Source organism: Triticum urartu, chromosome 7A, assembly GCF_056163025.1.
Source record: "Triticum urartu cultivar PI428250 chromosome 7A, HENAU_Tu73, whole genome shotgun sequence".
Lineage (NCBI taxonomy): Eukaryota > Viridiplantae > Streptophyta > Magnoliopsida > Poales > Poaceae > Triticum > Triticum urartu.
In genome coordinates this window covers 67,307,162-67,379,250 of record NC_141879.1, presented here as the reverse complement: position 1 = coordinate 67,379,250, position 72,089 = coordinate 67,307,162, and the positions used below count along the sequence as shown (strand labels likewise).

General features: G+C 43.0%; 1 protein-coding gene and 1 long non-coding RNA gene across 2 annotated transcripts; one reads left to right on the top strand and one right to left on the bottom strand.

Annotated features, from left to right (window-relative positions):
- Window positions 1-27,936: 27,936 nt before the first annotated feature.
- LOC125521442 (uncharacterized) lies at window positions 27,937-29,227 on the top strand. Its single transcript, XR_007289275.2, has 2 exons — window positions 27,937-28,657; window positions 28,798-29,227. It is a non-coding gene; the product is annotated as an uncharacterized LOC125521442 (long non-coding RNA).
- Window positions 29,228-39,983: 10,756 nt separating this feature from the next.
- Window positions 39,984-43,930, bottom strand: LOC147957876 (RNA polymerase II C-terminal domain phosphatase-like 2). Its single transcript, XM_087531874.1, has 7 exons — window positions 43,607-43,930; window positions 42,377-42,862; window positions 41,386-41,599; window positions 40,845-41,002; window positions 40,684-40,754; window positions 40,479-40,584; window positions 39,984-40,007 (listed from the first exon to the last, which is right to left on the bottom strand). The coding sequence occupies exons 1-7, from the start codon at window positions 43,928-43,930 to the stop codon at window positions 39,984-39,986; spliced, it is 1,383 nt and encodes a 460-aa protein (XP_087388000.1).
- Window positions 43,931-72,089: the final 28,159 nt, after the last annotated feature.

Genomic DNA, 72,089 nt, shown 5'->3' with positions numbered 1-72,089 from the left:
GAGCACAAACGGTATTGCAATGCGTTGAAACAAGGCCTAGGGTTCATACTTTCACTAGTGCAAGTTCCCTCAACAATAATAACATAATTGGATCATGTAACTATCCCTCAACATGCAACAGAGAGTCACTCCAAAGTCACTAATAGCAGAGAACAAACGAAGAGATTATGGTAGGGTACGAAACCACCTCAAAGTTCTTCTTTCCAATCAATCCGTTGGGCTAATCCTATAAGTGTCACAAACAACCCTAGAGTTCATACTAGAATAACACCTTAAGACACAAATCAACCAAAACCCTAATGTCACCTAGATACTCCAATGTCACCTCAAGTATCCATGGGTATGATTATACGGTATGCATCACACAATCTCAGATTCATCTATTCAACCAAAGCATAGGACCTCAAAGAGTGCCCCAAAGTTTCTACCGGAGAGTCAAGACGAAAACGTGTGCCAACCCCTATGCATAGATTCCCAAGGTCACGGAACCCGCAAGTTGATCACCAAAACATACATCAAGTGGATCAATAGAATACCCCATTCTCACCATGGGTATCCCACGCAAGACGTACATCAAGTGTTCTCAAATCTTTAAAGACTCAATCCGATAAGATAACTTCAAAGGGAAAACTCAATTCATTACAAGAGAGTAGAGGGGGAGAAACATCATAAGATCCAACTATAATAGCAAAGCTTGCGATACATCAAGATCGTATCACCTCAAGAACAAGAGAGAGAGAGATCAAACACATAGCTACTGGTACATACCCTCAGTCCCGAGGGAGAACTACTCCCTCCTCATCATGGAGAGCACCGGGATGATGAAGATGGCCACCGGAGAGGGATTCCCCCCTTCGGCAGGGTGCCAGAACGGGTCTAGATTGGTTTTCGGTGGCTACGGAGGCTTCTGGCGGCGGAACTCCCGATCTATTGTGCTCCCCGAAGTTTTTAGGGTATATGGGTATATATGGGAGGAAGAAGTACGTCGGTGGACCTCCGGGATGTCCACGAGGCAGGGGGCGCGCCCAGGGGGGTGGGTGCGCACGCACCCTTGTGGGCAGCCCGGGACTCTCCTGGTCCATCTCCGATACTTCGTGGGCTTCTTCTGGTCCAAAAATAAGTTCCGTGAAGTTTCAGGTCAATTGGACTCCGTTTGATTTTCCTTTTCTGCAATACTCTAAAACAAGGAAAAAACAGAAACTGGCACTGGGCTTTGGGTTAATAGGTTAGTCCCAAAAATAATATAAAAGTGCATAATAAAGCCCATAAACATCCAAAACAGATAATATAATAGCATGGAACAATCAAAAATTATAGATACGTTGGAGACGTATCAGCATCCCCAAGCTTAATTCCTGCTCGTCCTCGAGTAGGTAATTGATAAAAACAGAATTTTGGATGTGCAATGCTACCTAACATATTCATCATGCATTTATCTTTATTGTAGCAAGAATATTCAGATCCATAAGATTCAAGACAAAAGTTTAATATTGACATAAAAACAATAATACTTCAAGCATACTAACTAAGCAATCATGTCTTCTCAAAATAACATGGCCAAAGAAAGTTCATCCCTACAAAATCATATAGTTTGGTCATGCTCCATTTTTTTCACACAAGAATGCTCTAATCATGCACAACCCCGATGACAAGCCAAGCAATTGTTTCATACTTTAGTAATCTCAAACTTTTTTCAACTTTCACGCAATACATGAGCGTGAGCCATGGATATAGCACTATGGGTGGAATAGAATATAATGGGGGGGGGTTATGTGGAGAAGACAAAAAGGAGAAAGTCTCACATCGACGCGGGTAGTCAATGTGCTAGGGAGATGCCCATCAATTGATGTCAATGCAAGGAGTAGGGATTGCCATGCAACAGATGCACTAGAGCTATAAATGTATGAAAGCTCAACAAAAGAAACTAAGTTGGTGTGCATCCAGCTTGCTTGCTCACGAAGACCTAGGGCACTTGAGGAGGCCCATTGTTGGAATATACAAGCCAAGTTCTATAATGAAAAATTCCCAGTAGTATATGAAAGTGACAAAACAAGAGACTCTCTATCATGAAGATCATGGTGCTACTTTGAAGCACAAGTGTGGAAAAAAGGATAGTAGCATTGTCCCTTTTATTTTATTTTTTTATTTTTTTATTTGGCCTTTCTTATTTTTATTTGGCCTTTCTTTTCTTTTTCTTTTTTTGGTACTTCCCTTTTTTATTTGGCATTTCTCTTTTTTTGGGGGCGGGGGGGGGGGACAATGCTCTATTAGTGATGATCATCACACTTCTATTTATTTAAAACTCAAAGATTACAACTCGATACTAGAAGAAGATATGACTCTATATGAATGCCTCCGGCGGTGTACCGGGATTGCGATGAATCAAGAGTGACATGTATGAAAAATTATGAACGGTGGATTTGCCACAAATACGATGTCAACTACATGATCATGCAAAGCAATATGACAATGATGATGCGTGTCATAATAAACGGAACGGTGGAAAGTTGCACGACAATATATCTCGGAATGGCTATCGAAATGCCATAATAGGTAGGTATGGTGGCTGTTTTGAGGAAGATATAAGGAGGTTTATGTGTGACAGAGCGTATCATATCACGGGGATTGGATGCACCGGCGAAGTTTGCACCAACTCTCAATGTGATAAAGGGCAATGCACGGTAGCAAAGAGGCTAGCAATGATGGAAGGGTAAGAGTGCGTATAATCCATGGACTCAACATTAGTCATAAAGAACTCACATACTTATTGCAAAAATCTACAAGTCATCAAAAACCAAGCATTACGCGTATGCTCCTAGGGGGATAGATTGGTAGGAAAAGACCATCGCTCGTCCCCGACCGCCACTCATAAGGAAGACAATCAAATAACACCTCATGATTCAAATTTGTTACACAACGTTTACCATACATGCATGCTATGGGACTTGCAAACTTCAACACAAGTATTCCTCAAATTCACAACTACACAACTAGGACAACTTTGATATCACTATCTCCATATCTCAAAACAATCATCAAGTATCAAACTTCTCTTAGTATTCAATGCATTTATATGAAAGTTTTTATTATATCCCTCTTGGATGCCCATCATATTAGGACTAATTTCATAACCAAAGCAAATTACCATGCTGTTCTAAAGACTCTCAAAATGATATAAGTGAAGCATGAGAGTTCATCTATTTCTATAAAATAAAACCACCACCGTGCTCTAAACGGATATAAGTGAAGCACTAGAGCAACGACAAACTACTCCGAAAGATATAAGTGAAGATCAATGAGTAGTCGAATAATTAGGCAACTATGTGAAGACTCTCTAGGTTTATGTGTGACAGAGCGTATCATATCACGGGGATTGGGTGCACCGGCGAAGTTTGCACCAACTCTCAATGTGAGAAAGGGCAATGCACAGTACCGAAGAGGCTAGCAATGATGGAAGGGTAAGAGTGCGTATAATCCATGGACTCAACATTAGTCATAAAGAACTTACATACTTATTGCAAAAATCTACAAGTCATCAAAAACCAAGGCATTACGTGCATGCACCTAGGGGAAAATTTCTAAAATAAATTTCTGGACGTGAGGAATTTATCTATTAATCATGTGCAAAAGGAATTAACTAAATAGAACACTCCAATAAAAAATGGCAGCAATTCTCGTGAGCGCTAAAGTTTCTGTTTTTTACAGCAAGATCAAAAAGACTTTCCCCAAGTCTTCCCAACGGTTCTACTTGGCACAAACACTAATTAAGCACACAAAAAACACAACCAAAACAGATCCTGGATAAATTATTTATTACTAAACAGGAGCAAAAAGCAAGGGACAAAAATAAAATTGGGTTGCCTCCCAACAAGCGCTATCGTTTAACGCCCCTAGCTAGGCATGATGATTTCAACGATGCTCACATAAAAGATAAGAATTGTATCATAAAGGGAGCATCTTGAAGAATATGACTGGCACATTTAAGTCTAACTCACTTCCTATGCATAGGGATTTTCTGAGCAAACAACTTGTGGGAACAAGAATCAACTTGCATAGGAAGGTAAAACAAGCATAACTTCAAAATTTTAAGCACATAGAGAGGAAACTTGATACTATTGCAATTCCTACAAGCATATATTCCTCCTTCATAATAATTTTCAGTAGCATCATGAATGAATTCAACAATATAACTATCACATAAAGCATTATTTTCATGATCTACAAGCATAGAAAATTTACTACTCTCCACATAAGCAAAATTCTTCTCATTCATAATAGTGGGAGCAAAATCAACAAAATAATTATCATGTAAAGCATAAACCAATTGAAAAGTAAAATCATGATGACAAGTTTCATGGATATCATTATTCTTTATAGCATACAAGTCATCACAATAATCATCATAGATAGCAACTTTGTTCTCATAATCAATTGGAACCTCTTTCGGAATAGTGGATTCATCACAAAATAAAGTCATGACCTCTCCAAATCCACTTTCATCAATATAATCATCATAAATAGGAGGCATGCTTTCATCATAATAAATTTTCTCATCAAAACTTGGGGGACAAAAAATATCATCTTCATCAAACATAGCTTCCCCAAGCTTGTGGCTTTGCATATCATTAGCATCATGGATATTCAAAGAATTCATACTAACAACATTGCAATCATGCTCATCATTCAAATATTTAGTGCCAAACATTCTAATGCATTCTTCTTCTAACACTTTGGCACAATTTTCCTTTCCATCATACTCACAAAATATATTAAAAAGATGAAGCGTATGAGGCAAATTTAATTCCATTTTTTGTAATTTTCTTTTATAAACTAAACTAGTGATAAAACAAGAAACTAAAAGACTCGATTGCAATATCTAAAGATATACCTTCAAGCACTCACCTCCCCGGCAACGGCGCCAGAAAAGAGCTTGATGTCTACTACACAACCTTCTTCTTGTAGACGTTGTTGGGCCTCGAAGTGCAGAGGTTTGTAAGACAGTAGCAAATTTCCCTCAAGTGGATGACCCAAGGTTTGTCAATCCGTAGGAGGCGTAGGATGAATATGGTCTCGCTCAAGCAACACTGCAACCAAATAACAAAGAGTCTCTTGTGTCCCCAACACACACAATACAATGGTAAATTGTATAGGTGCACTAGTACGGCGAAGAGATGGTGATACAAGTGGTATATGGATGGTAGATAAAGGTTTTTGTAATCTGAAAATATAAAAACAGCAAGGTAACTAATGATAGAAGTGAGCACAAACAGTATTGCAATGCGTTGAAACAAGGCCTAGGGTTCATACTTTCACTAGTGCAAGTTCCCTCAACAATAATAACATAATTGGATCATATAACTGTTGGGGAACGTAGTAATTTCAAAAAAATTCCTACGCACACGCAAGATCATGGTGATGCATAGCAACGAGGGGGAGAGTGTGATCTACGTACCCTTGTAGATCGACAGCGGAAGCGTTAAGTTGATGTAGTCATACGTCTTCATGGCCCGACCGATCAAGCACCGAAACTATGGCACCTCCGAGTTCTAGCACACGTTCAGCTCGACGACGATCTCCGAACTTCGATCCAGCAAAGCGTCAGGGAAGAGTTCCGTCAGCACGACGGCGTGGTGACGATCTTGATGTACTAATGTCGCAGGGCTTCGCCTAAGCACTGCTACAATATTATCGAGGACTATGGTGGAAGGGGGCACCGCACACGGCTAAGAATATGATCACGTGGATCAACTTGTGTGTCTTGGGGTGCCCCCTGCCTCCGTATATAAAGGTTCAAGGGGGAGGTGCGGCCGGCCAGGAGGAGGACGCGCCAGGAGGAGTCCTACTCCCACCAGGAGTAGGATTCCCCCCCTTTCCTAGTTGGAATAGGATTCGGGAAGGGGGAAAAAGGAGAGAGAGAAGGAAGGGGGGGCGCCGCCCCCCTCTCCTTGTCCTATTCGGACTAGGGGGGAAAGGGGCGCGTGGCCCAGCCCTGGCCACCTCTCCTCTCTTCCACTAAAGCCCACTAAGGCCCATCTACCTCCCGGGTGTTTCCGGTAACCTCCCGGTACTCCGGTAAAATCCCGATTTCACTCGGAACACTTCCGATATCCAAATATAGGCTTCCAATATATCAATCCTTATGTCTCGACCATTTCGAGACTCCTCGTCATGTCCGTGATCACATCCGGGACTCCGAACAACCTTCGGTACATCAAAACGCATAAACTCATAATATAATTGTCATCGAAACCTTAAGCATGCGGACCCTACGGGTTCGAGAACAATGTAGACATGACCGAGACATGTCTCCGGTCAATAACCAATAGCGGGACCTGGATGCCCATATTGGTTCCTACAGATTCTATGAAGATCTTTTATCGGTCAGACCGCATAACAACATACGTTGTTCCCTTTGTCATCGGTATGTTACTTGCCCGAGATTCGATCATCGGTATCCAATACCTAGTTCAATCTCGTTACCGGCAAGTCTCTTTACTCGTTCCGTAATACATCATCCCGCAACTAACTCATTAGTTGCAATGCTTGCAAGGCTTAAGTGATGTGCATTACCGAGAGGGCCCAGAGATACCTCTCCGACGATCGGAGTGACAAATCCTAATCTCGAAATACGTCAACCCAACATGTACCTTTGGAGACACATGTAGAGCACCTTTATAATCACCCAGTTACGTTCTGGCGTTTGGTAGCACACAAAGTGTTCCTCCGGCACACGGGAGTTACATAATCTCATAGTCATAGGAACATGTATAAGTCATGAAGAAAGCAATAGTAACATACTAAACGATCGGGTGCTAAGCTAATGGAATGGGTCATGTCAATCAGATCATTCAACTAATGATGTGATCCCGTTAATCAAATGACATCTCTTTGTCCATGGTTAGGAAACATAACCATCTTTGATTAACGAGCTAGTCAAGTAGAGGCATACTAGTGACACTCTGTTTGTCTATGTATTCACACATGTATTATGTCTCGCACTTGGACTAGATCCCGGACAAAATTGAAGCGTCTTTTGATGTGCTTGGTTCTCTTGTGAAATCTGGATTCCTTCGCCAAGGCAATTACACCAGTATTGTCACAAAAGATTTTCATTGGACCCGATGCACTAGGTATGACACCTAGATCGGATATGAACTCCTTCATCCAGACTCCTTCGTTTGCTGCTTCCAACTGACAGCTATGTACTCTGCTTCACATGTAGATCCCGCCACGACGCTTTGTTTAGAACTGCACCAACTGACAGCTCCACCATTTAATGTAAACACGTATCCGGTTTGCGATTTAGAATTGTCCGGATCAGTGTCAAAGCTTGCATCAACGTAACCGTTTACGATGAGCTCTTTGTCACCTCCATATACGAGAAACATATCCTTAGTCATTTTCAGGTACTTCAGGATGTTCTTGACCGCTGTCGAGTGATCCACTCCTGGATTACTTTGGTACCTCCCTGCTAGACTTATAGCAAGGCACACATCAGGTCTGGTACACAACATTGCATACATGATAGAGCCTATGGCTGAAGCATAGGGAACATCTTTCATTTTCTCTCTATCTTCTGCAGTGGTCGGGCATTGAGTCTGACTCAACTTCACACCTTGTAATACAGGCAAGAACCCTTTCTTTGCTTGATCCATTTTGAACTTCTTCAAAATCTTGTCAAGGTATGTGCTTTGTGAAAGTCCAATTAAACGTCTTGATCTATCTCTATAGATCTTTATGCCTAATATGTAAGCAGCTTCACCGAGGTCTTTCATTGAAAAACTCTTATTCAAGTATCCCTTTATGCTATCCAGAAATTCTATATCATTTCCAATCAGTAATATGTCATCCACATATAATATCAGAAATGCTACAGAGCTTCCACTCACTTTCTTGTAAATACAGGCTTCTCCGAAAGTCTGTACAAAACCAAATGCTTTGATCACACTATCAAAGCGTTTATTCCAGCTCCGAGAGGCTTGCACCAGTCCATAAATGGATCGCTGGAGCTTGCACACTTTATTAGCTCCCTTTGGATCGACAAAACCTTCCGGTTGCATCATATACAACTCTTCTTCCAGAAATCCATTCAGGAATGCAGTTTTGACATCCATCTGCCAAATTTCATAATCATAAAATGCGGCAATTGCTAACATGATTCGGACAGACTTAAGCATTGCTACGGGTGAGAAGGTCTCATCGTAGTCAACCCCTTGAACTTGTCGAAAACCTTTTGCGACAAGTCGAGATTTGTAGACATTAATATTACCGTCAGCGTCAGTCTTCTTCTTGAAGATCCATTTATTCTCAATTGCTTGCCGATCATCGGGCAAGTCAACCAAAGTCCATACTTTGTTCTCATACATGGATCCCATCTCAGATTTCATGGCTTCAAGCCATTTTGCGGAATCTGGGCTCACCATCGCTTCTTCATAGTTCATAGGTTCATCATGATCTAGCAGCATGACTTCCAGAACAGGATTACCGTACCACTCTGGCGCGGATCTCAATCTGGTTGATCTACGAGGTTCAGTAGTATCTTGTCTCGAAGTTTCATGATCATTATCATTCGCTTCCTCACTAATTGGTGTAGGTGTCGCAGAAACAGGTTTCTGTGATGTACTACTTTCCAATAAGGGAGCAGGTACAGTTACCTCGTCAAGTTCTACTTTCCTCCCACTCACATCTTTTGACAGAAACTCCTTCTCCAGAAAGTTTCCGAACTTAGCAACAAAAGTCTTGCCTTCGGATCTGTGATAGAAGGTGTATCCAATAGTCTCCTTTGGATATCCTATGAAGACACATTTCTCCGATTTTGGGTTCGAGCTTATCAGGTTGAAGCTTTTTCACATAAGCATCGCAGCCCCAAACTTTCAGAAACGACAAATTTGGTTTCTTGCCAAACCATAGTTCATAAGGCGTCGTCTCAACGGATTTTGATGGTGCCCTATTTAACGTGAATGCGGCCGTCTCTAAAGCATAACCCCAAAACGATAGCTATAAATCAGTAAGAGACATCATAGATCGCACCATATCTAGTAAAGTACGATTACGACGTTCGGACACACCATTACGCTGTGGTGTTCCGGGTGGCGTGAGTTGCGAAACTATTCCGCATTGTTTCAAATATACACCAAACTCGTAACTCAAATATTCTCCTCCACGATCAGATCGTAGAAACTTTATTTTCTTGTTACGATGATTTTCAACTTCACTCTGAAATTCTTTGAACTTTTCAAATGTTTCAGACTTATGTTTCATTAAGTAGATATACCCATATCTGCTTAAGTCATCTGTGAAGGTGAGAAAATAACGATATCCGCCACGAGCCTCAATATTCATCGGACCACATACATCTGTATGTATGATTTCCAACAAATCTGTTGCTCTCTCCATAGTACCGGAGAACGGTGTTTTAGTCATCTTGCCCATGAGGCACGGTTCGCAAGTACCAAGTGATTCATAATCAAGTGGTTCCAAAAGTCCATCAGTATGGATTTTCTTCATGCGCTTTACACCGATATGACCTAAACGGCAGTGCCACAAATAAGTTGCACCATCATTATCAACTCTGTGTCTTTTGGCTTCAATATTATGAATATGTGTGTCACTACTATCGAGATTCAATAAGAATAGACCACTCTTCAAGGGTGCATGACCATAAAAGATATTACTCATATAAATAGAACAACCATTATTCTCTGATTTAAATGAATAACCGTCTCGCATCAAAGAAGATCCAGATATAATGTTCATGCTTAACGCTGGCACCAAATAACAATTATTTAGGTCTAATATTAATCCCGAAGGTAGATGTAGATGTAGCGTGCCGACTGCGATCACATCGACTTTGGAACCGTTTTCCACACGCATCGTCACCTCATCCTTAGCCAATCTTCGCTTAATCCGTAGTCCCTGTTTCGAGTTGCAAATATTAGCAACAGAACCAGTATCAAATACCCAGGTGCTACTGCGAGCATTAGTAAGGTACACATCAATAACATGTATATCACATATACCTTTGTTCACCTTGCCATCCTTCTTATCCGCCAAATACTTGGGGCAGTTCCGCTTCCAGTGACCAGTCTGCTTGCAGTAGAAGCACTCAGTTTCAGGCTTAGGTCCAGACTTCGGTTTCTTCTCTTGAGCAACAACTTGCTTGCTGTTTTTCTTGAAGTTCCCCTTCTTCTTCCCTTTGACCTTTTTCTTGAAACTAGTGGTCTTGTTGACCATCAACACTTGATGCTCCTTCTTGATTTCTACTTCCGCAGCTTTCAGCATTGCGAAGAGCTCGGGAATAGTCTTATTCATCCCTTGCATATTATAGTTCATCACGAAGCTCTTGTAGCTTGGTGATAGTGATTGGAGAATTCTGTCAATGACGCAATCATCTGGAAGATTAACTCCCATTTGAATCAAGTGATTATTATACCCAGACATTTTGAGTATATGCTCACTGACAGAACTGTTCTCCTCCATCTTGCAGCTATAGAACTTATTGGAGACTTCATATCTCTCAATCCGGGCATTTGCTTGAAATATTAACTTCAACTCCTGGAACATCTCATATGCCCCATGACGTTCAAAACGTCGTTGAAGTCCCGGTTCTAAGCCGTAAAGCATGGCACATTGAACTATCGAGTAGTCATCAGCTTTGCTCTGCCAGACGTTCATAACATCTGGTGTTGCTCTAGCAGCAGGCCTGGCACCCAGCGGTGCTTCCAGGACGTAATTCTTCTGTGCAGCAATGAGATAATCCTCAAGTTACGGACCCAGTCCGTGTAATTGCTACCATCATCTTTCAACTTTGCTTTCTCAAGGAACGCATTAAAATTCAACGGAACAACAGCATGGGCCATCTATCTACAATCAAACATACATAAGCAAGATACTACAGGTACTAAGTTCATGATAAATTTAGGTTCAATTAATCATATTACTTAAGAACTCCCACTTAGATAGACATCCCTCTAATCCTCTAAGTGATTACGTGATCCAAATGAACTAAACCATGTCCGATCATCACGTGAGATGGAGTAGTTTCATTGGTGAACATCACTATGTTGATCATATCTACTATATGATTCACGCTCGACCTTTCGGTCTCCGTGTTCCGAGGCCATATCTGTATATGCTTGGCTCGTCAAGTATAACCTGAGTATTCCGCGTGTGCAACTGTTTTGCACCCGTTGTATTTGAACGTAGAGCCTATCACACCCGATCATCACGTGGTGTCTCAGCACGAAGAACTTTCGCAACGGTGCATACTCAGGGAGAACACTTCTTGATAATTTAGTGAGAGATCATCTTATAATGCTACCGTCAATCAAAGCAAGATAAGATGCATAAAAGATAAACATCACATGCAATCAATATAAGTGATATGATATGGCCATCATCATCTTGTGCTTGTGATCTCCATCTCCGAAGCACCGTCGTGATCACCATCGTCACCGGCGCGACACCTTGATCTCCATCGTAGCATCGTTGTCGTCTCGCCAATCTTATGCTTCCGTGACTATCGCTACCGCTTAGTGATAAAGTAAAGCATTACAGCGCAATTGCATTGCATACAATAAAGCGACAACCATATGGCTCCTGCCAGTTGCCGATAACTCGGTTACAAACATGATCATCTCATACAATAAAATTTAGCATCATGTCTTGACCATATCACATCACAACATGCCCTGCAAAAACAAGTTAGACGTCCTCTACTTTGTTGTTGCAATTTTACGTGGCTGCTACGGGCTTAAGCAAGAACCAATCTTACCTACGCATCAAAACCACAACGATAGTTTGTCAAGTTGGTTTTGTTTTAACCTTCGCAAGGACCGGGCGTAGCCACACTCGGTTCAACTAAAGTTGGAGAAACTGTCGCCCGCAAGCCACCTATGTGCAAAGCACGTCGGGAGAACCGGTCTCGCGTAAGCGTACGCGTAATGTCGGTTCGGGCCGCTTCGTCCAACAATACCGCCGAACCAAATTATGACATGCAGGTAAGCAGTATGACTTATATCGCCCACAACTCACTTGTGTTCTACTCGTGCATATAACATCAACACATCAAACCTAGGCTCAGATGCCACTGTTGGGGAACGTAGTAATTTCAAAAAATTTCCTACGCACACGCAAGATCATGGTGATGCATAGCAACGAGGGGGAGAGTGTGATCTACGTACCCTTGTAGATCGACAACGGAAGCGTTAAGTTGATGTAGTCGTACATCTTCACGGCCCGACCGATCAAGCACCGAAACTACGGCACCTCCGAGTTCTAGCACACGTTCAGCTCGATGACGATCCCCGGACTTCGATCCAGCAAAGCGTCGGGGAAGTGTTCCGTCAGCACAATGGCGTGGTGACGATCTTGATGTACTAATGTCGCAGGGCTTCGCCTAAGCACTGCTACAATATTATCGAGGACTATGGTGGAAGGGGGCACCGCACACGGCTAAGAATATGATCACGTGGATCAACTTGTGTGTCTTGGGGTGCCCCCTACCTCCGTATATAAAGGTTCAAGGGGGAGGTGCGGCCGGCTAGGAGGAGGGCGCGCCAGGAGGAGTCCTACTCCCACCGGGAGTAGGATTCCCCCCGCTTTCCTAGTTGGAATAGGATTCGGGAAGGGGGAAAAAGGAGAGAGAGAAGGAAGGGGGGCGCCGCCCCCCTCTCCTTGTCCTATTCGGACTAGGGGGAAAGGGGCGCGTGGCCCAGCCTTGGCCACCTCCCCTCTCTTCCACTAAAGCCCACTAAGGCCCATCTACCTCCCGGGGGTTTCCGGTAACCTCCCGGTACTCTGGTAAAATCCCGATTTCTCTCAGAACACTTCCGATATCCAAATATAGGCTTCCAATATATCAATCTTTATGTCTCGACCATTTCGAGACTCCTCGTCATGTCCCTGATCACATCCGGGACTCCGAACAACCTTCGGTACATCAAAACGCATAAACTCATAATATAACTGTCATCGAAACCTTAAGCGTGTGGACCCTACGGGTTCGAGAACAATGTAGACATGACCGAGACATGTCTCCGATCAATAACCAATAGCGGAACCTGGATGCCCATATTGGTTCCTACATATTCTACGAAGATCTTTTATCGGTCAGACCGCATAACAACATGCGTTGTTCCCTTTGTCATCGGTATGTTACTTGCCCGAGATTCGATCGTCGGTATCCAATACCTAGTTCAATCTCGTTACCGGCAAGTCTCTTTACTCGTTCTGTAATACATCATCCCGCAACTAACTCATTAGTTGCAATGCTTGCAAGGCTTAAGTGATGTGCATTACCGAGAGGGCCCAGAGATACCTCTCCGACGATCGGAGTGACAAATCCTAATCTCGAAATACGTCAACCCAACATGTACCTTTGGAGACACATGTAGAGCACCTTTATAATCACCCAGTTACGTTCTGGCGTTTGGTAGCACACAAAGTGTTCCTCCGGCACACGGGAGTTAAATAATCTCATAGTCATAGGAACATGTATAAGTCATGAAGAAAGCAATAGCAACATACTAAACGATCGGGTGCTAAGCTAATGGAATGGGTCATGTCAATCAGATCATTCAACTAATGATGTGATCCCGTTAATCAAATGACATCTCTTTGTCCATGGTTAGGAAACATAACCATCTTTGATTAACGAGCTAGTCAAGTAGAGGCATACTAGTGACACTCTGTTTGTCTATGTATTCACACATGTATTATGTTTCCGGTTAATACAATTGTAGCATAAATAATAAACTTTTATCATGATATAAGGAAATAAATAATAACTTTATTATTGCCTCTAGGTCATATTTCCTTCAGTCTCCCACTTGCACTAGAGTCAATAATCTAGATTACACAGTAATGATTCTAACACCCATGGAGCCTTGGTGTTGATCATGTTTTGCTCATGGAAGAGGCTTAGTCAACGGGTCTGCTACATTCAGATCCGTATGTGTCTTGCAAATCTCTATGTCTCCCACCTGGACTAGATCCTGGATGGAATTGAAGCGTCTTTTGATGTGCTTGGTTCTCTTGTGAAATCTGGATTCCTTCGCCAAGGCAATTGCACCAGTATTGTCACAAAAGATTTTCATTGGACCCGATGCACTAGGTATGACACCTAGATCGGATATGAACTCCTTCATCCAGACTCCTTCGTTTGCTGCTTCCGAAGCAGCTATGTACTCTGCTTCACATGTAGATCCCGTCACGACGCTTTGTTTAGAACTGCACCAACTGACAGCTCCATCGTTTAATGTAAACACGTATTCGATTTGCGATTTAGAATTGTCCGGATCAGTGTCAAAGCTTGCATCAACGTAACCGTTTACGATGAGCTCTTTGTCACCTCCATATACGAGAAACATATCCTTAGTCCTTTTCAGGTACTTCAGGATGTTCTTGACCGCTGTCGAGTGATCCACTCCTGGATTACTTTGGTACCTCCCTGCTAGACTTATAGCAAGGCACACATCAGGTCTGGTACACAGCATTGCATACATGATAGAGCCTATGGCTGAAGCATAGGGAACATCTTTCATTTTCTCTCTATCTTCTGCAGCAGTCAGGCATTGAGTCTGACTCAACTTCACACCTTGTAATACAGGCAAGAACCCTTTCTTTGCTTGATCCATTTTGAACTTCTTCAAAATCTTGTCAAGGTATGTGCTTTGTGAAAGTCCAATTAAACGTCTTGATCTATCTCTATAGATCTTTATGCCTAATATGTAAGCAGCTTCACCGAGGTCTTTCATTGAAAAACTCTTATTCAAGTATCCCTTTATGCTATCCAGAAATTCTATATCATTTCCAATCAGTAATATGTCATCCACATATAATATCAGAAATGCTACAGAGCTTCCACTCACTTTCTTGTAAATACAGGCTTCTCCGAAAGTCTGTACAAAACTAAATGCTTTGATCACACTATCAAAGCGTTTATTCCAACTCCGAGAGGCTTGCACCAGTCCATAAATGGATCGCTGGAGCTTGCACACTTTATTAGCTCCCTTTGGATCGACAAAACCTTCCGGTTGCATCATATACAACTCTTCTTCCAGAAATCCATTCAGGAATGTAGTTTTGACATCCATCTGCCAAATTTCATAATCATAAAATGCGGCAATTGCTAACATGATTCGGACAGACTTAAGCATTGCTATGGGTGAGAAGGTCTCATCGTAGTCAACCCCTTGAACTTGTCGAAAACCTTTTGCGACAAGTCGAGCTTTGTAGACATTAATATTAACGTCAGCGTTAGTCTTGTTCTTGAAGATCCATTTATTCTCAATTGCTTGCTGATCATCAGGCAAGTCAACCAAAGTCCATACTTTGTTCTCATACATGGATCCCATCTCAGATTTCATGGCTTCAAGCCATTTTGCGGAATCTGGGCTCACCATCGCTTCTTCATAGTTCATAGGTTCATCATGATCTAGCAGCATGACTTCCAGAACAGGATTACCGTACCACTCTGGCGCGGATCTCAATCTGGTTGATCTACGAGGTTCAGTAGTATCTTGTCTCGAAGTTTCATGATCATTATCATTCGCTTCCTCACTAATTGGTGTAGGTGTCGCAGAAACAGGTTTCTGTGATGTACTACTTTCCAATAAGGGAGCAGGTACAGTTACCTCGTCAAGTTCTACTTTCCTCCCACTCACATCTTTTGACAGAAACTCCTTCTCCAGAAAGTTTCCGAACTTAGCAACAAAAGTCTTGCCTTCGGATCTGTGATAGAAGGTGTATCCAATAGTCTCCTTTGGATATCCTATGAAGACACATTTCTCCGATTTTGGGTTCGAGCTTATCAGGTTGAAGCTTTTTCACATAAGCATCGCAGCCCCAAACTTTCAGAAACGACAAATTTGGTTTCTTGCCAAACCATAGTTCATAAGGCGTCGTCTCAACGGATTTTGATGGTGCCCTATTTAACGTGAATGCGGCCGTCTCTAAAGCATAACCCCAAAACGATAGCTATAAATCAGTAAGAGACATCATAGATCGCACCATATCTAGTAAAGTACGATTACGACGTTCGGACACACCATTACGCTGTGGTGTTCCGGGTGGCGTGAGTTGCGAAACTATTCCGCATTGTTTCAAATATACACCAAACTCGTAACTCAAATATTCTCCTCCACGATCAGATCGTAGAAACTTTATTTTCTTGTTACGATGATTTTCAACTTCACTCTGAAATTCTTTGAACTTTTCAAATGTTTCAGACTTATGTTTCATTAAGTAGATATACCCATATCTGCTTAAGTCATCTGTGAAGGTGAGAAAATAACGATATCCGCCACGAGCCTCAATATTCATCGGACCACATACATCTGTATGTATGATTTCCAACAAATCTGTTGCTCTCTCCATAGTACCGGAGAACGGTGTTTTAGTCATCTTGCCCATGAGGCACGGTTCGCAAGTACCAAGTGATTCATAATCAAGTGGTTCCAAAAGTCCATCAGTATGGATTTTCTTCATGCGCTTTACACCGATATGACCTAAACGGCAGTGCCACAAATAAGTTGCACCATCATTATCAACTCTGTGTCTTTTGGCTTCAATATTATGAATATGTGTGTCACTACTATCGAGATTCAATAAGAATAGACCACTCTTCAAGGGTGCATGACCATAAAAGATATTACTCATATAAATAGAACAACCATTATTCTCTGATTTAAATGAATAACCGTCTCGCATCAAAGAAGATCCAGATATAATGTTCATGCTTAACGCTGGCACCAAATAACAATTATTTAGGTCTAATATTAATCCCGAAGGTAGATGTAGATGTAGCGTGCCGACTGCGATCACATCGACTTTGGAACCGTTTTCCACACGCATCGTCACCTCATCCTTAGCCAATCTTCGCTTAATCCGTAGTCCCTGTTTCGAGTTGCAAATATTAGCAACAGAACCAGTATCAAATACCCAGGTGCTACTGCGAGCATTAGTAAGGTACACATCAATAACATGTATATCACATATACCTTTGTTCACCTTGCCATCCTTCTTATCCGCCAAATACTTGGGGCAGTTCCGCTTCCAGTGACCAGTCTGCTTGCAGTAGAAGCACTCAGTTTCAGGCTTAGGTCCAGACTTCGGTTTCTTCTCTTGAGCAACAACTTGCTTGCTGTTTTTCTTGAAGTTCCCCTTCTTCTTCCCTTTGACCTTTTTCTTGAAACTAGTGGTCTTGTTGACCATCAACACTTGATGCTCCTTCTTGATTTCTACTTCCGCAGCTTTCAGCATTGCGAAGAGCTCGGGAATAGTCTTATTCATCCCTTGCATATTATAGTTCATCACGAAGCTCTTGTAGCTTGGTGATAGTGATTGGAGAATTCTGTCAATGACGCAATCATCTGGAAGATTAACTCCCATTTGAATCAAGTGATTATTATACCCAGACATTTTGAGTATATGCTCACTGACAGAACTGTTCTCCTCCATCTTGCAGCTATAGAACTTATTGGAGACTTCATATCTCTCAATCCGGGCATTTGCTTGAAATATTAACTTCAACTCCTGGAACATCTCATATGCCCTATGACGTTCAAAACGTCGTTGAAGTCCCGGTTCTAAGCCGTAAAGCATGGCACATTGAACTATCGAGTAGTCATCAGCTTTGCTCTGCCAGACGTTCATAACATCTGGTGTTGCTCTAGCAGCAGGCCTGGCACCCAGCGGTGCTTCCAGGACGTAATTCTTCTGTGCAGCAATGAGATAATCCTCAAGTTACGGACCCAGTCCGTGTAATTGCTACCATCATCTTTCAACTTTGCTTTCTCAAGGAACGCATTAAAATTCAACGGAACAACAGCATGGGCCATCTATCTACAATCAAACATACATAAGCAAGATACTACATGTACTAAGTTCATGATAAATTTAGGTTCAATTAATCATATTACTTAAGAACTCCCACTTAGATAGACATCCCTCTAATCCTCTAAGTGATTACGTGATCCAAATGAACTAAACCATGTCCGATCATCACGTGAGATGGAGTAGTTTCATTGGTGAACATCACTATGTTGATCATATCTACTATATGATTCACGCTCGACCTTTCGGTCCCCGTGTTTCGAGGCCATATCTGTATATGCTTGGCTCGTCAAGTATAACCTGAGTATTCCGCGTGTGCAACTGTTTTGCACCCGTTGTATTTGAACGTAGAGCCTATCACACCCGATCATCACGTGGTGTCTCAGCACGAAGAACTTTCGCAACGGTGCATACTCAGGGAGAACACTTCTTGATAATTTAGTGAGAGATCAACTTATAATGCTACCGTCAATCAAAGCAAGATAAGATGCATAAAAGATAAACATCACATGCAATCAATATAAGTGATATGATATGGCCATCATCATCTTGTGCTTGTGATCTCCATCTCCGAAGCACCGTCGTGATCACCATCGTCACCGGCGCGACACCTTGATCTCCATCGTAGCATCGTTGTCGTCTCGCCAATCTTATGCTTCCACGACTATCGCTACCGCTTAGTGATAAAGTAAAGCATTACAGCGCAATTGCATTGCATACAATAAAGCGACAACCATATGGCTCCTGCCAGTTGCCGATAACTCGGTTAAAAAACATGATCATCTCATACAATAAAATTTAGCATCATGTCTTGACCATATCACATCACAACATGCCCTGCAAAAACAAGTTAGACGTCCTCTACTTTGTTGTTGCAATTTTACGTGGCTGCTACGGGCTTAAGCAAGAACCAATCTTACCTACGCATCAAAACCACAACGATAGTTTGTCAAGTTGGTGTTGTTTTAACCTTCGCAAGGACCGGGCGTAGCCACACTCGGTTCAACTAAAGTTGGAGAAACTGTCGCCCGCAAGCCACCTATGTGCAAAGCACGTCGGGAGACCAGTCTCGCGTAAGCGTACGCGTAATGTCGGTCCGGGCCGCTTCGTCCAACAATACCGCCGAACCAAAGTATGACATGCTGGTAAGCAGTATGACTTATATCGCCCACAACTCACTTGTGTTCTACTCGTGCATATAACATCAACTCATCAAACCTAGGCTCGGATGCCACTGTTGGGGAACGTAGTAATTTGAAAAAATTTCCTACGCACACGCAAGATCATGGTGATGCATAGCAACGAGGGGGAGAGTGTGATCTACGTACCCTTGTAGATCGACAACGGAAGCGTTAAGTTGATGTAGTCGTACATCTTCACGGCCCGACCGATCAAGCACCGAAACTACGGCACCTCCGAGTTCTAGCACACGTTCAGCTCGATGACGATCCCCGGACTTCGATCCAGCAAAGCGTCGGGGAAGAGTTCCGTCAGCACAACGGCGTGGTGACGATCTTGATGTACTAATGTCGCAGGGCTTCGCCTAAGCACTGCTACAATATTATCGAGGACTATGGTGGAAGGGGGCACCGCACACGGCTAAGAATATGATCACGTGGATCAACTTGTGTGTCTTGGGGTGCCCCCTACCTCCGTATATAAAGGTTCAAGGGGGAGGTGCGGCCGGCCAGGAGGAGGGCGCGCCAGGAGGAGTCCTACTCCCACCGGGAGTAGGATTCCCCCCGCTTTCCTAGTTGGAATAGGATTCAGGAAGGGGGGAAAAAGGAGAGAGAGAAGGAAGGGGGGCGCTGCCCCCCTCTCCTTGTCCTATTCGGACTAGGGGGGAAAGGGGCGCGCGGCCCAGCCCTGGCCACCTCTCCTCTCTTCCACTAAAGCCCACTAAGGCCCATCTACCTCCCGGGGGTTTCCAGTAACCTCCCGATACTCCGGTAAAATCCCGATTTCACTCAGAACACTTCCGATATCCAAATATAGGCTTCCAATATATCAATCTTTATGTCTCGACCATTTCGAGACTCCTCGTCATGTCCGTGATCACATCCGGGACTCTGAACAACCTTCGGTACATCAAAACGCATAAACTCATAATATAATTGTCATTGAAACCTTAAGCGTGCGGACCCTACGGGTTCGAGAACAATGTAGACATGACCGAGACATGTCTCCGGTCAATAACCAATAGCGGGACCTGGATGCCCATATTGGTTCCTACATATTCTACGAAGATCTTTTATCGGTCAGACCGCATAACAACATGCGTTGTTCCCTTTGTCATCGGTATGTTACTTGCCCGAGATTCGATCGTCGGTATCCAATACCTAGTTCAATCTCGTTACCGGCAAGTCTCTTTACTCGTTCCGTAATACATCATCCCGCAACTAACTCATTAGTTGCAATGCTTGCATGGCTTAAGTGATGTGCATTACCGAGAGGGCCCAGAGATACCTCTCCGACGATCGGAGTGACAAATCCTAATCTCGAAATACGTCAACCTAACATGTACCTTTGGAGACACCTGTAGAGCACCTTTATAATCACCCAGTTACGTTGTGACATTTGGTAGCACACAAAGTGTTCCTCCGGCACACGGAGTTACATAATCTCATAGTCATAGGAACATGTATAAGTCATGAAGAAAGCAATAGCAACATACTAAACGATCGGGTGCTAAGCTAATGGAATGGGTCATGTCAATCAGATCATTCAACTAATGATGTGATCCCGTTAATCAAATGACATCTCTTTGTCCATGGTTAGGAAACATAACCATCTTTGATTAACGAGCTAGTCAAGTAGAGGCATACTAGTGACACTCTGTTTGTCTATGTATTCACACATGTATTATGTTTCTGGTTAATACAATTGTAGCATGAATAATAAACTTTTATCATGATATAAGGAAATAAATAATAACTTTATTATTGCCTCTAGGGCATGTTTCCTTCAATAACTATCCCTCAACATGCAACAAAGAGTCACTCCAAAGTCACTAATAGCGGAGAACAAACGAAGAGATTATGGTAGGGTACGAAACCACCTCAAAGTTATTCTTTCCAATCAATCTGTTGGGCTATTCCTATAAGTGTCACAAACAGCCCTAGAGTTTGTACTAGAATAACACCTTAAGACACAAATCCACCAAAACCCTAATGTCACCTAAATACTCCAATGTCACCTCAAGTATCCGTGGGTATGATTATACAATATGCATCACACAATCTCAGATTCATCTATTCAACCAACACATAGGACCTCAAAGAGTGCCCCAAAGTTTCTACCGGAGAGTCAAGACGAAAACATGTGCCAACCCCTATGCATAGATTCCCAAGGTCACGGAACCCGCAAGTTGATCACCAAAACATACATCAAGTGGATCAATAGAATACTCCATTGTCACCACGAGTATTCCACGCAAGACATACATCAAGTGTTCTCAAATCCTTAAAGAATCACTCCGATAAGATAACTTCAAAGGGAAAACTCAATCCATTACAAGAGAGTAGAGGGGGAGAAACATCATAAGATCAAACTATAATAGCAAAGCTCGCGATACATCAAGATCGTATCACCTCAAGAACACGAGAGAGAGAGAGATCAAACACATATCTATTGGTACATACCCTCAGCCCCGAGGGAGAACTACTCCCTCCTCGTCATGGAGAGCACCGGGATGATTAAGATGGCCACCGGAGAGGGATTCCCCCCTCCGGCAGGGTGCCGGAACGAGTCTAGGTTGGTTTTCGGTGGCTACGGAGGCTTCTGGCGGCGGAACTCCTGATCTATTGTGCTCCCCGAAGTTTTTAGGGTATATGGGTATATATGGGAGGAAGAAGTATTTTGGTGGATCTCCAGGCTATCCACGAGGCAGGGGGCACGCCCCCACCCTCGTGGGCTGCACGGGACTCTCCTGGTCCATCTTCGATAATCCGTGGGCTTCTTCTGGTCCAAAAATAAGTTCCGTGAAGTTTCAGGTCAATTGGATTCCGTTTGATTTTCCTTTTCCGCGATACTCTGAAACAAGGAAAAAACAGAAACTGGCACTGGGCTCTGGGTTAATAGGTTAGTGCCAAAAATAATATAAAAGTGCATCATAAAGCCCATAAACATCCAAAACAGATAATATAATAGAATGGAACAATAAACAATTATAGATACCTTGGAGACGTATCAGCATCCCCAAGCTTAATTCATGCTCGTCCTCGAGTAGGTAAATGATAAAAACAGAATTTTTGATGTGCAATGCTACCTAAGATATTCATCATGCATTTATCTTTATTGTAGCAAGAATATTCAGATCCATAAGATTCAAGACAAAAGTTTAATATTGACATAAAAACAATAATACTTCAAGCATACTAACTAAGCAATCATGTCTTCTCAAAATAACATGGCCAAAGAAAGTTCATCCCTACAAAATCATATAGTTTGGTCATGCTCCATTTTCGTCACACAAGAATGCTCTCATCATGCACAACCCCGATGACAAGCCAAGCAATTGTTTCATACATTAGTAATCTCAAACTTTTTTCAACTTTCACGCAATACATGAGCGTGAGCCATGGATATAGCACTATGGGTGGAATAGAATATAATGGGGGCGGGGTTATGTGGAGAAGACAAAAAGGAGAAAGTCTCACATCGACGTGGCTAGTCAATGTGCTAGGGAGATTCCCATCAATTGATGTCAATGCAAGGAGTAGGGATTGCCATGGAACGGATGCACTAGAGCTATAAATGTATGAAAGCTCAACAAAAAAACTAAGTGGGTGTGCATCCAGCTTGCTTGCTCACAAAGACCTAGGGCACTTGAGGAGGCCCATTGTTGGAATATACAAGCCAAGTTATATAATGAAAAATTCCCACTAGTATATGAAAGTGACAAAACAAGAGACTCTCTATCATGAAGATCATGGTGCTACTTTGAAGCACATGTGTGGAAAAAAAGATAGTACCATTGTCCCTTTAATTTTATTTTTTATTTTTTATTTTTATTTGGCCTTACTTTTCTTTTTATTTTTTTGGGCCTTCCCTTTTTTTATTTGGCCTTTCTCTTTTTTTGGGGGGGGGGGGACAATGCTCTATAAATGATGATCATCACACTTCTATTTATTTACAACTCAAAGATTACAACTCGATACTAGAACAAGATATGACTCTATATGAATGCCTCCGGCGGTGTACCGGGATTGCGATGAATCAAGAGTGACATGTATGAAAAATTATGAACGGTGGCTTTGCCACAAATACGATGTCAACTACATGATAATGCAAAGCAATATGACAATGATGATGCACGTCATAATAAACGGAACAATGGAAAGTTGCATGACAATATATCTCGGAATGGCTATCGAAATGCCATAATAGGTAGGTATGGTGGCTGTTTTGAGGAATATATAAGGAGGTTTATGTGTGACAGAGCGTATCATATCACGGGGATTGGGTGCACCGGCGAAGTTTGCACCAACTCTCAATGTGAGAAAGGCAATGCACGGTACCGAAGAGGCTAGCAATGATGGAAGGGTAAGAGTGCGTATAATCCATGGACTCAACATTAGTCATAAAGAACTCACATACTTATTGCAAAAATCTACAAGTCATCAAAAACCAAGCATTACGCGCATGCTCCTAGGGGGATAGATTGGTAGGAAAAGACCATCGCTCATCCCCGACCGCCACTCATATGGAAGACAATCAAATAACACCTCATGATTCAAATTTGTTACACAACGTTTACCATACGTGCATGCTATGGGACTTGCAAACTTCAACACAAGTATTCCTAAAATTCACAACTACTCAACTAGGACAACTTTGATATCACTATCTCCATATCTCAAAACAATCATCAAGTATCAAACTTCTCTTAGTATTCAATGCATTTATATGAAAGTTTTTATTATATCCCTCTTGGATGCCCATCATATTAGGACTAATTTCATAACCAAAGAAAATTACCATGCTGTTCTAAAGACTCTCAAAATGATATAAGTGAAGCATGAGAGTTCATCTATTTCTATAAAATAAAACCACCACCGTGCTCTAAATGGATATAAGTGAAGCACTAGAGCAACAACGAACTACTCCGAAAGATATAAGTGAAGATCAATGAGTAGTCGAATAATTATACAACTATGTGAAGACTCTCTAACATTTAAGAATTTCAGATCTTTGTATTTTATTTAAACAGCAATAAAAACAAAATAAAATAAAATGACGCTCCAAGCAAAACACATATCATGTGGCGAATAAAAATATAGCTCCAAGTAAAGTTACCGATGAACGGAAGACGAAAGAGGCGATGCCATCCGGGGCATCCCCAAGATTAGGCTCTTGGTTGTCCTTGAGTATACCTTGGGGTGCCTTGGGATCCCCAATCTTAGGCTCTTGCCACTCCTTATTCCATAGTCCATCGAATCTTTACCCAAAACTTGAATATTTCACAACACAAAACTTAACAAAAAACTCGTAAGCTTCGTTAGCGAAAGAAAACAAAACACCACTTCAAGGTACTGTAATGGACTCATTCTTTATTTATATTGGTGTTAAACCTACTGTATTACAACTTCTCTATGGTTTATAAACTCATTTACTAGCCATAGATTCATCAAAATAAGTAAACAACACATAGAAAACAGAATCTGTCAAAAACAGAACAGTCTGTAGTAATCTGGATCACATGTATATTTATAGAACCCCAAAAATTCTAAAATAAATTGCTAGACGTGAGGAATTTATCTATTAATCATCTTCAAAAGGAATTAACTAAATAGAACTCTCCAATAAAAAATGGCAGCAATTCTCGTGAGCGCTAAAGTTTCTGTTTTTTACAGCAAGATCAAAAAGACTTTCCCCAAGTCTTCCCAACGGTTCTACTTGGCACAAACACTAATTAAGCACAAAAAAACACAACCAAAACAGATCCTAGATAAATTATTTATTACTAAACAGGAGCAAAAAGCAAGGGACAAAAATAAAATTGGGTTGCCTCCCAACAAGCGCTATCGTTTAACGCCCCTAGCTAGGCATGATGATTTCAACGATGCTCACATAAAAGATAAGAATTGTATCATAAAGAGAGCATCTTGAAGAATATGACTGGCACATTTAAGTCTAACCCACTTCCTATGCATAGGGATTTTGTGAGCAAACAACTTGTGGGAACAAGAATCAACTTGCATAAGAAGGTAAACAAGCATAACTTCAAAATTTTAAGCACATAGAGAGGAAACTTGATACTATTGCAATTCCTACAAGCATATATTCCTCATTCATAATAATTTTCAGTAGCATCATGAATGAATTCAACAATATAACTATCACATAAAGCATTCTTTTCATGATCTACAAGCATAGAAAATTTACTACTCTCCACATAAGCAAAATTCTTCTCATTCATAATAGTGGGAGCAAAATCAACAAAATAATTATCATGTAAAGCATAAACCAATTGAAAAGTAAAATAATGATGACAAGTTTCATGGATATCATTATTCTTTATAGCATACAAGTCATCACAATAATCATCACAGATAGCAACTTTGTTCTCATAATCAATTGGAACCTCTTTCGGAATAGTGGATTCATCACAAAATAAAGTCATGACCTCTCCAAATCCACTTTCATCAATATAATCATCATAAATAGGAGGCATGCTTTCATCATAATAAATTTGCTCATCAAAACTTAGGGGACAAAAAATATCATCTTCATCAAACATAGCTTCCCCAAGCTTGTGGCTTTGCATATCATTAGCATCATGGATATTTAAAGAATTCATACTAACAACATTGCAATCATGCTCATCATTCAAATATTTAGTGCCAAACATTCTAATGCATTCTTCTTCTAACACTTCGGCACAATTTTCCTTTCCATCATACTCACAAAATATATTAAAAATATGAAGCGTATGAGGCAAATTTAATTCCATTTTTCGTAATTTTCTTTTATAAACTAAACTAGTGATAAAACAAGAAACTAAAAGACTCGATTGCAAGATCTAAAGATATACCTTCAAGCACTTACCTCCACGGCAACGGCGCCAGAAAAGAGCTTGATGTATACTACACAACCTTCTTCTTGTAGACGTTGTTGGGTCTCCAAGTGCAGAGGTTTGTAGGACAGTAGCAAATTTCCCTCAAGTGGATGACCTAAGGTTTATCAATCCGTAGGAGGTGTCGGATGAAGATGGTCTCTCTCAAGCAACCCTGCAACCAAATAACAAAGAGTCTCTTGTGTCCCCAACACACCCAATACAATGGTAAATTTTATAGGTGCACTAGTTCGGCGAAGAGATGGTGATACAAGTGCTATATGGATGGTATATAAGGGTTTTTGTAATCTGAAAATATAAAAACAGTAAGGTAACTAATGATAGAAGTGAGCACAAACGGTATTGCAATGCGTTGAAACAAGGCCTAGGGTTCATACTTTCACTAGTGCAAGTTCCCTCAACAATAATAACATAATTGGATCATATAATGATCCCTCAACATGCAACAAAGAGTCACTCCAAAGTCACTAATAGCGGAGAACAAACGAAGAGATTATGGTAGGGTATGAAACCACCTCAAAGTTATTCTTTCCAATCAATCCATTGGGCTATTCCTATAAGTGTCACAAACAGCCCTAGAGTTCGTACTAGAATAACACCTTAAGACACAAATCAACCAAAACCCTAATGTCACCTCAAGTATCCGTTGGTATGATTATACGATATGCATCACACAATCACAGATTCATCTTTTCAACCAGCACATAGGACCTCAAAGAGTGCCCCAAAGTTTCTACCGGAGAGTCAAGACGAAAACGTGTGCCAACCCCTATGCATAGATTCCCAAGGTCACGGAACCCACAAGTTGATCACCAAAACAAACATCAAGTGGATCAATAGAATACCCCATTGTCACCACGGGTATCCCATGCAAGACATACATCAAGTGTTCTCGAATCCTTAAAGACTCAATCCGATAAGATAACTTCAAAAGAAAAAACTCAGTCCATTACAAGAGAGTAGAGGGGGAGAAACATCATAAGATCCAACTATAATAGCAAAGCTTGCGATACATCAAGATCGTATCACCTCAAGAACACGAGAGAGAGAGAGAGAGAGAAATCAAACACATAGCTACTGGTACATACCCTCAGCCCCGAGGGAGAACTACTCCCTCCTCGTTATTGAGAGCACCGGGATGATGAAGATGGCCACCGGAGAGGGATTCCCCCCTCCGGCAGGGTGCCAGAACGGGTCTATGTTGGTTTTCGGTGGCTACGGAGGCTTCTGGCGCCGGAACTCCCGATCTATTGTGCTCCCCGAAGTTTTTAGGGTATATGGGTATATATGGGAGGAAGAAGTACGTCGGTGGACCTCCGGGCTGTCCACGAGGCAGGGGGGGGCGCCCGGGGGTGGGCGCGCCCCCCACCCTCGTGGGCAGCCCGGGACTCTCCTGGTCCATCTCTGATACTCCGTGGGCTGCTTTTGGTCCAAAAATAAGTTCCGTGAAGTTTCAGATCAATTGGACTCCGTTTGATTTTCCTTTTCTGCGATACTCTAAAACGAGGAAAAAACAGAAACTGGCACTGGGCTCTGGGTTAATAGGTTAGTGTCAAAAATAATATAAAAGTGCATAATAAAGCCCATAAACATCCAAAACAGATAATATAATAGAATGGAACAATCAAAAATTATAGATACCTTGGAGACGTATCACATATTATGTACTATGATTCAATTTTTCCTTATTGATTGCATGCATGCATTCTAATTTGAATACTAAATTGTTTTATCTTTCTTCTGGATTAGTTAGATAAAAGTTATGGACAATATCGGCAGAGAAGGAGAAAAGACTATGTTCGACATCATACGCTCCCCGAGCCCAAATGGGAATGAAGAAGATGACGGCTCGCAATATATATGTTGCTTCCATTTCATAACTGTTTCGTTGAATTTGCTTCATGATATATATAGAGAGAAAGTAGCACTATTCTAATCCTGAGATTAGAATAACTATTTGGATCACGTCATAGCCCTATGTATAGGAGCCGCGGAGGTCCTCCGAGATCATGAGAAACGCACCGGACTGTACAATACAAAAACCCACCCCATCCACTGCCCCGATCCCCTCCCCTGACCTCCCCAAATCCCCTCCCCTGACCTTCCCCGATCGCCGCCGCTGCCTCCCTCCCTGAATCGCGCCGCCGCCGCCATCCTCCCGGGATAGCGTTGCTGTCGCCGCCACCCTCCCTGGTTCGCGCCTCCGCCGCCTCCCTCCCTGGATCACAACGCCGTCGCCCACCACTCCCGCGACACACCTCCGCCGCCACCCACCCTGTCCCCGACGCGCCTGCAGCCTTCCGCGCGGATCCGGTCGGGGCCGGCGAGATCCACGCGGCCGACCACAAGTTCTGCACTATCCCACGACATCCATCCAACGAGATCGACTGATTTCAACAAAATCAGTCCATCGCCACCCGCGCACGGCTTGGATTCTGCACGTCGCCGCCATGAGATGCAGTCTACTAGCTCACCTCTGCCACCATGCCTCCTCACCTCTGCCATCGATGGTCGCCACTGTGCTCAAGGTCTCTTGTACATGCCATGGCCTGGGGCCCCAACCCCTTATGCTACAGGATCCTGGGGTCGCCGCTGGACCCGTCGCCGTCAGCCTCCCCGACCTTCTCTGGTTACTTGGACAGGACTGCCCTTGCCATTGAGCGCGACCAGTGCATGTATTTCGTCCACGACCAAGCCACTGTGTTCATCTTCAGTTCTGCGCCGACCAGTTGCATAATAGTAGCGGTATGTTCATGTTCAGAGCACATGTTCTGTTGAAAAGATTCCCATTTTGCCTAATTATATTGCAATCCTGCAAGTCTATGAGCCATGCTCTGAATTGTGAACATATACTGATAGCACAAGTTACTTGGTGCACTGTCAAGGTTCAGGAAAGGATGCAGGCTTCCACAGGGTGCTTGAAAAATGCCACTTTCCCAATCTCGTCTCTGTCTGAGCACGAAGCCACCGCTGCCCGTCAGTGCTTGGTCAACGACCGACCGAACAACTCTTCCCTCTCCACCACGAGAAGTTCGTCACCTCACGCGCGAGCAGTCCATCTATCGCCTCCCGTGCAAGCACTCCATCACCTCACACAGTGTCCGTTCGACAGAGTTTGTCCTTTTGAAGAAGCAGAAAATGGAGTTTGAAGCGGCCGCGGGCAGGTGGTGGCGTGGTTGTAGAAGAAGCGCTGGTGCGAACTCGTCCATCCGGCGCTAGTATACCAGTATGATTTGGAGGCGAAGAATTTGTTGTGTCTCTTACCATGAATCTCTGTAGCTATGGAAACTTGGCTTCCTGTAAATTTTTAAGATATATCGCTAGCACTTTGTTCCCCAAGTGTGTTTGCATTAATGTGTGAGAGGAAACTATTCTGGGTAAGTATTCGCCTGTGATTTTCCTATGCTTTGCACTGCTACGTACATAGTTTTTTTGGTAAGAGGTGCTTTTCCGGTCACATGGAACATATCCCATTACTTGAAGATGTTTTTTGAGAGTAATTCTTTGTTTTCTCATTAAGAAAGGCACATATGTTCGTTAAATCGATAGGAGGTGCTTTGTACAGATGGTGTTCATGTAGAAAAATCAAACTGACGTTTGAAAAATGTGCAGTAGAAGTTCATGTCAAACTAACGGGGCGATTCAGGGTTTATTCTTGAAAAAGTGGAGAAAATTGTACATGCTCTGTAGGTCAAAAGTTTGGCATTAATTTATGTTTTGCGAAGGTCAAAATGTTGTGTTCGAGAAGGTCAAGTGTGTTATCTTAGCAAATTCAAAATAAAATTTGAACATGCAAGGTAAAACAGGCAAGAGAGCAAAAAGAAAGGGAGAAGTTCAATTTCTAAAGATGACTCAGTACACAATGTGCAGACCAATGTTGAAAGAAAAAAAAAGAAATGAGAAGTTCAATTTCTAAAGATGACGTGGTTCGACGTGCTAAACAATGTTGAAAGAAACAAAAAGAAAAGGAGAAGTTCAATTTCTAAAGATGACGCGGTTTGATGTGCAAACCAATGCAAAAACACACACAAAAATGTTTTTTTGGTGTCTTAAAATATTTTTATTCGTAAAAAAGGATTAAATAGATAAAACCAGGAAGTCCATATTAAAAAGATGGAGAAGTTCGATGATTATAGAAAACTCAGATTTTCCTCGTTATTAAAGAATGGAAACAAGAAGTTCAAAAATTAAATAACAAGAAGTTCAACTTTTAATGAATAGAGCGCTTCAAAATTTTATAAAAAAGATTAAAAAATAAAATCAGGAATTCCATATTAAAAATATGGAGAAGTTCGATGATTATAGAAAACTCAGATTTTCCTCGTTATTAAATAATGGAAACAAGAAGTTCAAAAAGAAAAAACAAGAAATTAATCTTTTAAAAATATAATGCTTCAAAATTTCATAAAAAAGATTAAGAAATAAAATCAGGAAGTCCATATTAAAAAGATGGAGAAGTTCGATGATTATAGAAAACTCAGATTTTCCTCGTTATTAAATAATGAAAGCAAGAAGTTCAAAAATAAAATAATAAGAAGTTCAACAATTAAAAATAGAGCACTTCAAAATTCATAAAAAAAGATTAAGAAAAATCAAAATAAAAATTCATAAAAAAACTTAAATATTTTCACGTAACCGAGAGTGGTCCAGGTTGATAACTGCCAGAAGTTCATGTACTACACGGTGTGCATTTTTTATTGGAAAAAAGAATAAAAAAATCAAAGGCTAAAAGTTTTGTTGTTATAAGTTCAAGCACTTCGTGGGAGAAAGTTAAAAAATATATTGTGAGAGAGATTTGTATAAAAAGAATATCATGTGTAACACTGATGATGGATGAGAAAATTACAAACGAAAATACGTCACAGAAGTTCAATTGAAAATAGCAAGAAGTTCAATTACTATAGTGGATGAATTTCAGATGAAAAACTTTTGAAATTGTCGCGAATATGTAAAAATGATCAACACGGGAAAGGTAAGTGCTTACAGTAGCTTTCCACCGGTATATCACTTTCTCAATTCCGGTGAGTGGATGGAGAGTTACGGGCAGTGAATTGAGACCTACGAGCAAAAAATTCACGTGAAAAACAGAGTGAAGTTCAGGTACACGCGCCGAGAAGTTCAGGTTCTTCACGCGGTGCATTTTCGAAGAATTTGTTTCACGATATAGACAGAACGCACGATCCCGCCGTTTTCAAAATTACTTGAAAACGGCTAGGAATCAGAGAAAACCATCAACAATAAAAAGTTTCGCATTTTTCGTAGCTTTTCAGCGGTATACTATTTGCCCCATTCTGATAAAGTTTGTAGAAATTACGACAAAAATACGTTTTTCGCCATTTTCGAAACTGACTTAAAACCGTAAAGAATTGGGTGAAACAATACATACCAAAAAGTTTCGCACTTGTTCAAGCTTTCCAACGCCATATCATTTGCTGCATTCGGACGAACGGTTAAAAAATTAGCTCGAAAATACGAACTTGGTAGGACTTGGACCATTTTCTAAATTACTCTTAAACCATTCAAAATTAGAAAAAAACTTTCAAGATGAAAAAGTAGCACATTTTCATAAGCTTTCCAACGCCGTATCATATTCCTCCATTGGATTAGCGGTTTAGAAATGACATCGAAAAAACGAACTCAACTGTTCGGTTTATGAAATTTTACGTTTTTTTCAAATTACTTTTTAACCATAGGGAATTAGAGAAAACTTTCGACATGTGGAAGGAGCGTTTTTGCAGCAGCTTTCCAATGCCATATTATATGCCTCATTCCGATAAACGGTTTAGAAATGCGATCGAAAATACGATTCACGTTTTTTGTATGAAGAAAAATGGTTTTCAAAACTGCTCTTAAACCGCTTATATTTTGCCAAAATTTTAAGTTGGGTCATGATACTTATGTCCATAGCTTTCCAACGGTATATGGCAAGCCCCATTTGGGCAATGTTTGCGGAAGTTCAACCTAGTTCACAAGGAAGTTCAACGTACTACTAGCGGGGCAGGTCAGGTTGTGATCGGAATATTATTCTGATCTCGTGATCAGAATAATGTTTATGTATATATATATATATATGTGTGTGTGTGTGTGTGTGTGTGTGTGTGTGTGTGTGTGTGTGTGTGCATCTCTGACAGGTATATAGATCAACGATGGCGAGGAAGTGGTACGCCGTATATGTAGGGCATGTTCCGGGTGTGTACGATGAGAGGCCAGAGTGATCAGGCCCAAGTCTCTGGCTTCTCCGGCGGAAGCCAGAAAGGGTTTGATAGCAGAGCGGAAGCCGAAGCTAGTTACTTGAGATTCATAGCACAACAGGGGATTCAGAACCAGTGCCGCTGCAAAAACTACTACATAATACCGCTTTTGATCATCATGATCGCTCTTATCTTCTATGCGGTCATATCATAGTCTACATAGATGATGAAACATGAGTATGTGACCATGTAGTTGCATGTATTGAGAACTTGTAATGACTTGTAACGTTATTTCGAGACATGTGTTTGACCATGATTGATGATGATGAGATACTTGAGACATGTCGAGACTTCTAATAACTTTGGCTCATCGATGACTCACTTGCTTTTCAATGAATATGCATGTTATTATATAAACGGTGGATCTGTTTAATTGTGTACAGAGCCAAAACGCGATTTTTTTTACAAAAGTTAGCAGTGGCGTGGGGGTAAAGATTACCAGTAGCACTCAAGTAATAGTAGCGCTGGCTAGTGCCACGCGCTGTAGATAATTACCCGTAGCGCTGGTTGGAAGCGCGCTACATCTAGATTTATATACCAGTAGCGCTGGGCCAAACAAGCGCTACTGCTAAAAAATAGCAGTAGCGCGCCTGCCTGCGCTACTAATAGCAAAAAACAAGCGCTACTGGTAAGGGTTTTCCTAGTAGTGAGAGGTGGAGATGTAGTTCCTCTCTCATAATAATTGCAAGTAGGAGCAGCAAGCACATGCATATTATATCTATCAAAATCATCATATGTAGAAGTAGAACGCAACCCATCAATATAATTCTTAATAAGCGCGAACTTCTCCGATATAGTGTAGTAGGGAGAAATCAAAAAGATAATAGGACTATCATGTGTGGCTGTAATAGTAAAAATTTCTTTCATAACATAAGGAACGATAGCAAGCTCATCTCCTTAAGCATCATTCATATTGGCATCATGGCCACAAGCATAGAAAGCATCAAGTTCATCAAAAAGGGATATTTCAAATGAATCAAAGGGATCATAGCAATTATCATAGCAATCATCCTTTGGTAAGCATGAAGGGAAATTAAACAATGTATGAGTCGAAGAGTTACTCTCATTAGAAGGTGGGCACGGGTAGCTAATCCGTTCTTCCTCCTTTTGTTCTTCGCTCTCCTCGTCATTTTTTTCAGCTAATGAGCTCACAGTGTCATCAATTTCTTCTTCCATAGTTTTCTGCAAAATATTAGTCTCTTCTTGGACAACGGAGACTTTCTCAATAAACGCATCAATATCGACATTATATTCATAATTCTCATAGCAATATTTAAGTATAGCAAACTTTTCGGGCCTATAAACATCATCATCAAAAGCTTCATACTTCTCAAACAAATATTCAATTTCGTAAGCACCCTTAAAAGTAACGAATTCTTCTATTCGTTCCACATCATAGTAATCATATATACCATTAGCATAAGAAGGTAAGGTTTCATTATCGTTAAATTTGCATGAAAACGGAAGGTGTGTGATAACCCATAAGTATAGGGGATCGCAACAGTTTTCGAGGGTAGAGTATTCAACCCAAATTTATTGATTCGACACAAGGGGAGCCAAAGAATATTCTCAAGTATTAGCAGCTGAGTTGTCAATTCAACCACACATGGAAACTTAATATCTGCAGCAAAGTATTTAGTAGCAAAGTAATATGATAGTAGTGGTAACGGTAGCAAAAGGTAACGATAGCAAAATTAATGTTTTTGGTATTTTGTAGTGATTGTAACAATAGCAACGGAAAAGTAAATAAGCGGAGACCAATATATGGAAAGCTTGTAGGCAATGGATCGGTGATAGAGAATTATGCCGGATGCGGTTCATCATGTAACAGTCATAACCTAGGGTGACACAGAACTAGCTCCAATTCATCAATGTAATGTAGGAATGTATTCTGAATATAGTCATACATGCTTATGGAAAAGAACTTGCATGAAATCTTTTGTCCTACCCTCCCGTGGCAGCGGGGTCCTAGCGGAAACTAAGGGATATTAAGGCCTCCTTTTAATAGAGTACCGGACCAAAGCATTAACTCATAGTGAATACATGAACTCCTCAAACTACGGTCATCACCGGGAGTGGTCCTGATTATTGTCACTTCGGGGTTGCCGGATCATAACACATAGTAGGCGACTATAGACTTGCAAGATAGGATCAAGAACTCACATATATTCATGAAAACATAATAGGTTCAAATTTGAAATCATGGCACTCGGGCCCTAGTGACAAGCATTAAGCATAGCAAAGTCATAGCAACATCAATCTCAGAACATAGTGGATACTAGGGGTCAAACCCTAACAAAACTAACTCGATTACATGATAAATCTCAGCCAACCCATCATCGTCCAGCAAGCCCGCGATGGAATTACTCACGCACGGCGGTGAGCATCATGAAATTGGTGATGGAGGATGGTTGATGATGACGATGGCGACGGATTCCCCTCTCCGGAGCCCCGAACGGACTCCAGATCGGCCCTCCCGAGAGGTTTTAGGGCTTGGCGGCGGCTTCATATCGTAAAACGCGATGAATCCTTCTCCAGGGGGCCCACGAAAGTGAATATATAGAGTTGGAGTTGAGGTCGGAGGAGCTCCAGGGGGCCCACGAGGTAGGGGGCGCGCCCCCACCCTCGTGGCTAGGGTGTGGGCCCCCTAGTCTTGATCTTTTGCCAGTATTCTTTATTATTTCCAAAAAGACGCTCAGTGGAGTTTCAGGTCATTCCGAGAACTTTTGTTTCTGCACATAAATAACACCATGGCAATTCTGCTGAAAACAGCGTCAGTCCGGGTTAGTTCCATTCAAATCATGCAAGTTAGAGTCCAAAACAAGGGCAAAAGCGTTTGGAAAAGTAGGTACGACGGAGACGTATCAGTGTGGAGCATTCATCCTAGAGCAACAAGTATAATCATATCTCAAGCATAGTTGCCGAGCATACCAATGAAATATATGAATTTGATCCCATAAGAGTTTCCCTTTTTGAGTCAAGCAATAATCTCTAAAGTATTCATGTTGATCCGTACATTCCAGAGCAAAGGGAAGAGAGCAGCGAGGCGTTGCGAGTCTTCTAGCTCTACAGGAGACAGGGTCTGGCAAAAACCAAGGTCCCACTGTATGGAGATCAAAGGGGAAGGAACGGAATAGAAAATAACATAAAAAGAGGAAAAGACATAGAGAGACGCCCCTCACCTGTCGACCAGTCTAACCAGAACCGCACCGAGGGGCCATCTTCAACAGAAAGTTTGACCAAGGAACGAAAAATTTTCTGGACATTGATAAATTGTCACCATAATTGGGAGCCACCAACAGCCGAAGCAAACATAGGGCTGGATACAGGAAAGAATTTGCCTTTAAGGATACATAACCACAATGTCTCAGAATCAGAGCAAATAATTCGCGACCATCACTGAATAATAAGGCATTTGTTCATGATTGAATTCTTAATAATACCCAACCCCCAAGGTTTGGGGGTGACACACAATCCTCCATTTAACCATCCTATATTTCTTCTTATTATCCGTGGTGTTCCAATAAAATCCACCCCTATGCTTGTCAAAACCCGCATGAGTACCTTCCAGTAAATGGTAAAAACCCATAAGAAACATAGGAAAGGAGGAAAGACAAGCATTAATAGAGAGCATATCTGATGTGGTGAGATCTCTTGGAAGATATTGATAGTAAGATGCTTTAGCAAGGAGTATAGGTCCTGATGGTTGAAGATTCTCGGAAGGCTTCATCGACTTCGCTTGTGACTGGAGCTGGCGCAGGATGAGTTCTCTTCTTTCTTAGCTTCTGAAGACTGGTTTCTAGTGGCGTCTTCGTGTTGTTTGATGTTCCTGTGTGGCACTGGCATATCATTCGGTGTTCTGCGAAAATAGTTTCATGATGATGTTTGCTAGTGAATTATGTCTGTTATGGTTTGAACATTACATGGGTGGTAACAAGTTTTCGCCCTGTAGCTTAGAGTATCGATTTCGAGCTCTTAGTAGCAGGTTTCCTGTTAGTCCCCCCGACTCGTTTCGCCTCTCTTAGTCCCCTTTCTTGCTTTAACAAGTTCTTCTCTCGGTTTGCTACCACTGGGACGGTGCTAAAACGATTGTGTATTTTCGTTAAGAATTAGTGGAACAAGCAAGGCCCGATTGGAAAAATATATGACACCAGCCCTTCACTGGGATCTCGCGGCGCTTCTTTTTTACTTCACCAGCGTATTAGAGACAGCTCTCCAGCCAAAGATGTGAACCAGCTGCTTCCAAACTTGTTGTTCGCTGTACTGCTGTGTACTCGAGGACAGTGTGTTCAGTGCTTGCTTTTTTTCATAGTTTCAAGCGAGCAAGTCAGGTACTCAGGTTCCCAGCATGGCAAGGTTCTGATATGCAGGATGGCCTCTACATGAATTGGTTCAGAGGTTGCTCGAAGGTGTGCTTTATCCCATACTCCATGTTGGTCCAGCAAAATTGACACTCGATTCAGCCTGGACTGGCCCCCGTGACTGATTGGTGTGAGTGCTGAGGAGCGAGGGATCCAGTTGCCATTACCGATGTGCAATATCATCCTTTCCTTTAATAGCTCAAGCCCATAGGTAATAGCAGTCCAAGTAGATAATGGCTGACCAGGAAACACCATATCCAAATTATTGCCCTCGTGTTAGGAAACTAGGATCGCTAATCTCACAATCACAGGGTAGACAGAGGTTTTTGCATCACGTGCAACATTGCGACTTCTCCCGTTTTTATTTAACTGCTATTTATTTGCTACAAGGAAAGAGATGCCGGTGGCAATCCTAACTATGCGCCATGATCCGCTGGACTCGCGCCATCCCACGAGGGCCGATCATGCCTCCTAGGCCACCTGTGAGACTACCAGGCCAACGACGTGATGACGCCGATCTTCAGGCCCATGCAAAGCTACATGCATGGCACGCACGCATGGCAGCTCATTCCCTGCCTATCTAATTATTTGAACAGGAAATAAACTAACAAAACCAAAGACAGCTCAACGACTAGATTAGCTAACACCTGGGGATAGTGCCCAGCCTTCAGCACACGTGCACAAAGACTGACTGGTGACTAGATCATCTGCCATGCTTGTCGCGCAAGGAGGGCCTGATTGAAGATTCTCATATCTCTAAAGCCCATGCCGCCCTGACATTTTTTCTAGTCATCTTCTCCCAATGCAGCCAATGCATCTTGCGCTTTCCCTCCATTAGAATTGTGTCAAATATTTATACAAGGTAGGTTACACTTGGACTTGGAGTCGTATTGTGTGTAGACAAGGTATGAGTTGTGTTCGAGTAGGATACTTGTATCCCGAGCCTCTTAAATAATGCAGGGGTAGACACATGATGTGACATATGCCAACATAATAGCACATGCACGTAGGGGGAGCCGGCGCCGTGTGCCAGAGCCCTAACTACTAGGGTGCGGTATTATGATGGTGTCATGAGGAGCACCCATAGTCATGCTCCGGGGGTGTAGCCATGTTGATGAATCAATAGATAAATCTCCGTGTTATGCCTTGTGTGACTACTTGGACCTCACATGATCGACTATGCACCTTGCTTATTCTAACAAGTGGTATTATAAGCAAGGTTTGATCCTTAGAGGCCATGGAGTTGTTGATCTATAGGAGGAGGTGAAGCGGAAAGATTCATCGAATTGATTGTGCAGTAATTGGTCATGTGAATGGATGGATACAAGGAAGAGCAATGGTGTGATGTGATTCTATTCGCGTTCCTTGAAGCAATCGGAGTTTGCGATGCGAAATCGAATCGGACGGCTTGATCCATTTGTCGGCCGCGACGGGAGTTTTCGCGAGACAGGTATGTTCATGCAGCATCAGTGTAGTAGATCGATTGGATCGATCATACATGGCAGCGGTAAACCAAGGGGCTCCTGGAGCAAGCGAGGAGAGGAGCGCGTCCTGGCAGAGAGCCGACGCGCGGACGCCCGTTCGGTGACCAGTACCCAAGCGACGTTGGTCTAGGCAGCAGGGCAGGCCCGTCAGAGCCTATGAATTTCACATTTAAACCATTACAATTATAGCATAGAAATATAAAATTAATTGTGGAAATGGAAATAGAATAATAACAACTTTATTATTGTCTCTAGGCATATTTCCAACAAGATTGCCACACGTGCTAACAATTCGATAAAGGCATGCATCATCATTCGGATATCACAACAGAAGAAAGAAAAGGCTTTGAGGGGGGACATGAGATTTGGGTAGTCAAAATCGTGTTGTCAGTGGTTCTCTTACAGGAAAGACTATCAAGAGACACGTCTTTTTTGCCGAGAGACTTACCTCCTTCACATCAACCAATATATCTCTCCTGCTATGCTCACCACCACCAGATCTCGCTGCTCCCGGCCATGGAGAAGGATCATGATAGCAATAGTATATGGACTATTTGTAGTAGCATGAAAAAAATAGTCTAGAAATGTAATTTTGACTGGGCACGATGATTTTGCATGCAAACTCAAATTAAATTTGACGATTCACTTCCAAATTCAAGCACAACCAGAAGTTTCTATGACAATTAAAATGGCTCATTTTCGTGTTTTCCTTACCAAAAAAATAATGGTGATTAGTTTTCACCATGTTTGCTCTTTTAGGTCAGAAAACCATCCTCGGTGAAATCTCTGGTTCCTTCTCTTTGTAAAAAACATGATAAAGCTTCTTTCAAGGAAATGGTATTAATAATTTTCTAGGACTCATAGGAGTCGTTAAATTAAATATTTAGGAACATGGTTTTGAATTTTGTGTACTACTACTTGACAATGTTACAGTTTGGCAAACTTATTGATAACTAAATGAAGAGTCGACTCTCGGTATATTGCTCAATTAGCAATGATGATCATTGTCATGCTTACATCACCTCTAGCAGATTCTTCTTCCTCGCCGCTGATGGCCTCTTCCTACCCCTCTTCCTCTCCACCGTTGGCGCCCACATATTGACATAATTACCTTCCGGGCAAAAGGCTGAACACCTCGCTAGCATCAAGAGCACCAAAAGTCGGTGCATTAAAGAGAGGTTGTGGAGGAGTCATCCGGGTGGCGGGACGAGCATGTGATGTTCCTAGCCCCTTGTCGGGGCCACCCAACCTTGTGTAGGTTGCTATCGAGCTGGTGGTGGCAAAGGATGAGACGCGTGGGTCGCACATGAGGAGGACACGACACAAAAGTTGGGGAGACATAGAGGTTCTGAAAGAAGTCTGTTGGACATTGTGGAGGCCCCAACGAACAGTGACAAGGCCTCTGAGGAACAGGAACCAGCGCCGCCACATGACCCGCCAAGTCTACGGTTGACTGTGGCATATGGCGGATGCATCATGGGTCACGGACATTGTCGGGTGGAGACATACAGTTGAGAAGAGGTGGTCAGAGGGCGGAGCGGGGTTGTCCCGAGGCGGCTATCATAGCTGGGGAGGTGGGCGGTGCACATGAGGAGAAGATAACATTCGCCCGGGGAGGGGATCTTCTCTAACGGTCAAAACTATTACACATACTAGATGGTGCTTTTTAAGGAATGTTTGCTGGATAAATAAAGGACAATGAATTTGCTAGAGTGGGCGTTTTCTATATAATAGTGGTGAGAAAATTGCAGTAATACACAACGTTTAGTGGTGACATGACACAAAACCACAAGTCCAAGTGTTTGTAACTAATACCCACAATTCAGGAGGTAATGAGTAACACAAATTAAACCACAAGCATGTCAGGAAGTTCAACAAACTTAACAAGTACATTGGCTTCAAAACCGATTTAGCCCAATCCTCGTTTAGGTTTGATCACCACCACTAGCTAGCTGCCATGAACTGCCCAACGAAATTATGCTCCATTGCTGGCCATTGCCTGAAATGCGTTGTTGAGATGATTCACCTCATTTTATGAACCAAAAGGGCCAGGCTGCATAAATGAAGTTACATGATTTTGTCACTACAATTGTCGTATGTGTATAATGAGAATTGATCTATAGTTTAGTTATCTGTTTGTAATAACATAAAGAATGGAAGACCTATAATTGTATGATGCCATATTCGAGAATAATTTTCAGTTAATAGGGATCCCCAATTAATAGGCATAAGATAAGCTTAATTTTATGTCTCTAGTTATAAGAAGGTTAACAAGTAGAAAGAATTGAGCAAAACTGACCTGCTCATTGATTCTTCCTCCTCTCCACTTCACCACTTGTATTGTCAGCTACGTACCATAGGAGCAATATTGTGTCTTGCGGTATTATTGTTCTGGAATATAATTGCAAGTGATGTTAAATTTTCAAATATTAGGCCTAGATCAAACGATATAAATGTAGAACGAAAATACCTTAAACTGTAAGTAGTCACCAACATCTGGGTTGTATGGAAGATCCAATACCTCATTTTCATACATTAGTTCATTTATATTTTTAAGTAGCATCCCATCAAAGTCACTACAAGATAACCCGTTGATTAAATAGATATGACCGACAAAAACAGGAAATATTTAGAGATTAGGCTATAACATATTATCTCATATATTGTATATAAACCTGAAGTATCCTTTGCGGGCATGGCATGCAATATTTGTTAGAGTATGAAGCACACTATGACCATTCGCCACCTGAGGTAAAATGCATGCAACATTTTAGACTAGTCCAGATATGACCTACATAAATCAAAATACAGAAGCATTAAGATACAGATAAATTACCTTGTCTTCTGGGTCAACTAATGGTTTGTAAGGTGGTGCTACAAAAACTCGCCGTTTATCTCTTTCATCCCAAACATCCCTACGGTCATCAAGCACCATGGCCATACTTGGATGACATAAGCTATCTTGAAACACACGCTCAAGTGACTTCTTGGAATCTGACATCCAACAAAAAGAAGGTGCATGAGGTACGAGCAAGAGATGTAGTCAGTGTTACTCAGTGTTCCATCCGTCGGCAAATGTCTCATTTACTCATATGTAAAGATTTTATAGTATTTATGGTTGTAAACAATAACATGCATGATGACACAAATAATGCTAATTATTAGCTTGTTTTAAGTCAAAACGCTATGCAATGCTAGCTACGTAACATTAACACAAAGAAATATACTATCTGTTTTCATGTACAGTGTTCAAGAAATACAACTTGGCAGCTAGTAATCTACGTACTTATTCCTATCCAGCGTAGCTATCAGTATTTAGCATGCAACCAGTGTGAGACTTATGACAGAAAATAATAAATAATCGTGCCTAATTTTACCTGGCCTCACACATATTAAGCGTTGTGAAATCTCATTTAGACTGATCAAACGGCCTTCTGGATCAAGCAGTCTCCATATCTCAAGAGCATAATCTCCTCCGGCCATTGTGCAAACATAGACTTTAAATCTTTGGCGCCCACTGGCAGTATTCAAATAACCCTTCAAATCATCCCAACCAGGCCTTATGTTTACAAAATAACCAGTGCTTGGATCCTGAATGGCATGTAATATGCAATAAGTAAGAATCAATGATATAAGTAATTAAATATTCACAAGAAAATATGGAAAATATACGAAGATTTCAAACATATTGGAAAATTGCGCAAAAAACATATACTTGAAAATAACTGGTGTAATAAATTAAGAAAGCAGAAACAAGCACGTAAATTTTAGGACAAGAGGAGCTCCAAAAACATCGACAATTAACATTGTACAGACAACGCTATTTTAGTATACTTGTGATGTGTGCATACTGCTACTAGCACAGCTGTGGTTCTTCTGGACTTTGTTGATTTGGCTTGCGTAAACCAGCTTATTTGGAAATAGACCTACACAGATAATAATGTTTCAAGAATTTTAACCTAATTAAATTGGGTTCAATCTTGAGATCAATGTCACTGTCGCTTGAATCCTGATTAAACTCTGTATTTTATGTTGGCTGCTCCTTATAAGCCGGAAGCCCGAAACCATATGCCACATGTCTAACAGAGTAATATCATTGACGTCTAGAACTGCTTTCATAAATTAAACAAAACAATGTAAACAACAATATAAGGGTCCTTTATGGACTTTTAAGATTAGTTTGTATACAACATAAATACTAATCAGCTACAATAAAAATACTAATCTGCTACAACCAAAATACTACGGATATTGTGGCTTAATTTGATGAGCATCACTGAAGAAATTTTCAAACAGCATTTCAACTAGCAACTAATTATATTAAGGATACTTTGGTGATTTACAATATAGTATTAAATTAGGTCATACCGTTGGAGCGATGCGAGTCAGTACCGCATTCCTGCCCTGTAACCTGATTATAGGACGGGTAATAAACTCGAGCTGTCCACTGGGTTTATGCAACATGCCCTGTTCATCATGGCTCCTCACTGTTTGGAGACAACTCATAGTTATAATACCTGTTTCGTTGAAATCGACAAGCAACTGTTTATCGTTAAAAGTCCGATTGAACTCGTCAGACATTGCTGATTCGTTAGCACCATCAAGCTCCGAATCCTCCAAGCCTGACATAATCTTGTCCAACCGACTTTGGAACATTTCCGCTGTGTTAGAAAACACAACGGTTTCATCAAGGTCAAGCACGAGGGCTAGACATTGCTTATTAAGCATCCAAAGGCATGCCGCGTAAAGCCCCGTTGGTGCAGACCAACACCAGAAGCAAGCTAGACCTTTCACCTGCTTGCTTTGCATAGCAATGAGGTGTAGTTCCTCCTCTCCGGCCTCCACCACAGCAGTCTACACACAGCACAATGATTGGATGAGACGAATTAATAATTTACACATATCCATATACCTCACTTAATTGAATCAGAAGTCATGGGAAGTTCATGTCATCCTATGCTACGTCTCAACTATATGTATATTATTGGTTCTACACATGATTTTAATGCAATATGTGTACCAAAACATGGAGCTACTGCACTGGTAGGAAAAAATTACCTTGAACCTTCAAGCAAGTATGAAGTGCACTACTAGTGGAGCAAATCAAGGGGGGCACTATTTACCTCATGTATCCTCGTTAATTGTAAAATAAGAATTGATATGATGTTGGTTCGGATAAAAACCATGAGACTTTGAGGCCCGGATAAAAAACAGAAATTCGGGATGCTACATCTGAACTATATATATTATTGGTTCTACACATGATTTAGTGCAATATATGTAACAAAACATGGAGCTACTGCACTGGAAGGACACAACCTTGAACCTTGTGGCAAGTATGAAGTGCACTACTGGTGGAGCAAATCAACCAGACCACTTTTTACCTGCTGTATTCTCCTTGTTAATTGTAAAATACAAAAAATGATGGAATTGATATGATGTTGGTTCGTCTAATTCAGTACCACGAGACTTTGACCCCCAGCTAAAATCCAGAAATTCGGGATGTATATCATAAACCTAAAAATGTGTGCAAGCCATGGGAGATCCAGAAAACATAAATCGTAGGCCATAGATGGCTAGACGAGATGCCACATATACCATGCCCTTCTTCCAGCAGGAGTCGTGGAGCCTGTGCAGAAGGGACGTGGGATGGAGATCCGCTGCTTTGGCCTCGAGCTTGCAGCGCAAAGAGTAGGCGCTGATGACCTGCAGCACGGCCAGCGGAGGGCACCTCTCGCTCGCCGGCGACCGGCTTCTGATCCGGATCTCGTTCCTCGGGAACACGGCCGGTTGGCCGAGATCCATGCAAGAGGACGATGCGCTTTCAGTTCCTGGTGGGAGGAGCACGTCCACGTCGCCCAGGAACACGCCGCCGTCGAACAAGGGCATGCTCCTCCTGGTCACAGCGCCGGCGGCGGCCATCATGGTGGTGTGCTTGCTGGTGGTGGCAGGGGGGCGGGGGTTGGTAGGTGGGAGCCTCGGAGATGGGTGTGAACTGCAGCGAGAGAGCGGTCGCCCGGTTGGCCGGATCCGGCTGGAAATGGTAGCTATTTATATACGTTGCCTCCGGCAGGAAATGGTAGCTATTTACATGGCTCCGGCAGGAAATGGAAGGTATTACATGCGGGGGCTGGCCGGATGTGGGCCCGGACTGCCTGGGATTGGGTGAGCGTTATTCAAATTTCTGTTTTTCTACAAAGCCCGCTCTGGCGACATTTCCCCCGAGGCTCTTGTTGGGAAGGAAATATCTATTGAAGTTTTTCAGAAAAAGTAGCAAAATACGCTGCTCCTTTTTTTATAAAGTACTGCAGTATTTTCATATCAACAAAATACCAATTACACATGTCTTTTGAAAAAACATGGATATAAAGGTATTAGTCAAGAACTCAAGATCCAGAATGTATTATACAATCAAATTCTTATAGACAAGAAAACAATGGTGATCCATATGGACTGCGAGAATAGTTCTGCAGAAGCAGCACCCACTAGTAGGAAAACTATTTTACGTGAGACATATTAGTCCCGGTTTGTAAACGAACCATTAGTGCCGGTTCCAACGGCTAGGTGGGCGGGCATCATTAGTCCCGGTTCGTGTTGAACCTCTACTACCGGTTCGTGTCACGAATCTAGACTAAAGAGGTGGTGACAGGCTGCTGTCAGGCTGGGGCCCCACCGGTCCCTTTAGTCGCGGTTCGTGGCATGAACCGGTACTAGAAGATCACCTTTAGTCCTAGTTTGTGTCATGAACCAGGACTAAAGATCTTCCTGTATAAACCCTTCCTCCAGCCTGCGATCGAGCTCTCTGTCCTTCATTTTGCTCAAAATTTGTCAAGATTTGAAGGCTCCCCATCCATCCAACTGATCACAAAGGTTAGCAACTTTGTCTTTTCATCTCTCATTGCTAGATTAGCTCTTGCAATGCTCTATAAGTATCGTGATTTGTGGGTTTTAGTTTGGGAGTAATTATATGTAGTAGTTTATTTGATTTATATGCAATTTGAGCTCAAATTAACTCTTGGTTTGCATATATAGGTGTGGTTTACTTATAGCAACTCTAGCAGACCACGCATCCCGCCCCGGCCTGCAAAATAACCGCCAAATTGCGGGTCGGGGCCAGAAAAGCTGCACGATCAGACCCCGCATCCCGCCCTGACCAGCAAATATTTTTGCGGGGCACGGCAAATCTTCTCCCCCAACCTCTATCTTCACGGGCTGGGAGGCCGACCAGAGCTCAATCCCTATCTGCCGCGAGATTTGGCAGGAGGGACATTTCCGCGCGCCCTTTCCCCTTTCCCCGCACCCTTCGCCACCATTTCCCCCCTCCGCAAGCTCCGGTTCGTCCTCCCCGGCCGTCCCTCATCGCCATGGACGACCCAATGTTGTCCCCCATCACCGTCGAGGTCGCGCACGCTCCTTCCCCTCGGGCGGATCTCGTCGCCGGCCATGTTGGCCCCGCCGCCGTCGCCCAAGCACAAGCCGCGCCTGCCCGCAAGCGGCAAGGCAACGTGGTCGTGCAGGGCGGGAATCCGGCTGCCCCCGCCGCGATGGCCCGCGCTCCGGGCGCCAACGCGGCAACGCGATCCCGGCCGGCAGCGAAGAAGGTCGGCAAGGCCGCGGCCGTAAAGCGGAGGAAGGTTCCGGCTTCAAAGAAGCCACCTTCTTCAACCTCTCACTCCACCCCCCCCCCCCCCCCCGCAAGGAGGTGCTCCAGCGATGCCGTTCAACGGTGCCGCTCCCCCGCGAGCGAGGTGTTCGACGAGATGGCCGGAAGGTATGCGTCTTCGGTCTTGGCGATTCCCTTTCATTTTTTGCCATTATTCTCGATAGCTCATGACTTTTTATAGTTCGCTATAGCGGTGGTTCAAACAATGCAACAACCGAGTTCAAGAACTTGTTGGACACGAACGCGGTTGACATTGATCCCCGCCCGTGCCCGAGCCCCGCCTCGCTGCGCCTCTGAAGGAAATATGCCCTAGAGGCAATAATAAAGTTATTATTTATTTCCTTATATCATGATAAATGTTTATTATTCATGCTAGAATTGTATTAACCGGAAACATAATACATGTGTGAATACATAGACAAACAAAGTGTCACTAGTATGCCTCTACTTGACTAGCTCGTTAATCAAAGATGGTTATGTTTCCTAACCATGAACAATGAGTTGTTATTTGATTAACGGGATCACATCATTAAGAGAATGATCTGATTGACATGACCCATTCCATTAGCTTAGCACCCGATCGTTTAGTATGTTGCTATTGCTTTCTTCATGACTTATACATGTTCCTATAACTATGAGATTATGCAACTCCCGTTTACCGGAGGAACACTTTGGGTACTACCAAACGTCACAACGTAACTGGGTGATCATAAAGGAGTACTACAGGTGTCTCCAATGGTACATGTTGGGTTGGCATATTTCGAGATTAGGTTTTGTCACTCCGATTGTCGGAGAGGTATCTCTGGGGCCTCTCGGTAATGCACATCACATAAGCCTTGCGAGCATTACAACTAATATGTTAGTTGTGAGATGATGTATTACGGAACGAGTAAAGAGACTTGCCGGTAACGAGATTGAACTAGGTATTGGATACCGACGATCGAATCTTGGGCAAGTAACATACCGATGACAAAGGGAACAACGTATGTTGTTATGCGGTCTGACCGATAAAGATCTTCGTAGAATATGTAGGAGCCAATATGGGCATCCAGGTCCCGCTATTGGTTATTGACCGGAGACGTGTCTCGGTCATGTCTACATTGTTCTCGAACCCGTAGGGTCCGCACGCTTAAGGTTACGATGACAGTTATTTTATGAGTTTATGCATTTTGATGTACCGAAGGTTGTTCGGAGTCTCGGATGTGATCACGGACATGACGAGGAGTCTCGAAATGGTCGAGACGTAAAGATTGATATATTGGAAGCCTATGTTTGGATATCGGAAGTGTTCCGGGTGAAATCGGGATTTTACCGGAGTACCGGGAAGGTTACCGGAACCTCCCGGGAGCTAATGGGCCATGATGGGCCTTAGTGGAAAAGAGAAGAGGCAGCCCTACATGGGCTGTGCGCCTCCCCCTTCCCCTAGTCCTATTAGGACTAGGAGAGGTGGCCGGCCCCCTCTCTCTCTTTTCCCCCTCCGCGAATCCTATTCCAACTAGGATTGGGGGGGGGGAATCCTACTCCCAGAGGGAGTAGGACTCTCCTGGCGCACCCCTTGTGGCCGGCCAGCCTCCCCCCTTTGGTCCTTTATATACTGAGGTAGAGGCACCCTAGAACACACAAGTTGATCCACGTGATCTATTCCTTAGCCGTGTGCGGTGCCCCCAGCCACCATAATCCTCGATAATACTGTAGCGGAGTTTAGGCGAAGCCCTGCTGCCATAGTGCATCAAGATCGTCACCACGCCGTCGTGCTGACGGAACTCTTCCCCGACACTTTGCTGGATCGGAGTCCGGGGATCGTCATCGAGTTGAACGTGTGCTCGAACTCGGAGGTGCCGTAGTTTCGGTGCTTGATCGGTTGGATCGTGAAGACGTACGACTACTTCCTCTACGTTGCGTCAACGCTTCCGCAGTCGGTCTGCGTGGGTACGTAGACAATACTCTCCCATCTCGTTGCTATGCATCACATGATCTTGCGTGTGCGTAGGAAATTTTTTGAAATTACTACGAAACCCAACAGTGGTATCAAAGCCAGGTTATTTATGTTGATGTTATATGCACGAGTAGAACACAAGTGAGTTGTGGGCGATATAAGTCATACTGCCTACCAGCATGTCATACTTTGGTTCGGCGGCATTGTTGGACGAGACGACCCGGACCAACCTTACGCGTACGCTTACGCGAGACCGGTTCCCCCGACGTGCTTTGCACACAGGTGGCTTGCGGGCGACTGTCTCTCCAACTTTAGTTGAACCAAGTATGGCTACGCCCGGTCCTTGCGAAGGTTAAAACGGAGTCTATTTGGCAAACTATCGTTGTGGTTTTGATGCGTAGGTGAGATTGGTTCTTGCTTAAGCCCGTAGCAGCCACGTAAAACTTGCAACAACAAAGTAGAGGACGTCTAACTTGTTTTTGCAGGGCATGTTGTGATGTGATATGGTCAAGACATGATGCTGAATTTTATTGTATGAGATGATCATGTTTTGTAACCGAGTTATCGACAACTGGCAGGAGCCATATGGTTGTCGATTTATTGTATGCAATGAAATCGCGATGTAATGCTTTACTTTATTACTAAGCGGTAGTGATAGTCATGAAAGCATAAGCTTGGCGAGACGACAACGATGCTATGATGGAGATCAAGGTGTCATGCCGGTGACGATGATGATCACGACGGTGCTTCGGAGATGGAGATCACAAGCACAAGATGATGATGGCCATATCATATCACTTATATTGATTGCATGTGATGTTTATCATTGTATGCATCTTATCTTGCTTTGATTGACGGTAGCATTATAAGATGATCTCTCACTAAATTATCAAGAAGTGTTCTCCCTGAGTATGCACCGTTGCGAAAGTTCTTCGTGCTGAGACACCACGTGATGATCGGGTGTGATAGGTTCTACGTTCAAATACAACGGGTGCAAAACAGTTGCACACGCGGAATACTCAGGTTATACTTGATGAGCCAAGCATATACAGATATGGCCTCGGAACACGGAGACCGAAAGGTCGAGCGTGAATCATATAGTAGATATGATCAACATAACGATGTTCACCATTGAAAACTACTCCATCTCACGTGATGATCGGTTATGGTTTAGTTGATTTGGATCACGTAATCACTTAGAGGATTAGAGGGATGTCTATCTAAGTGGGAGTTCTTTAATTAAATTTGATTAACTGAACTTAAATTTATCATGAAACTTAGTACCTGATTAGTATCTTGCTTGTTTATGTTTGATTGTAGATAGATGGCTCGTGCTGTTGTTCCGTTGAATTTTAATGCGTTCCTTGAGAAAGCAAAGTTGAAAGATGATGGTAGCAATTACACGGACTGGGTCCGTAACTTGAGGATTATCCTCATTGCTGCACAGAAGAATTACGTCCTGGAAGCACCGTTGGGTGCCAGGCCTGCTGCAGGAGCAACGCCGGATGTTATGAACGTCTGGCAGAGCAAAGCTGATGACTACTCGATAGTTCAGTGTGCCATGCTTTACGGCTTAGAATCGGGACTTCAACGACGTTTTGAACGCCATGGAGCATATGAGATGTTCCAGGAGTTGAAGTTAATATTTCAAGCAAATGCCCGGATTGAGAGATATGAAGTCTCCAATAAGTTCTATAGCTGCAAGATGGAGGAGAACAGTTCTGTCAGTGAGCATATACTCAAAATGTCTGGGTATAATAATCACTTGATTCAGATGGGAGTTAATCTTCCAGATGATTGCGTCATTGACAGAATTCTCCAATCACTGCCACCAAGCTACAAGAGCTTCGTGATGAACTATAATATGCAAGGGATGAACAAGACTATTCCCGAGCTCTTCGCGATGCTGAAAGCTGCGGAGGTAGAAATCAAGAAGAAGCATCAAGTGTTGATGGTTAACAAGACCACTAGTTTCAAGAAAAAGGGCAAAGGGAAGAAGAAGGGGAACTTCAAGAAGAACAGCAAGCAAGTTGCTGCTCAGGAGAAGAAACCCAAGTCTGGACCTAAGCCTGAAACTGAGTGCTTCTACTGCAAGCAGACTGGTCACTGGAAGAGGAACTGCCCCAAGTATTTGGCGGATAAGAAGGATGGCAAGGTGAACAAAGGTATATGTGATATACATGTTATTGATGTGTACCTTACTAGAGCTCGCAGTAGCACCCAGGTATTTGATATTGGTTCTGTTGCTAATATCTGCAACTCGAAACAGGGACTACGGAATAAGCGGGCACTGGCAAAGGACGAGGTGACGATGTGCGTGGGAAACGGTTCCAAAGTCGATGTGATCGCGGTCGGCACGCTACCTCTACATCTACCTTCGGGATTAATATTAGACCTAAATAATTGTTATTTGGTGCCAGCGTTAAGCATGAACATTATATCTGGATCTTGTTTGATGCGAGACGGTTATTCATTTAAATCAGAGAATAATGGTTGTTCTATTTATATGAGTAATATCTTTTATGGTCATGCACCCTTGAAGAGTGGTCTATTCTTGTTGAATCTCGATAGTAGTAACACACATATTCATAATGTTGAAGCCAAAAATGCAGAGTTGATAATGAGAGTGCAACTTATTTGTGGCACTGCCGTTTAGGTCATATCGGTGTAAAGCGCATGAAGAAACTCCATACTGATGGACTTTTGGAACCACTTGATTATGAATCACTTGGTACTTGCGAACCGTGCCTCATGGGCAAGATGACTAAAACACCGTTCTCCGGTACTATGGAGAGAGCAACAGATTTGTTGGAGATCATACATACAGATGTATGTGGTCCGATGAATATTGAGGCTCGTGGCGGATATCGTTATTTTCTCACCTTCACAGATGATTTAAGCAGATATGGGTATATCTACTTAATGAAACATAAGTCTGAAACATTTGAAAAGTTCAAAGAATTTTAGAGTGAAGTTGAAAATCATCGTAACAAGAAAATAAAGTTTCTACGATCTGATCGTGGAGGAGAATATTTGAGTTACGAGTTTGGTGTACATTTGAAAAATTGTGGAATAGTTTCGCAACTCACGCCACCCGGAACACCACAGCGTAATGGTGTGTCCGAACGTCGTAATCGTACTTTCTAGATATGGTGCGATCTATGATGTCTCTTACTGATTTACCGCTATCGTTTTGGGGATACGCTCTAGAGACGGCCGCATTCACGTTAAATAGGGCACCATCAAAATCCGTTGAGACGACGCCTTATGAACTGTGGTTCGGCAAGAAACCAAAGTTGTCGTTTCTGAAAGTTTGGGGCTGCAATGCTTATGTGAAAAAGCTTCAACCTGGTAAGCTCGAACCCAAATCGGAGAAATGTGTCTTCATAGGATATCCAAAGGAAACTATTGGATACACCTTCTATCACAGATCCGAAGGCAAGACTTTTGTTGCTAAATTCGGAAACTTTCTAGAGAAGGAGTTTCTCTCGAAAGAAGTGAGTAGGAGGAAAGTAGAACTTGACGAGGTAACTGTACCTGCTCCCTTATTGGAAAGTAGTACATCACAGAAAACTGTTTCGGTGACACCTACACCAGTTAGTGAGGAAGCTAATGATAATGATCATGAAACTTCAGATCAAGATACTACTGAACCTCGTAGATCAACCAGAGTGAGATCCGCACCAGAGTGGTACGGTAATCCTGTTTTGGAAATCATGCAACTAGATCATGATGAACCTATGAACTATGAAGAAGCGATGGTGAGCCCAAATTCCACAAAATGGCTTGAAGCCATGAAATCTGAGATGGGATCCTTGTATGAGAACAAAGTATGGACTTTGGTTGACTTGCCCGATGATCGGCAAGCAATTGAGAATAAATGGATCTTCAAGAAGAAGACTGATGCTGACGGAAATATTACTGTCTACAAAGCTCGACTTGTCGCGAAAGGTTTTCGGCAAGTTCAAGGGATTGACTATGATGAGACCTTCTCCCCCGTAGCGATGCTTAAGTCCGTCCGAATCATGTTAGCAATTGCCGCATTTTATGATTATGAAATTTGGCAAATGGATGTCAAAACTGCATTCCTGAATGGATTTCTGGAAGAAGAGTTGTATATGATGCAACCAGAAGGTTTTGTCGATCCAAAGGGAGCTAACAAAGTGTGCAAGCTCCAGCGATCCATTTATGGACTGGTGCAAGCCTCTCGGAGTTGGAATAAACGCTTTGATAGTGTGATCAAAGCATTTGGTTTTATACAGACTTTCGGAGAAGCCTGTATTTACAAGAAAGTGAGTGGGAGCTCTGTAGCATTTCTGGTATTATATGTGGATGACATATTACTAATTGGAAATGATATAGAATTTCTGGATAGCATAAAGGGATACTTGAATAAAAGTTTTTCAATGAAAGACCTCGGTGAAGCTGCTTACATATTAGGCATAAAGATCTATAGAGATAGATCAAGACGCTTAATTGGACTTTCACAAACAACATACCTTGACAAAATTTTGAAGAAGTTCAAAATGGATCAAGCAAAGAAAGGATTCTTGCCTGTGTTACAAGGTGTGAAATTGAGTAGGACTCAATGCCCGACCACTGCAGAAGATAGAGAGAATATGAAAGATGTTCCCTACTGTCTACAAAGCTCGACTTGTCGCGAAAGGTTTTCGGCAAGTTCAAGGGATTGCCTATGATGAGACCTTCTCACCCGTAGCGATGCTTAAGTCCGTCCGAATCATGTTAGCAATTGCCGCATTTTATGATTATGAAATTTGGCAAATGGATGTCAAAACTGCATTCCTGAATGGATTTCTGGAAGAAGAGTTGTATATGATGCAACCAGAAGGTTTTGTCGATCCAAAGGGAGCTAACAAAGTGTGCAAGCTCCAGCGATCCATTTATGGACTGGTGCAAGCCTCTCGGAGTTGGAATAAACGCTTTGATAGTGTGATCAAAGCATTTGGTTTTATACAGACTTTCGGAGAAGCTTGTATTTACAAGAAAGTGAGTGGGAGCTCTGTAGCATTTCTGGTATTATATGTGGATGACATATTACTAATTGGAAATGATATAGAATTTCTGGATAGCATAAAGGGATACTTGAATAAAAGTTTTTCAATGAAAGACCTCGGTGAAGCTGCTTACATATTAGGCATAAAGATCTATAGAGATAGATCAAGACGCTTAATTGGACTTTCACAAACAACATACCTTGACAAAATTTTGAAGAAGTTCAAAATGGATCAAGCAAAGAAAGTATTCTTGCCTGTGTTACAAGGTGTGAAATTGATTAGGACTCAATGCCCGACCACTGCAGAAGATAGAGAGAATATGAAAGATGTTCCCTACTGTCTACAAAGCTCGACTTGTTGCGAAAGGTTTTCGGCAAGTTCAAGGGATTGCCTATGATGAGACCTTCTCACCCGTAGCGATGCTTAAGTCCGTCCGAATCATGTTAGCAATTGCCGCATTTTATGATTATGAAATTTGGCAAATGGATGTCAAAACTGCATTCCTGAATGGATTTCTGGAAGAAGAGTTGTATATGATGCAACCAGAAGGTTTTGTCGATCCAAAGGGAGCTAACAAAGTGTGCAAGCTCCAGCGATCCATTTATGGACTGGTGCAAGCCTCTCGGAGTTGGAATAAACGCTTTGATAGTGTGATCAAAGCATTTGGTTTTATACAGACTTTCGGAGAAGCCTGTATTTACAAGAAAGTGAGTGGGAGCTCTGTAGCATTTCTGGTATTATATGTGGATGACATATTACTAATTGGAAATGATATAGAATTTCTGGATAGCATAAAGGGATACTTGAATAAAAGTTTTTCAATGAAAGACCTCGGTGAAGCTGCTTACATATTAGGCATAAAGATCTATAGAGATAGATCAAGACGCTTAATTGGACTTTCACGAACAACATACCTTGACAAAATTTTGAAGAAGTTCAAAATGGATCAAGCAAAGAAAGGATTCTTGCCTGTGTTACAAGGTGTGAAATTGAGTAGGACTCAATGCCCGACCACTGCAGAAGATAGAGAGAATATGAAAGATGTTCCCTACTGTCTACAAAGCTCGACTTGTCGCGAAAGGTTTTCGGCAAGTTCAAGGGATTGCCTATGATGAGACCTTCTCACCCGTAGCGATGCTTAAGTCCGTCCGAATCATGTTAGCAATTGCCGCATTTTATGATTATGAAATTTGGCAAATGGATGTCAAAACTGCATTCCTGAATGGATTTCTGGAAGAAGAGTTGTATATGATGCAACCAGAAGGTTTTGTCGATCCAAAGGGAGCTAACAAAGTGTGCAAGCTCCAGCGATCCATTTATGGACTGGTGCAAGCCTCTCGGAGTTGGAATAAACGCTTTGATAGTGTGATCAAAGCATTTGGTTTTATACAGACTTTCGGAGAAGCCTGTATTTACAAGAAAGTGAGTGGGAGCTCTGTAGCATTTCTGGTATTATATGTGGATGACATATTACTAATTGGAAATGATATAGAATTTCTGGATAGCATAAAGGGATACTTGAATAAAAGTTTTTCAATGAAAGACCTCGGTGAAGCTGCTTACATATTAGGCATAAAGATCTATAGAGATAGATCAAGACGTTTAATTGGACTTTCACAAAGCACATACCTTCACAAGATTTTGAAGAAGTTCAAAATGGATCAAGCAAAGAAAGGGTTCTTGCCTGTATTACAAGGTGTGAAGTTGAGTCAGACTCAATGCCCGACCACTGCAGAATATAGAGAGAAAATGAAAGATGTTCCCTATGCTTCAGCCATAGGCTCTATCATGTATGCAATGCTGTGTACCAGACCTGATGTGTGCCTTGCTATAAGTCTAGCAGGGAGGTACCAAAGTAATCCAGGAGTGGATCACTCGACAGCGGTCAAGAACATCCTGAAGTACCTGAAAAGGACTAAGGATATGTTTCTCGTATATGGAGGTGACAAAGAGCTCATCGTAAACGGTTACGTTGATGCAAGCTTTGACACTGATCCGGACAATTCTAAATCGCAAACCGGATACGTGTTTACATTAAATGGTGGAGCTGTCAGTTGGTGCAGTTCTAAACAAAGCGTCGTGGCGGGATCTACATGTGAAGCAGAGTACATAGCTGCTTCGGAAGCAGCAAACGAAGGAGTCTGGATGAAGGAGTTCATATCCGATCCAGGTGTCATACCTAGTGCATCGGGTCCAATGAAAATCTTTTGTGACAATACTGGTGCAATTGCCTTGGCAAAGGAATCCAGATTTCACAAGAGAACCAAGCACATCAAAAGACGCTTCAATTCTATCCGGGATCTAGTCCAGGTGGGAGACATAGAGATTTGCAAGATACATACGGATCTGAATATTGCAGACCCGTTGACTAAGCCTCTTCCACGAGCAAAACATGATCAGCACCAAAGCTCCATGGGTGTTAGAATCATTACAGTGTAATCTAGATTATTGACTCTAGTGCAAGTGGGAGACTGAAGGAAATATGCCCTAGAGGCAATAATAAAGTTATTATTTATTTCCTTATATCATGATAAATGTTTATTATTCATGCTAGAATTGTATTAACCGGAAACATAATACATGTGTGAATACATAGACAAACAAAGTGTCACTAGTATGCCTCTACTTGACTAGCTCGTTAATCAAAGATGGTTATGTTTCCTAACCATGAACAATGAGTTGTTATTTGATTAAGGGGATCACATCATTAAGAGAATGATCTGATTGACATGACCCATTCCATTAGCTTAGCACCCGATCGTTTAGTATGTTGCTATTGCTTTCTTCATGACTTATACATGTTCCTATAACTATGAGATTATGCAACTCCCGTTTACCGGAGGAACACTTTGGGTACTACCAAACGTCACAACGTAACTGGGTGATCATAAAGGAGTACTACAGGTGTCTCCAATGGTACATGTTGGCTTGGCGTATTTCGAGATTAGGTTTTGTCACTCCGATTGTCGGAGAGGTATCTCTGGGCCCTCTCGGTAATGCACATCACATAAGCCTTGCAAGCATTACAACTAATATGTTAGTTGTGAGATGATGTATTACGGAATGAGTAAAGAGACTTGCCGGTAACGAGATTGAACTAGGTATTGGATACCGACGATCGAATCTCGGGCAAGTAACATACCGATGACAAAGGGAACAACGTATGTTGTTATGCGGTCTGACCGATAAAGATCTTCGTAGAATATGTAGGAGCCAATATGGGCATCCAGGTCCCGCTATTGGTTATTGACCGGAGACGTGTCTCGGTCATGTCTACATTGTTCTCGAACCCGTAGGGTCCGCACGCTTAAGGTTACGATGACAGTTATATTATGAGTTTATGCATTTTGATGTACCGAAGGTTGTTCAGAGTCCCGGATGTGATCACGGACATGACGAGGAGTCTCGAAATGGTCGATACGTAAAGATTGATATATTGGAAGCCTATGTTTGGATATTGGAAGTGTTCCGGGTGAAATCGGGATTTTACCGGAGTACCGGGAAGGTTACCGGAACCCCCCGGGAGCTAATGGGCCATGATGGGCCTTAGTGGAAAAGAGAAGAGGCAGCCCTACATGGGCTGTGCGCCTCCCCCTTCCCCTAGTCCTATTAGGACTAGGAGAGGTGGCCGGCCCCCTCTCTCTCTTTTCCCCCTCCGCGAATCCTATTCCAACTAGGATTGGGGGGGGGGGAATCCTACTCCCAGAGGGAGTAGGACTCTCCTGGCGCACCCCTTGTGGCAGGCCAGCCTCCCCCCTTTGGTCCTTTATATACTGAGGTAGAGGCACCCTAGAACACACAAGTTGATCCACGTGATCTATTCCTTAGCCGTGTGCGGTGCCCCCAGCCACCATAATCCTCGATAATACTGTAGCGGAGTTTAGGCGAAGCCCTGCTGCCATAGTGCATCAAGATCGTCACCACGCCGTCGTGTTGACGGAACTCTTCCCCGACACTTTGCTGGATCGGAGTCCGGGGATCGTCATCGAGCTGAACGTGTGCTCGAACTCGGAGGTGCCGTAGTTTCGGTGCTTGATCGGTTGGATCGTGAAGATGTACGACTACTTCCTCTACGTTGCGTCAACGCTTCCGCAGTCGGTCTGCGTGGGTACGTAGACAACACTCTCCCATCTCTTTGCTATGCAGCACATGATCTTCCGTGTGCGTCGGAAATTTTTTGAAATTACTACGAAACCCAACAGCCTCGCCCCTGTCGCTACCGAGCGAGGCCGCCGTCGCCTCGGGCCCCTGCTCGCCATGCCCGGCTCCCTCCTCGGCGTCCACAGTGCCGCTCCGGCCTCCCCGCGTGGCTGCCCCCGCTCCGACGTCATCATCGCGCTCGCCGCGGCTCCCTTCCCCATACGCACTGTCGTTGCTCCACCCGGCGCCCGCCCGTGCATCGCCTCGCCTTCACCCCACCGCAGGCGTCAACCTCGCCTCGCTCATGCACCCCCCTGCGCCGGCGACACCGCCATGCCCGCGGCCACCTCCCGCGCTCCGGCACCCACGCCCTGCTCCTGCTGCGCCCTACTCCTGCCCCGCCCTGTCGCGGTGGCCTCACCCCACCCCACCGCGCCGCCCGCTGTCATTTCCGTCCTGCGGAGGCCCTGCTGCTGTGCCGCGCCGGTGTGCAGCCCTGGCCCCATGCCCCGCTGTTGCGGCTCGTCGCGTTGGCTGTCGGCGCCCAGCACCCGTCACTCCCCTGTCGACCTGGGCGGGTGCTCAGCGCCCGCGTGCCCGTGCCCGTTAAGGCCCCTAGGGCCATTGACATGTGGGACCCATGCCCCAGAATGTTTTAAATAAAAAAGGAATTGAAAAATAATAATAAAAAAATATTAGTTAATTAATTAACTAACTAATTAATTAACTTAATTAATTCTGTTTAAATTAACTAATTAAGATTAATTAACCTAATAACTAGCTAGTTAACCTAATTAACTACTGTTAATTAGCTAAACAGTCCCTAACAGGTGGGACCCACCTATAAGGTTGATCAGGTCAACGGTCAACGTCGACTGTTGACGTCATGCGGACATCATGCTGACGTCATAATTACCTTTTTCGAATTAAAATAATTCTGTTAATTCCAGAAAAAGATAAAATCCTTTTTAAATTAATATAAAATAAATCGTAGCTCGGATGGAAGAACTTTGTACATGAGAGTTACTCAGAACGACGAGACGAATCCAAATACGTAACCCGTTTGTCTGCCACACGTCCCTAGCATAGAGAACATGCAACTTCCCCCCTCCGGTTCGTCTGTCCGAAAACGCGAAACATCGGGGATACTTTCACGGTTGTTTTCCCCTTCGCTGGTATCACCTCCTACTGTGTTAGGGCACACCTAGCACCGTTACTTGTCATGTCATGCATCGATATGCATCTGTTTGCATTGTATTCATTGTTTCTTCCCCCTCTTCTCTCCGATAGACTACGAGACTGACGCCGCTGCTGGTGCCCGGATCGACTACGTTGTTGACGACCCCTACTTGCCAGAGCAACCAGGAAAGCCCCCACCTTGATCAACCCGATATCGCCTATTCTTCTCTCTACTGCTTGCATTAGAGTAGTGTAGCATGTTACTGCTTTCGGTTAATCCTATTCTGTTGCATAGCCTGTCATTGTTGCTACAGTTGTTGGTACCTTACCTACAATCGTAAATGCTTAGTATAGGATGCTAGTATTTCATCAGTCGCCCTACATCCTTGTCCGTCTGCCATGCTATACTATCGGGCCGTGATCACTCAGGAGGTGATCACGGGTATATACATACTTACATACATACATACATACATACTATACAGGTGGTGACTAAAGTTGGGTCAGCTCGTAGAGTACCCGCATGTGATTCCGATGTGGGCTGAAGGAGCATGTGGTTCCATCCAGGTAGTGGTGGGCCTGGGTTCCTGACGGCCCCCGACTATTACTTGTGGCGGAGCGACAGGAGAGGTTGAGACCACCTAGGAGAGAGGTGGGCCTGGCCCTGGTCGGCGTCCGCAGTTATTTCAAAATAACATGCTTAACGAGATCTTGGTATTTGATCTGAGTCTGGCCACTGGCCTATACGCACTAACCAACTACGCCGGAATAGTTATGGGCACTCGAAGTCGTGGTATCAGCCGAAGCCTTCGTGACGTCAACGACTGAGCGGCGCGCGCAGGATTGTACTGGAACGCCTGCTCTTGTATTAGGGAGGCTAGGTCTGTTTCCGGCCGCCCTCGCAACGTGCAGGTGTGCAATGGGCGATGGGCCCAGACCCCTGCGCCATAGGATTTAGATCGGCGTGCTGACCTCTCTGTTGTGCCTAGGTAGGGCTGCGACGTGTTGATCTTCCGAGGCCGGGCATGACCCAGGAAAGTGTGTCCGGCCAATGGGGGTCGAGCGTGTTGGGAAATGTGGTGCACCCCTACAGGGAAGTTTATCTATTTGAATAGCCATGTCCCTCGGTAAAAGGATGACCGGGAGTTGTACCTTGACCTTATGACAACTAGAACCAGATACCTAATAAAACACACCCTTTCAAGTGCCAGATACAACCCGGTGATCGCTCTCTCACAGGGCGACGGGGAGAGGGTCGCCGGGTAGGATTATGCTATGTGATGATACTTGGTTAACTTACCATCTACTCTCTTCTACTGCTTCAAGATGGAGGCTGCCAGAAGCGTAGTCTTCGATAGGACTAACTATCCCCCTCTTATTCTGGCATTCTGTGGTTCAGTCCACATATACTATTCCTTTCATTGACACCAATGCATATGTAGTGTAGCTCATTGCTTGCGAGTACTTTGGATGAGTACTCACGGTTGCTTTGCTCCCCCCTTTTCCCCCTTTCTCGGTTATTGCGATCATATGATGGATTCCAGGAGCCAGAGGATCCCGAGGATGATTCTACCTGGAGTTCGACTTCAAGGAGTAGTTACGAGGTCGCAGGCAGGAGGCCTTGCCTTTTCAATCGTTGCTACTTTTGTGCTAGCCTTCTTAAGGCAAACTTGTTTAACTTATGTCTGTACTCAGATATTATTGCTTCCGCTGACTCTTGTGTCTTCGAGCATATGTATTCGAGCCTTCGAGGCCCCTGGTGATTAGTTTTCACCATGTTTGCTCTTTTAGGTTAGAAAACCATCCTCGGTGAGATCTCTGGTTCCTTTTCTTTGTAAAAACGTGATAAAGCTTCTTTCAAGGAAATGGTATTAATAATTTTCTAGGACTCATAGGAGTCGTTAAATTAAATATTTAGGAACATGGTTTTGAATTTTGCGTACTACTACTTGACAATGTTACAGTTTGGCAAACTTATTGATAACTAAATGAAGAGTCGACTCTCCGTATATTGCTCAATTAGCAATGATGATCATTGTCATGCTTACATCACCTCTAGCAGATTCTTCTTCCTCGCCTCTAATGGCCTCTTCCTACCCCTCTTCCTCTCCACCGTTGGCGCCCATGTATTAACATAATTACCTTCCGGGCAAAAGGCTGAACACCTCGCTAGCATCAAGAGCACCAAAAGTCGGTGCATTAAAGAGAGGTTGTGGAGGAGTCATCGGGGTGGCTGGAGGAGCATGTGATGTTCCTAGCCCCTTGTCGGGGCCACCCAACCTCGTGTAGGCTGCTATCGGGCTGGTGGTGGCAAAGGATGAGACGCGTGGGTCGCGCATGAGGAGGACACGACACAAAAGTTGGGGACACATAGAGGTTCTAAAAGAATTTTGTTGGACATTGTGGAGGCCCCAACGAACAGTGACAAGGCCTCTGAGGAACAGGAACCAGCGCCGCCACATGACCCGCCAAGTCTACGGTTGACTGTGGCATATGGCGGATGCATCATGGGTCACGGACATTGTCGGGTGGAGAAATACAGTTGAGAAGAGGTGGTCAGAGGGCGGAGCGGGGTTGTCCCGAGGCGGCTATCATAGCTGGGGAGGTGGGCGGTGCACATGAGGAGAAGATAACATTCGCCCGGGGAGGGGATCTTCTCTAACGGTCAAAACTATTACACATACTAGATGGTTCTTTTTAAGGAATGTTTGCTGGATAAATAAAGGACAATGAATTTGCTAGAGTGGGCATTTTCTATATAATAGTGGTGAGAAAATTGCAGTAATACACAACATTTAGTGGTGACATGACACAAAACCACAAGTCCAAGTGTTTGTAACTAATACCCACAACTCAGGAGGTAATGAGTAACACAAATTAAACCACAAGCATATCAGGAAGTTCAACAAACTTAAGAAGTACACTGGCTTCAAAACCAATTTAGCTCAATCCTCGTTTAGGTTTGATCACCACCACTTGCTAGCTGCCATGAACTGCCCAACAAAATTATGCTCCATTGCTGGCCATTGCCTGAAATGCGTTGTTGAGATGATTCACCTCATTTTATGAACCAAAAGGGTCAGGCTGCATAAATGAAGTTACATGATTTTGTCACTACAATTGTCGTATGTGTATAATGAGAATTGATCTATAGTTTAGTTATCTGTTTGTCATAACATAAAGAATGGAAGACCTATAATTGTATGATGCCATATTCGACAATAATTTTCAGTTAATAGGGATCCCCAATTAATAGGCATAAGATAAGCTTAATTTTATGTCTCTTGTTATAAGAAGGTTAACAAGTAGAAAGAATTGAGCAAAACTGACCTGCTCATTGATTCTTCCTCCTCTCCACTTCACCACTTGTATTGTCAGCTACGTACCATAGGAGCAATATTGTGTCTTGCGGTATTATTGTTCTGGAATATAATTGCAAGTGATGTTTAATTTTCAAATATTAGGCCTAGATCAAACGATATAAATGTAGAATGAAAATACCTTAAACTGTAAGTAGTCACCAACATCTGGGTTGTATGGAAGATCCAATACCTCATTTTCATACATTAGTTCGTTTATATTTTTAAGTAGCATCCCATCAAAGTCACTACAAGATAACCCGTTGATTAAATAGATATGACCAACAAAAACAGGAAATATTTAGAGATTAGGCTATAACATATTATCTCATATATTGTATATAAACCTGAAGAATCCTTTGCGGGCATGGCATGCAATATTTGTTAGAGTATGAAGCACACTATGACCATTCGCCACCTGAGGTAAAATGCATGCAACATTTTAGACTAGTCCAGATATGACCTACATAAATCAAAATACAGAAGCATTAAGATACAGATAAATTACCTTGTCTTCTGGGTCAACTAATGGTTTGTAAGGTGGTGCTACAAAAACTTGCCGTTTATCTCTTTCATCCCAAACATCCCTACGGTCATCAAGCACCATGGCCATACTTGGATGACATAAGCTATCTTGAAACACACGCTCAAGTGACTTCTTGGAATCTGACATCCACCAAAAAGAAGGTGCATGAGGTACGAACAAGAGACGTAGTCAGTGTTACTCAGTGTTCCATCCGTCGGCAAATGTCTCATTTACTCATATGTAAAGATATTATAGTATTTATGTTTGTAAACAATAACATGCATGATGACATGTAATATTGCAATAAGTAAGAAGCAATGATATAAGTAATTAAATATTCACAAGAAAATATGGAAAATATACGAAGATTTCAAACATATTGAAAAATTGCGCAAAAAACATATACTTGAAAATAACTGGTGTAATAAATTAAGAAAGCAGAAACAAGCACGTAAATTTTAGGACAAGATGAGCTCCAAAAACATCGACAATTAACATTGTACAGACAACGCTATTTTAGTATACTTGTGATGTGTGCATACTGCTACTAGCACAGATGTGGTTCTTCTGGACTTTGTTGATTTGGCTTGCGTAAACCAGCTTATTTGGAACTAAACCTACACAGATAATAACGTTTCAAGAATTTTAACCTAATTAAATTGGGTTCAATCTTGAGATCAATGTCACTGTCGCTTGAATCCTGATTAAACTCTGTATTTTGTGTTGGCTGCTCCTTATAAGCCGGAAGCCCGAAACCATATGCCACATGTCTAACAGAGTAATATCATTGACGTCTAGAAAAAGACGAAACTGCTTTCATAAATTAAACAAAACAATGTAAACAACAATATAAGGGTCCTTTATGGACTTTTAAGATTAGTTTGTATACAACATAAATGCTAATCAGCTACAATAAAAATACTAATCTGCTACAACCAAAATACTACGGATATTGTGGCTTAATTTGATGAGCATCACTGAAGAAATTTTCAAACAGCATTTCAACTAGCAACTAATTATATTAAGGATACTTTGGTGATTTACAATATAGTATTAAATTAGGTCATACCGTTGGAGCGATGCGAGTCAGTACCACATTCCTGCCCTGTAACCTGATTATAGGACGGGTAATAAACTCGAGCTGTCCACTGGGTTTATGCAACATGCCCTGTTCATCATGGCTCCTCACTGTTTGGAGACAATTCATAGTTATAATACCTGTTTCGTTGAAATCGACAAGCAACTGTTTATCGTTAAAAGTCCGATTGAACTCGTCGGACATTGCTGATTCGTTAGCACCATCAAGCTCCGAATCCTCCAAGCCTGACATAATCTTGTCCAACCGACTTTGGAACATTTCCGCTGTGTTAGAAGACACAACGGTTTCATCAAGGTCAAGCACGAGGGCTAGACATCGCTTATTAAGCATCCAAAGGCATGCCGCGTAAAGCCCCGTTGGTGCAGACCAACACCAGAAGCAAGCTAGACCTTTCACATGCTTGCTTAGCAATGAGGTGTAGTTCCTCCTCTCCGGCCTCCACCACAGCAGTCTACACACAGCACAATGATTGGATGAGATGAATTAATAATTTACACATATCCATATACTTCAGTTAATTGAATCAGAAGTCATGGGAAGTTCATGTCATCCTATGCTACGTCTCAACTATATGTATATTATTGGTTCTACACATGATTTTAATGCAATATGTGTACCAAAACATGGAGCTACTGCACTGGTAGGATACAATTACCTTGAACCTTCAAGCAAGTATGAAGTGCACTACTAGTGGAGCAAATCAAGGGGGCACTATTCACCTCATGTATCCTCGTTAATTGTAAAATAAGAATTGATATGATGTTGGTTCGGATAAACACCATGAGACTTTGAGGCCCGGATAAAAAACAGAAATTCGGGATGCTACATCTGAACTATATATATTATTGGTTCTACACATGATTTAGTGCAATATTTGTAACGAAACATGGAGCTACTGCACTGGAAGGACACAACCTTGAACCTTGTGGCAAGTATGAAGTGCACTACTGGTGGAGCAAATCAACCAGACCACTTTTTACCTGCTGTATTCTCCTTGTTAATTGTAAAATACAAAAAATGATGGAATTGATATGATGTTGGTTCGTCTAATTCAGTACCACGAGACTTTGACCCCCAGCTAAAATCCAGAAATTCGGGATGTATATCATAAACCTAAAATGTGTGCAAGCCATGGGAGATCCAGAAAACATAAATCGTAGGCCATAGATGGCTAGACGAGATGCCAAATATACCATGCCCTTCTTCCAGCAGGAGTCGTGGAGCCTGTGCAGAAGGGACGTGGGATGGAGATCCGCTGCTTTGGCCTCAAACTTGCAGCGCAAAGAGTAGGCGCTGATGACCTGCAGCACGGCCAGCGGAGGGCACTTCTCGCTCGCCGGCGACCGGCAGCTGATCCAGATCTCGTTCCTCGGGAACACGGCTGGTTGGCCGAGATCCTGTTAGCCCAGTGCTACAGCCCGAATTCACACGTTGCTGACCGACATGCTCGATGTGATTCATGTATGCCTGTCCCCATAGGTTAGTGCCGCTTTGGGTTCATGACTAGCCATGTCGGCCCGGGTTCTCTGTCATATGGATGCTAGCGACACTATCATATACGTGAGCCAAAAGGCGCAAACGGTCCCGGGTCATGGTAAGGCGACACCCGTGGGAATACCGTGCGTGAGGCCGCAAAGTGATATGAGGTGTTACCGGCTAGATCGATGTGACTTGGAATCGGGGTCCTGACAGCTTTGGTATCAGAGCCTGACTGCCTGTAGGATTACCAAACCAAACTGGTCGAAGTTGAGTCTAGAACTGCTTTAGTTATATAAGGGAATTGAATGTGGAAGGGAACGTAAGGCTCTTTTTACTCCTTTACCTTATGCCCTTCTGATCTGAGTCAACCTCTTCTTTTCTATGGGGTTAAGAAACTAGGCTTTCTCCTCTATCTATCAGGATGACGTGTTTCTAACCCGTTGACTTATAGGATTGATGGATTCATGCCGCAGTTCAGTTTCCAGTACTTTTGTGTGTTCATAATTGGTCTCGGAACCTTGATATTATGATGTTGAGTGGTTATGCCACCATTTTGCAGGATGTCTCAAATCTTTTTGAGCATTTACAGCCGTTATGCTGTTCGAGTCATCCCAGGTTTCTAAGTAGTCTGATGCATTTGCAAACCCCTTCCTCCTGTTCCTGATGTCCAATTGGGCCAGATTAATCACACTAATCGGTGAGTTGAGGTACTCTGTTGCCTCGACATATATGTTGGAGCTATTTTTATGGACCTAGGTGTTTTAGGGAGTCACCTAGTGATCTAGCCATGTTTTGTATCCCCAGTGTGTGATTCTGGCCACTATTCTCGAAAGCATCCCGTGATGCCATGTAGTAGCAGGTACTCTATTCATGGGTTCTTGAACCCGAGATTCACCCTACTTTCCTCATGTTGATAGTGTTGCTAGTTCCTTTAGGATATTAGTAACCTTGCGACAGTCCTCGAGGTCCGTGGTATTTCCTTCTTCCAAATACCATGAACCATTAAGGCAGAAGTTCTTTGAACCAAAATATCACAATCAGAGTACTCTTGAGGAGTTCTCCATTCATAATTGTGATTCTGCCAGATCTACCTTTCTGCATGGGTTATCTGGAAGAAACATGTTGAACTTGGTTCGACATATTAATCTATGCATCCACAACTCTGAAAGATATATGTCCTCTTGAGTTGTCCCCCTTCATTTATATTCCGACCATCGTCTATCAATTGATAGTTAGGAGTAATTGTGCATCCGTGTTATCGAGGTTTATTATTCTCGTGGTCCGTTGAGCCATTCTATTCGAGAATGATTAGGAGAAACAAACTCCAGTACCTCATCCATATCCAGGATTGGGTCAAAGTAGTTGTGTTCTGCAGATCAAATGCCAATCCAGCTTTTGCTCTGTTCTACCCTGGAGTATTACCCCCTTTATGTCAGGATTGTCATGAGAATTGCACCCTCTCTCATGAATTCTTGACGTAGTGATACTTCTTACCATCATTTTTCATTCCTCGGTCCCGTGTTGTCGCAACCGGAATGCCGGCAAGTGAACCATGATGCGTGAAATCAATACTCCTAGCAACTAGTTGCTAGGTAGCTAATGGACAATAATTTCTTTCTTAGCATGTTGCTTATTGAATCATCATCCTAAGATTGATCATGCTACCTAGTCCATTTTTCTGGTGCACTCTTCGATCAATGAGTTAGGATTGTGTCAGTCCCTCGCTCTCTTGATCATATCGTCTTACTTTGAAAAGGAAGATTGTTCCCGAGCTTAGAAACATATCGGTGGTTCGTGATTTTCTGATTATTTCCTCAGAAGTATCACCAGGTTGCCCCCTGACTGTTATGTTGAGCTCGTGATCAAGTTGGTTTCTTGTAAACCACCCCTTCTCCAAGAATCTGTGTTGGATACCCTGAGCTAGTTGGTTAAGCTGAACAACAACTTGGAGAGTTCGAAGATGAAAGCTTGTCCGGCTCAGTTCATTCCAAAGGGATATCCTTGTGTGTGTGTGTGTGTGTTGAAGAAAGATGATATTTTCATCGATTGTTCCTCGGGATCGGTTGTTGAATCTATCGTCTTGTCCAAACCTTGATTTGAATGTGGGCTATCGTCAAGTCAAATGAGAACCAACGATGTTCATAATGTTGTCTTACTCGTGGTTGTTTCCTCGAGCATACACCTTTATATCTTTTGGGTCTGACCAATGCTATCACCTTGTTCACATAATTATGGAATTCCATCTTCATGGAAATCTAGATGACCTGTTGTTGAGCCCATCGACAATATTTTCATCTTATCCATGATTCATGTTGAACATTAAGCTAGTGTTGGAAACTTTGAAAGCATTTCTTCATGCTAGCTCATGAAGCATATGTTTGGTATTAGAAGTGACTTCCTCTAGTTCACGTTCATTTAAAGCAAGTTGCCGCCATGAATTTGGGAAAGTTTGTCTCGCCTTCTCTGGAATCATCCCAAGTCAGTCATGCATACGTGCAAAGTATTCTGTGGTTTGGAGACTTGCAACCTTCATTCTATATGAATCCCTAGCACACCAAGCCACTGATTGATTTGTTCAAGGAGAAGAAGTTTCTTCTTAAGAGCTAGACTTACGCAAGGACTTTGATATCCTCGATGATGGTTCCCCATCTGGACTCGGTAGTGTTTTATTATAAGACTACTATGTGGTCATGCTTGTCTGGAACAGCGTGTTCACAGGTTTGTAGCAAAACCGGCTCATGTTTTGGAGCTTACTATCGTAGTTCATTTTCTGAGAATCTCGCAACGTCATCTCGTCGGTTTGTGTTGCAAACTTTCTTTACCAGACATGCTGTCTGAAATATCCTATTACCAACCAGATGTGAATCTCAGGCAGATATGATGGTTGGAACTTTTCCAGGATCTATGATGTAGGTCCCGATAGGGTTGATATTCTGGCCGACACACTTAGCGGAAGATCTGTCATTATAGTATCTTTGCCCATCTTTCCATGAGGATTTCATGCGACTTATTATAGAAGTTGTTCCTTAGAGATCCTTGTGCTCTCAGTTTCTTCGATGATTCTATAACCATTGAAACATTGGAAACACTCTCGATTGTTGAGTTTCTCCACAGTTACCAGAATCATTCCCAGCATTTGCATTTTGTTCCCAACTTGCACCTCAGTAGTAGTTGTCCAGGATCATCTTCAAAAAATGGACTTACCATGGGTCCCATCCGTCTCCGATGATAAGCAAATCATCCATTGTGTTGTCTCCAACAAGGTAGTCCACATCACTCATCCTAGTCCGAGTATGCCATTTCTTCGAGCTCTTTCAAACGATCAATTGAAAATTGCTTGAAGTTGGTATGAAGAGTTTCAATGATCTATGGATCAAAAGTAATTCTTTTTGCCACTTAAGGGAACAATCCAACGAGTCACTTTTTCCAAGGTGCCCCGTTACGGGATCATGGCAATTATTTCCTCGCCACCTTGACACCATCCACCATCTTTCTAAGCATGGAATTGCTGCCCACAAATCAAACCCCGTCGTCTGTTCTTCCATCCCTCTCGATGTGTTCTGTGTCTCAACTCAAGAAGTTTCAACATCTCATTCCGCGAGTGGATCTTGTATAGCTCGATCTTCGAGAAGATCAATCTTAGTATAGTTTCTTTCTGTCGTCATCGCGTGGATGAAGATCTCAAAAGCGAGGATGTCAAGATCAACGTATGCAATGAATCAACAACTTTTTGGGGTGCAACCTGGATCATGAAGATCGTGTTGGTCTTGTGCCCCCCCTTCCTTCTTACCTCATGTTTTGAATCTCGGGCCGAGATTCTTGTTTAGTGGGGGTGAGTTGTCACATCCCTAGCTTCTGGCATTGCACTAGGGTAACTTCATGTGTGCATCATGTTTAAACTTTGAAAGAAACTTGAAATGGGGATTGCCTAAACCCTAGCATTAAAGGAATTCACTAGGTTCAACCAAAATATTTCCAGTAAATCCAAATGGCTTTAAAAAATGTTCATCATTCTTGGAAAAAGCTGGAAACAGTAACCAGAGGTGATGCACATTTTTGCATGACATATTTGGGCTCTGGATTAAATCATATGTTATTTGAATTTGGGCATTTAAATGCTTAAATATTTTAAATGCCAAAGTAATCCTAAACTGAAATGTTCCATGTTGGGTATATTCTATACAGTGGGCATGTTCAGTTTGGTGATTTTTGAAAGGGTCTAGGTATTTTTAGAAAAGCCACAAAGATTACAGAAAAATAGAAAAGAAAAATAAGAGAGAGAGAGAGAAACCCACCTGGGCCTCACCTGTGCTGGCCCAGCCCACCTGGCTTGTGCTAGTCGTCACCCACCTCTGCCAGTAGGTAGAGGCGTGTCGCTGGCGCGCGCACCCGCGGCCACCTCCTGCTTCCACCTCCTGCTGCCTCCTCGTCCCCATCCGAGCGCCACGAAGACGCCAGCACCCCCCTGCACCCCTCCCCTCTCTCCCCCTCGTCTCCCTAACCCTCTCCCGCGATGGCCGAGCACCATCCTCACCGTCGTTCGCCGTAGTCGTCACCAGAGCCACCCCCTCGCCCCTCTGACGTGCCCGTGAGCTCCGCCTCCATCGTCTACGCCTCCTCTATGACTCACGCGACGCTGGACGCCTCCAAGCACCGACCCCGACGCCTTCTTCTTCCTCGGTCCGCCGAGATCGCCGGCGACCGTGTGCCCTCCTCGACGCGTCCCCGAGTCTGCTGAGCACCCCGACGGCCTCGCCGTGAGCACCTTGTCGTTTCCCCTCTCCTCTCTTCCTCGTTTGCGTGCCGTAGCCGCACTAACCACCGGACCCGAGAGCTCATCGCCGCCGTAGTTCCTCACCGCCATGGCCAGGGCCACCCCAGCTTGCGCCTGAGCGTGTCACCGTGTTCGCCGCACTCCCAGGAGCCCGCAGCACCCTTCGGTTTCCCCTCTAGTGCACCGTAGCGTCGACCCCTTCCGCGTCCGACCTCCGGCCACCGCGGATGCGCTCGCCGTCGTCAATTCCGGCGACCACGCGGCCAACCGTGCGGCTAGCTAGATGCGGGCGTGCTCGGGCTACCTTCTGGTGGCCTTCGCGCGTCCATACGCCGCCGATAGCGCAGCCCCGGCGAGCTTCCGCCGTAGATTTGGTCGCCGCCGGTGGGACTCCGGCGAGCCGACGTGGCCGCGTGATTAGCACTAATCACCGCCAGCTAACCCTCCCCAGAGCCACTGACTACTGGGCCCCACGGCCTAATTAACACTGCTTAGCTCCTGTTTAGACTAAACTAACCCCACGGGCCCACAGGTCAGTTGACCTGGCCACGTCATCGTTGACCAGGCCCCACCTGTCATTGACACTGAACAGCATTGTGTCACTGACCAGTGGACCCCACTGGTCAGGTTTGACCTAGACCGCTGCTGTTGACTTGCTGACGCAGGCATGATGCAGTGCTAACGCAATAAATCATTTCTAGATTTAAAATAATTGAGAAAATTCCAGAAAATTAGTAAAACTTCTAAAAATCATAGAAAATCAACCGTAACACCAAATGAAATAAATTATATATGAAAAATTATCAGAAAAATTCAAGGAATCCATCTGTACCATTTTCATGCATGTTTGAACAATGTTTGTCCTCTGTTTTGGACAAAACAAATAAAGGGCATTTAAATAATCATATATAGAGTTGGAATTTGAATCTTGTATTCAAACCAACTTCATTTAAATCATAACTAGATCCATTAGCTCGAATCACAGCATATTGCCATGTCATGATCATGCATCATCACTGGTAGAAAAAGGGCCTTTAGTCCCGGTTCGTAAGGGCCTTTAGTCCCGGTTCTGGAACCGGGACTAAAGTGTCGGTACTAATGCCCTGACCCTTTAGTCCCGGTTCAATCCAGAACCAGGACTAAAGGCCCTCCACGTGGCCGGTCCACCTTTAGTCCCGGTTGGTAACACCAACCGGTACTAAAGGAAATTTCCTGCTTTTTTTTTGAAGTTTTTTTTTGAATTTTTTTTTGAATTTTATATTGAATTTTTTTTATTTTCAAATTTCTGAATTATTTTAACCTCTAATCTCTAATCACCCCTCACTGCTCAATTTAATCTCTAATCACCCCTCATCATTCCAAATCATCTCACTTGCCGAACGGTCACCCATCCTCTCACTACTCCAGCCTGAGCACGCTTAACTTCCGGGTTCTATTCTCCCTCGTTTCCAAGTCTGCACTTGTTGTTTTCCTGACAATAGTAAGATGTCAATCCTATTAACCCTCAGGAATTTAGCTTGAGCATGAAGTCACATATTTCACTGTTTGAGTTCAAAACTATTGTTCTAAAAAACAATAATTTTTTAGTAACACTAATATTTCTTGAATAAGTAGTTTGACCATTGTTTGACCACAGTTTGACCAGATTTGACCAAAATTCAAAAAAGGTGAAATAATTATTTAATAACACTAATATTCTTGAATAATTATTTAGTAACACTAATACTTCTTGAATAAGTAGTTTGACCATAGTTTGACCAGATCTACTGAAAATTTAAAAAAACTGAAATTTGAGCATAACTTTTTTTCCTTTTGGAATTTGAGGATTCTAGAAATTTGCAAACAGGCCGTAGGCGGTCTCCATCGTATGTAACTTTTTGAGTAGATGATTTTTCATATAAAAAACTTTTTAATCCGAGTTCGTATGCAAAAGTTATGCCCATTTTACAAATTCCAGAGAGATTTTGCAAATAAAGTCAAAATTCATATTTGCAAATTTTCCCAACAACTAGACCACATATCACATGGGAAACTTATTTTCTTTTATTTTTTGACATTTCCATCATTTTCTTTTGTTTTTTCTAAAACTGAAAAGGCGGTCCACGGGGGGGGGGGGTATAGTTTGAAAATGGGACCTTTAGTACCGGTTCGTGGCATGAACCGGGACTAAAGGTCTCATCCCCATTAGTCCCGGTTCGTGCCTCAAACCGGGACTAAAGGTCTAATCTTTAGTCCCGGTTTGTGGCACGAACCGGGACCAATGGTTGTGGTCCAGGAGCGAGGCCCATTGGTCCCGGTTCATCCCACCAACCGGGACCAAAAGGTCTAAATGAACCGGGACTAATGCCTTAGCCGCACGAACCGGGACCAATGCTCACATTAGTCCCGGTTCTAGACTGAACTGGGACTAATGGGCTGAGCCGGCCTGGACCATAGCCCTGTTTTCTACTAGTGCATATTGTCGCATATGCATTGATTGTGTTCTTCTCTTTTGCCGGTGTTTGTCCCCTCTCGATAGACGTTGTACCGATGCTGTGATCGTTGACACTGATGAAGACCCATTGATGTCTTCAGAAGTGCTAGGCAAGCAAACACCTTGTTCATTCCGATACAATCCCCCTCTCTCGCTCCTGCTCTCTTTTACTGCATTAGGACAACAACGATTCAACTGTTACATGCTGCGGTAGTTGAACCCCTTTCCTCTGCATGACCTCTCATTGCCATAGTAAATAGATGAAACCCACTAGCATGAGTAGGAGTTGTTTGAGCCCTGATGTGCCTACTCATTCATGTTTGTTTGTCATGCCTGCTACTGCTTAGAGTTGAGTCAGGTCTGATTCATCGGGGATGAATCGGAGGTGTGTGAACATGTCCTACTGTGTGTGAGCTAAGTGTGTGAACATGATTTGGT

Coding starts and splice junctions, on each gene's coding strand:
- LOC147957876 (XM_087531874.1), bottom strand. CDS start 43,930: ATGGCCGCCGCCGGCGCTGTGACCAGGAGGAGCATGCCCTTGTTCGAC. Junction 42,863..43,606: donor CCTGCTGGAAGAAGGGCATG/GTATATGTGGCA, acceptor TGCTGTGTGTAG/ACTGCTGTGGTGGAGGCCGG. Junction 40,008..40,478: donor GTGACTACTTACAGTTTAAG/GTATTTTCGTTC, acceptor AACGCATTTCAG/GCAATGGCCAGCAATGGAGC.